Source organism: Harmonia axyridis, chromosome 1, assembly GCF_914767665.1.
Source record: "Harmonia axyridis chromosome 1, icHarAxyr1.1, whole genome shotgun sequence".
Lineage (NCBI taxonomy): Eukaryota > Metazoa > Arthropoda > Insecta > Coleoptera > Coccinellidae > Harmonia > Harmonia axyridis.
The window spans coordinates 70,543,279-70,615,367 of NC_059501.1; the positions used below are offsets into that span (position 1 = coordinate 70,543,279).

At 33.0% G+C, this 72,089-nt stretch overlaps 7 protein-coding genes and 1 long non-coding RNA gene across 8 annotated transcripts in view; 3 read left to right on the top strand and 5 right to left on the bottom strand.

Moving 5' to 3' along the window:
• Positions 1-4,064: 4,064 nt before the first annotated feature.
• LOC123680415 (ras-specific guanine nucleotide-releasing factor RalGPS1-like) lies at positions 4,065-6,358 on the top strand. Its single transcript, XM_045618308.1, has 2 exons — positions 4,065-5,882; positions 6,031-6,358. The coding sequence occupies exons 1-2, from the start codon at positions 4,312-4,314 to the stop codon at positions 6,278-6,280; spliced, it is 1,821 nt and encodes a 606-aa protein (XP_045474264.1). The 5' UTR covers positions 4,065-4,311; the 3' UTR covers positions 6,281-6,358.
• Positions 6,359-6,468: 110 nt separating this feature from the next.
• Positions 6,469-8,327, bottom strand: LOC123680422 (baculoviral IAP repeat-containing protein 7-A). Its single transcript, XM_045618321.1, has 2 exons — positions 7,170-8,327; positions 6,469-7,112 (listed from the first exon to the last, which is right to left on the bottom strand). The coding sequence occupies exons 1-2, from the start codon at positions 8,079-8,081 to the stop codon at positions 6,543-6,545; spliced, it is 1,482 nt and encodes a 493-aa protein (XP_045474277.1). The 5' UTR covers positions 8,082-8,327; the 3' UTR covers positions 6,469-6,542.
• A 3,703-nt stretch (positions 8,328-12,030) lies between these two features.
• Positions 12,031-16,748, bottom strand: LOC123688825 (galactoside 2-alpha-L-fucosyltransferase SEC1-like). Its single transcript, XM_045627550.1, has one exon. The coding sequence runs from the start codon at positions 16,488-16,490 to the stop codon at positions 15,495-15,497; it is 996 nt and encodes a 331-aa protein (XP_045483506.1). The 5' UTR covers positions 16,491-16,748; the 3' UTR covers positions 12,031-15,494.
• Positions 16,749-25,772: 9,024 nt separating this feature from the next.
• Positions 25,773-29,433, top strand: LOC123688826 (zinc finger protein 235-like). The gene is made up of 2 exons (XM_045627551.1): positions 25,773-26,150; positions 28,654-29,433. Exons 1-2 carry the CDS (start codon positions 26,073-26,075, stop codon positions 29,422-29,424), a joined length of 849 nt encoding a protein of 282 aa, XP_045483507.1. The 5' UTR covers positions 25,773-26,072; the 3' UTR covers positions 29,425-29,433.
• Positions 29,434-29,588: 155 nt separating this feature from the next.
• On the bottom strand, positions 29,589-34,490 carry LOC123688827 (putative ankyrin repeat protein RF_0381). The gene is made up of 6 exons (XM_045627552.1): positions 34,211-34,490; positions 33,829-33,862; positions 32,367-32,532; positions 31,478-31,694; positions 30,760-30,992; positions 29,589-29,868 (listed from the first exon to the last, which is right to left on the bottom strand). The coding sequence occupies exons 1-6, from the start codon at positions 34,287-34,289 to the stop codon at positions 29,848-29,850; spliced, it is 750 nt and encodes a 249-aa protein (XP_045483508.1). The 5' UTR covers positions 34,290-34,490; the 3' UTR covers positions 29,589-29,847.
• A 688-nt stretch (positions 34,491-35,178) lies between these two features.
• Positions 35,179-49,271, bottom strand: LOC123685436 (plant intracellular Ras-group-related LRR protein 9-like). Its single transcript, XM_045625133.1, has 3 exons — positions 48,855-49,271; positions 38,236-38,547; positions 35,179-37,333 (listed from the first exon to the last, which is right to left on the bottom strand). Exons 1-3 carry the CDS (start codon positions 49,012-49,014, stop codon positions 37,170-37,172), a joined length of 636 nt encoding a protein of 211 aa, XP_045481089.1. The 5' UTR covers positions 49,015-49,271; the 3' UTR covers positions 35,179-37,169.
• A 6,959-nt stretch (positions 49,272-56,230) lies between these two features.
• Positions 56,231-57,406, top strand: LOC123670607. Its single transcript, XR_006745937.1, has 2 exons — positions 56,231-56,594; positions 56,661-57,406. It is a non-coding gene; the product is annotated as an uncharacterized LOC123670607 (long non-coding RNA).
• Positions 57,407-62,223: 4,817 nt separating this feature from the next.
• Positions 62,224-72,089, bottom strand: part of LOC123670731 (putative helicase mov-10-B.1) — a 14,914-nt gene continuing 5,048 nt past the window's right edge. Inside the window, exons 5-11 of the mRNA XM_045604267.1 lie at positions 70,275-70,556; positions 68,648-68,955; positions 67,147-67,295; positions 66,060-66,211; positions 65,842-65,962; positions 65,322-65,719; positions 62,224-63,871 (exon numbers count right to left, since the gene is read on the bottom strand). Coding sequence (XP_045460223.1) covers positions 62,680-63,871; positions 65,322-65,719; positions 65,842-65,962; positions 66,060-66,211; positions 67,147-67,295; positions 68,648-68,955; positions 70,275-70,556 — 2,602 coding nt within the window. The 3' untranslated portion in view covers positions 62,224-62,679. The remainder of the gene's footprint in view (positions 63,872-65,321; positions 65,720-65,841; positions 65,963-66,059; positions 66,212-67,146; positions 67,296-68,647; positions 68,956-70,274; positions 70,557-72,089) is intronic.

The window sequence follows — 72,089 nt, forward strand, 5'->3', positions numbered from 1 at the left end:
ACCATAAGCGTCAAAGACTGGAATGGGCAAGGCAACATATCAATTGGAACGATCATTGGCGTAGTGTCCTTTTCACTGATGAATCCAGATATGGACGATTTTCAGATTCTCGAAGAATAAGGGTATGGACAATCCCACGCATAGCCCGTCGCTATGTCCAAGAAGTCCATCCATTCCAAGGGGGTAGTGTTATGGTATGGGCCGCGATATGTTTCAACGGGCGCACAGATCTACACATTTGTCCTGGAAATATGACCTCCTTACACTATAGGGAGCATGTCATTGACAATGTTGTGCCAAATTTTCACGCTGCTATTGGTGAAACTTTTCAGTTTCTTGACGATAACGCTAGACCGCACCGCGCAGCCATAGTTGAGAATGCGCGCGAGGAGCTTGGTATTCCACATTTACCAATACCTCCGCACTCACCAGATTTGAATTGCATAGAACATGCAAGGGATATGCTCCAAAGAAGATTAGATAATCATCAACTACCCCAGAATCCGTAAATGATCTGAGAGAGCTTCTGCCCCGTTTATGGAACCACAGCTACGGTTGCAGCACCATATCCTTTTCAATATTTTCATGGAATTTTCCATGACCAATTCGCACATTTGCGACTGTATGTTCCCGATAACTTCACGAATTCCAGCTTTAAGTTCTTGAGACGATTGTGGTGCATTGTCATAGAATTCATCTTTCGCGTGTCCACAAAGAAAAAACTCTAACGGTGTTAAATCACAAAATCTCGGTGGCCAATTGTAATCATCTGTTGGAGAAATAATACCACGTGGAAATTTTTCTTGCAAAATTGCGTTTTTTTGTGGTGCGTGGCACATAGTGGCGTCTTGTTGAAAATAAACGTCGCCCACATCAATATCTTTCAATTCCAGGCATAAAAAAAAACTTATTCTCAAGATCGACGAGGAATTGACAAACCTGGGTGTTCACTCATTCTTGAGGGACGCACACGTTTTCGATATTTCACGTCACTACCTTGTCCCAACAGCTCAAATTTTTCCAACAGTTTCACTATTGCCGATCGAGAATGTGCTTCAATTTTGCTAACGATGACTGCAAAATTTTCACCAATTTTTTAGTGAATTTTAACCATTTCAATGCGTTGTTGAAGCGTGAATTGTTCCATTTTTAGTAATGGCGCAGTATTTTTTACTTCTCCAATGTCAAAAGATGACTGGTACTCAGACAACGCCAGGAAATTCAAAACGAAATCTCTTATTGGAAAATTTTATCTATATTCATGTATATTCTGTTACTTCATTCAATTCTGAAGGTGTTCCAAATATTTGATTTTGAGCAGTACTTTCTGAGCATTGTGATGCAGTTCTTTGTAAAGTCTCCGGAAATGCGTGTGTGGTTCCTTTAGATCCACATTACTACCAAGCCCTAGTCGACATTCAAGATTAGAATATTTTTCCTTAGAATAATTCATTCATGAATGAATGTTGCGGCTCTCACTACATTTTTATTTTTCCACCGACCAATGAGAACAGTCTTTATAATTGTTATTATAGCGGAATGATCATTGAACACTAGGTACACGCAACTTCAATGGAATGTGTAAATATTGCAATCATGCAGATAAATCGCTGTTATATCCTTGCCGATGGCCAGAAGGGACAAGGTCCGAACTATTCCAATCAATGATGTTATTTATAGAAGTACTTATATAGGACGTTATTGAGAAAATTACAAACATAAAACTACGACTATTCCAATTTATGATTTTCGCATTCTGCTATGTTCCTCATTTTACTTCAGAATTATTTATTACGCCTGTGTCTGATGTTTACGTCAGTGACGGCTCGTCGGGGTCGGCAGGGTCGGCCGGGCCGACCCAAAAATTATCGGGAAATAGAAAATAATTCTAGATATTCAATTCATTCAAACTCAATCGGAGTTATCGATTTCGATATCCAAATTCCCTCGGTAATGAATATTTCCACTCAGAACACGAAAATATAACTTATACCGGCCAATATTTTTTTCGGACCCACCTAATATTCGATTTCCAAAGCATCCAGCGTTGTTATTCCCTTTCATAAATTGTAACAAACCACAATCGTAAATTCGTAAATGGTCACTTTTCGTAACATCACCCCAAACAGGTTATTCCAGAATTGTACGTAACACCGTAACATTAGGTCTGAAATGTAACACAAATGTTACAATTATACAATTGCAACCTGGAATATCACTGAAAGCATCTCATCACGTTAGGTCGGCCAAGAGCCGATGGCGGAACCAGCGCTACCGAGAGCGCTACGTAAAGGAAAAGATACTACGACATACGCCCAGAATACGACCACTCAATAGAACGGCACAACAACTCGATGTAAGGTCGCTTCCCAATACACAGGGTCGGCTGGCCGGTTATCCTATTGCAGAGCGTCAAGCAGCAACTTTTCACAGTTTATTTCAAATATTTGATAATTAAATGAATGGTTAATTTATGTATTTATTTATATTTTTATTAAATTATGAGACAATATGTCTCAATCAGAAAAGAACTTATTTATGCCGTTCGATAGTAGCTATTGATTTTCAGATCATGAAAATATAATTAATATATTCAAATGAATGGTTAATTATGGGATATTACGTCTTAATCAGAAAAGAACTTATTTATGCCGTTCGATAGTAGTTAGGTATTGATTGTCTGATCATGAAAATATAATTAATATATTCCTAACTTTGAAAAACATCCTGATTTCAAAAGTTCTGTAATTTCGAGGGAGAAAATTCGCGAGGAAATAAATAATTCTGCGTGCTTTTCTTGGGAAATAGACGAAACAACGGATGTTAAATATTTTTGTCAGATGTCAGTAATTTTCCGCTTCGTTCGTGAAGGTAAAATATCCGAACGATTTTGGGGTTTTTTCGATGTTAGTAAAGGTCGAACCGCGAATGATATTTTCAATACCTTGTTGGACAATTTTAAAGATTTCAATTCAGCGACTAAATTAGTAGGTCAAACATATGACGGGGCAGCTGTGATGGCGGGGGAAATTAATGGGTTACAAGCGTGAATAAAAACAATTGCTCCTCAAGCACTATTCACGCACTGTTATGCACATAAATTGAATTTAGTGTTACAAGATTCGACCAAGAAAATCAATGAGTGTCGCGTGTTTTTTTCGAATCTTTCAGGATTTTCGTCGTTTTTCACTAAATCAAGTAAACGCACTAATATTCTAGAGGAAATTTGCAAAAAAAGATTACCCTCTAGCTCGGAAACTCGTTGGAATTTCAAATCTCGCGCTGTAAAAACAATATTCGATAAAAGAGAAGAATTAATTGAAGTTTTTGATCATATCAGCGACAATTTAGATGAATGGGATGATATTACAATACGTGAAGCTACCGGTCTGAAGAAAATGTTGAATGATTTCGAATTTTTGTTCATTCTCCACTCTTTTAATTTGAAAAAATTTCGCACAGAAGATGAGTATTTCATTCGCTTATATTCAGAAGTAGAAAAACTCCCAGAAGTAATGCCACCGAGTGCTAGACGTCGAAAACGTAAAATAGATTCCGAAATTCAGCTCACGGATAATTCCTCAATGAAACGGCTTTTTTGTGAAATTCTGGATTTAATTATAACTCAAATTGAAATAAGGTTTAAAGACATTTCATCACTTCATTTTTTGGAACTAATGAATTTTAATAAATTTGATATATACGTTCGTAATTTTCCGGAGTGTGGCCGACCCTCATCTCGAGGGCACGAGCCGTCACTGGTTTACGTAATAATCCATGAAAAGGATCTCAGCGCGTAGACAAATAATATTGCATTCGAACCAACCCAAATTTCCTTAGTTCCATATTTACTTCCATGAAAAGACTTGTGGTGTATTTTGGATTGCCTATGCAATACTCTTCAAAGGGTATATAATAACTCTTTTTACTATAAATATCAAAAAAGTCTTGAACAATACACGATTTTCACTGAGTAGCAATATTATTATTACATTATTACATTTATAAATAAGAAATAATTCATGGACAAGATTAACGAAGAAGACCGTTTTGACAGTTACCGTATGATATTTGACGAACTATTCTTTGTTGTGTCAAATTCAAGTACAAATATAAATAAATTAAAAACTTAATTGTCTAATTTTTAGGTCGTACAATTAGTGGTATTTATTAAGAAATATGTTGAGAATGTTCTGATATTAACAAACATCTAGATAGAAAATACAGTTACTTCTCTATTGGAAATGTGATAGTTGAACTGAATATATGACTAACAAAAGACACTGGAAATTTAGATAAACTTGAAACAATATGCTGCGTTATTCTGCAATACCGAGAGATATTACTGAGGACAAATATCGAATAAATGAAGAGGAATCGCATTCCAATCAGAATACAAGGACTCCTTTCAAATATGGTAAACAAGATCCCAAAAAAAGGAAAATATCTATTCCTGCTATACTGGGGAGTCCTGGTCCACCTGATAGCTCTTCCAATTATACTCCAGTAATAAACAAAACTCAAAGTTTACCAAATCATGCTTCTACATCTCATAGAACTGTGGCAACAAGCTATAGTTGCGTCTTTGATATATTACGGGCATCACCTGAAGACATTGCAGCACAGTTGACGCTGCTTGATTTACCTGTGTTCCAAGCTATTCAACCTGAAGAGTTATCTAGCTGTTCCTGGCATAAAAAGAATAAATTAATTATTGCTCCGAATGTTGTTGCTTTCACTAGAAGATTTAATCATGTTAGTTTTTGGACTGTACAAGAAATACTCCAACGGCCTACTCCAAAACAAAGATCGGAAATGCTCTCTCTTTACATTCGTATCTCAAAGAAATTATATGATCTGAATAATTATCACTCTTTATTTGCAATTATCTCTGCTATGCAAAGTGCCCCTGTTTATAGATTGTCTAAGACATGGGCATGTCTTTCCAAGAAAGATAAAACAAATTTTGATAAACTTGCTGAAGTTTTTTCTGATGAAAGTAACTGGGCTAATTTAAGAAGTCATATTGAAAGTTTAAAACTGCCTTGCATCCCATATTTAGGTATATACTTAACAGATCTTGTTTATATTGATATGGCACATCCTCATTCTGGTGGATTGGAGTCACAACCACGAAGTTTGAAGATGAATAATATACTCAGAATTATAAGCAATTATCAACAATCGAATTATTCTCATTTAATAAAAATACCTCACATTCAAGACTATTTGAATTCAATACGATATATTGAAGAACTCCAGAAATTTGTTGAGGCTGATCAATACAAATTATCACTGAAGTTGGAACCAATGTCTCCTAGAAACAGTAATTCAAGCTCTAAAGAATCTGTTGGCCAAGAAGCGGCTAAGGCAATTGCATCACTTAATTTATCACCTGCTAAAGTTGCGAGTGGCTCTTTGAGACTTCATGGTACAGCAACTAAATTTATACCAGGCCATCGGAAGTGTAGAAGTCTTGGTACTAACATCTTTAATCGAGGTGTACAGCTAGAAACTATAAGACCAAATAATGTGCTGAAAACTCATTTACTCGATGATTCTACATTGGAGGAATATACAAAAAATCACAGTATACCATCACCAAGTGGAGGTGTTAATACACATGCATCACAAAGTACTTCTGATGATTCTACATTACTATCCCGTGTTACTGATGACAGTTTGAGTTTTGATGGAAATTTTAGTAGAATGCAAGGATTTGTACAAAGAAAGACTTTGATGAAGAACGGGAAGAAACTTAAGATGACAACATGGCAACGCTACTGGCTGGAAATATGGGCCTCCACCTTAGCATACTTTTCTCCAAAATCTTTCAAAGGTCTCTCATTGAATATAGGATGTGCCTCTGCTAATATTACGAGGTACAAAACTTATTTAGTGTGATACAGAATTATCATAGTATATTTATTTTCCTGCTGTGCATTTTCAAAATTATCATTTCTTAGTAACAATTTTATTATTAATATTGCTTTTATTGCATTCAAACATTAATTGAAAATATTTTTTCAGCCAACGTCAGAGATACGATTTCAAGAGAGAGCCGTGCAAACTTGTGCCTCTTACTGGTTGTAGAATAGTTCTCAGTACTGACCCTAGTAAAGGAGATATTTTTGAAATAATAGATCACCAAAGAAGCAACATTTATGAATTTCGTGTTAGCAGTAAGAGTACAGCAGAAAAATGGTGTAGATCTCTTCAACAAGCTGCTTCTGGGGAAGATAGAGTTCCCTTACCGAACAATCTCATGTCTTTCGAATAATTTTTGATTATATTTTTGTTTTTATTTAGGCTAAGCATTATTTTTGTGTTCAGATTGAATATAAGCTATTTCATGTTATTCCATTCTTTTTTATATTTCAACATTAGAAAATATGTAGATTCTTCATTCAGGTTTACCTTTTCATGATAGAAGAAGGTATTTTTTAAAAAGGGATATTGAAAAAACCGTTAAAAAACATGATTTATATTATCATACACTGAAATAGACAACAGATAAATATATCATCACTTTAGTAAATAAATTACGCCAAAAAAGTTCGGACTGTGGCTTTAATTTGTGTTCGACATACTGGACAATCTTGTAAGTTTGGAGCACAGTTAACACATGTGGCAAAATGACCACATGGCAAGAAAACAACACCTACTTCAACATCCATGCACACCTTGCATAACCTTTGCTCTTTAAGAATTCTATTTTCTTCTTCTAATGACAATTTCTTCGAAGTATTTGGAGAGATTTTAGCTGAGGTGTCTTCTGAAGTTGTAGGCGAAGAATCTTCAGGGCTAACATTATCCGAATAAGATCTGAACAAGAAATCATTGTAGTCATCCATACATTCTGATTCTACTTCTGATCTCTGTTCATCTATTTGCAGGTTCAAAGTAGCAAATGCTAATGAATCTGGTTCACTGAAGGCTGTTCCAGTTTGTTCTAATTTTTCTTTAAGAGCTCTTTTTATTCTATCAATACTCAATCCGATATTTAATGCTGTCACTACTACGGATGAACTCATATGTTGTTCTAAATCAGCTTCTGTCACAGGAAATTTTCTAACAGGTTTGGGTTTCATATTATGCAATTTTTTCTTATCCTAAAAAAGGACCATCGATTAATATTTAAAGATAAGAGTAACTTGGCTTTAACTTACTTTACCATCCATTTGGGCCTTCGAACAAGAAACTATAAATTCTTGCCCTTTTACTATTTTAACAAAAGAACATAAAGGGAACCATCTAGCATGTTCAGTCCATGGGTCGTCCTCAGGATCCCAATGTCGCAAACCACCATCGCAGTGAAAGCATCTCACTTGATCATTGATTCCTTCATAGTAAAAACCTGCATTGGCCAAATCTTCAGGTGTTTGGATGAGTTGTGAAGGCCAGGTATTGAAAGTTCTTAAACGAGATTCTAGAGTTGCACAGCTTGGCTTTTTAGGAATTTTATGTGCATTTACACCAAGTGTATCTAAATTTTCATTTGAAACTAAATCTACATTTGTAAGTGTGTTATCCCTAGGCAATCTTTCCAAAAGCCTTGGACTTATAGTTGAAATAACAAAAGGACAGGTAGGAAAATGTCTTTTATGTTCCTTGTCTGGGTCATCTTCTGGTAACCAAGATGTCATAACACCATTACAGAAAGCACATTTAGTGTTGTCGCCACAATCATAATAATAAAATCCAGCTCTAGCAAGGGACTCCGGAGCAACTATATGGGGTACTGGCCAATTTCTAAATGAAGAGAGCCTTACTGCTTCATCCTTATAATTCAAATTAGTTGATACAGAAGGTGTTGAATATATTTGGGTAATGATAGGAACATTTCCAGAGGTAGTTGGATTCAGAACGAAAGGGCAAGTAGGACTAACGTTTTTATGCTTGGCCATGACTTGATCTCCATAATTCCATTCTAATATCTGTATTTCACATGCAAAACATTTTACAGTCAGTCCTTCTTTGGTTGAATAAAATCCAGCCTTTGCTATTCTTGCTGGGCTAATAGGAGCATTGGAAGGCCAATCGCTGAAAGTTTCTAAACGATTTTTTTCTGAATTCATCATCTGGACTGTAGATTATCAGGTTATATATATTATTAGTAAAGCTCGATGTACTTATTGGTGAAGTGACACATAATTTAGTTGCGATGTTACATTTTTTTATAATATTTAATACTTAACATAGCTATGAGTAATAGCAGGTAACAACATAAAAAACTTTATCCTTAGAAATCTAATTGAATGGAAATTATGCGACAACTGCAAGATGTTAAATTCTAGGTTCCTGTCAGACGAATCGAATGTCAATGTCAAGGAAATTTGGTGTAGTAGGTTATATTAACTACTACTGTTACTGTAACTATATTAACTACTACTGTTATCGCTACTGATTTCGTGCCGAGTTATTTATAATAAAGTATGCGATCATTTGTCATTTCTTTTTATAGTTGAGAAATGTAAATGGCAAGCCGACAAGCGTTATTGATAACATTGTGAATAATGCATATAATATATAATTACATAATGTAAACCCCTATTAAATAAATAGAGTCTTCCCTTCATCCCATAAGATCTGTATATTAAAATCTATTCAATTGCAGATTTAGCATTTCATCTTTATTAATAGCCCTTTGTTTCATTTGTATATGAATTAGTTACCCATTGTATTCGAAATAAATTGTTTTTTTTTTCAAACGAGTATTTATATGCAATTCAAAATAAGTCAAGTGTGAAGCTGGCACCCACAAATGCGAATTTTGAGCTAAAAATTTCAGGATCGTTTGTCCATCGTAGGTCCACGTTTGTCCACCCTTTTTTTTCATATGTCCAGGCACCGTTTGAGAGATATAAGAAAATAAATCTTTTCCGTTCATTTTCTGAGCAGCACCGTCAAATTGTAAAAAAATGTTTAAAATGCCATTGATTGTTTGTCCAACATTAGTCCACCTTTGTCCACCCAATAATTTCATTTGTCCAACCACAGAAACCAAAATATCGATCTTTCGAAATTTTGGAAAGTGTGAAATTACCATCCCTAAATGCGAATTTTAAGTTCAAAATTTCAGGACTGTTTGTCCATCGTAGGTTGGTCCACCCAATAATTTCATTTGTCCACCCCCAGAAACCAAAAAAATCGACCATTCGAAATTACGCGAAGTGTCAAGTGGCATCCCCAGATGTGAATTTTGAGCTCAAAAATTTAGGATCGTTTGTGCATCGTACGTCCACGTTTGTCCACCCAATAATTCAATTTGTCCACCCCTAGAATTAAAAAAATCGACCATTCGAAATTACGCGAAGTGTGGAGTTGGCACCCCCAAATGCGAATTTTTAGCTCAAAATTTCAGGATTGTTTGTCCATCGTAGGTTTGTCCACCCAATAATTTCATTTGTCCACCCCCAGAAAACAAAAAATCGAGAATTCGAAATTACGCGAAGTGTGAAGTTGGCACCCCCAAATGCGAATTTTTAGCTCAAAATTTCAGGATTGTTTGTCCATCGTAGGTTTGTCCACCCAATAATTTCATTTGTCCACCCCCAGAAAACAAAAAAATCGACCATTCGAAATTAAGCGAAGTGTGAAGTGGCATCCCCAGATGTGAATTTTGAGCTCAAAATTTTAGGATCGTTTGTGCATCGTACGTCCACGTTTGTCCACCCAATAATTCAATTTGTCCACCCCTAGAATTAAAAAAATCGACCATTCGAAATTACGCGAAGTGTGAAGTTGGCACCACCAAATGCGAATTTTGAGCTCAAAATTTTAGGATCGTTTGTCCATCGTAGGTTGGTCCACCCAATAATTTGATTTGTCCACCCCCAGAAACCAAAAAAATCGACCATTCGAAATTACGAGAAGTGTGAATTTAGCTTCCCCAAAAACGAATTTTAAGGTCAACATTTAAGGATCGTTTATCCATCGTAGGTCCAAGTTTGTTCACCTTTTTTTCAAGAGATATGGAAAAGAAGTTATTTCCGAACATTATCTGAGTAGGACACCCAGATTGCGAAAACGTGTTTTAAAAGTAAAGGCCGTTTTTCTAGTCTAATTATATTTAGCCATTTATGTGCGTGTCTTCACCTACAAAATTGTGATAATAATCAATCATAAAAATCTTTCGAAGAAGTGAGGATCCAAAATTACTTGAAGAATATCAAGGTATGTGATATGTCTGGGCTTTATTCGCAAGACGAAAAGAACTATTGATTTTTTATAGAAAACCCTCGTTGGATTGTTTGAGAATTTGATGAATATTTTTTATCGTATGATTCGTTTCTCTATCTTAGAGTCACGTTCATCCAATATAAATATGTGATTTTTCAGAAAGAATAAAGAAATATTTTTTCATCCGATGGGCTAAAGGACCTCGGTCGATTGCTCTCTGATAACTAGTTCTCAATAACTAGTTATTATTATTTCTTCATCCGAATATTAGTAATAGTACGTGAGTACATTTTCAATTTTTTTTTGTCCTTGCATCCTTCGAACGGAATCTCGTTTTAATTCTTAAATTCAAATTTTTCATGAAATTATTGGGTGGACAAACGATTTTTAAATTTTTGAGCTCAAAATACGCATTTGCGGTGCCAACTTTACACTTCGCGTTATTTCGAATGGTCGATTTTTTGGTTTCTGGGGGTGGACAAATGAAATTATTGGGTGGACAAACGTGGACCTACGCTGGACAAACGATCCGGCAATTTTTAACCATTTTTCCATCTAACCCTCCTCAACCTAACTTACAAAACAAAAGGAAACTCTTCACCATGAGCACTAAAACAATAATATAATCCAAACTCTACCGCAAAATTGAAATAAAAATTTGAAATATCTCATCTCAGACAGCACACAGATTCAAAATTCAACAAGCAAATAAAAGGAAAACGCCAAAAGAAACAGTCACAAGCATTTCCGGAAAGCTATAAGGTCATTAGCCTAGGCATAAAGCGGGTCGTTCCGAAAATTATTCATAATATGTAATTTAAACTTATCAAGCGTAATGTTTCTATACTCAAAGTCTAGGCTATTCATGCAATTGGGTACTTGATAGGAGTACGATCTAGTGAATATGTCGGTTCGATGTTTTGGTATTGAGATTGTGCGTTAGGAGCGAATATTGATGGAGTGCACACCAGAATGGAAAGTAATCCTATCGTAAAGGTTTATTGGTAATCTTTCAGTGATGATTCAATAAAATTGAACATATTAATATGGAAACGTCTTCTGTGCTCCATACTGAGCCAGCCGGTAGTTTTAAGGGTGTAACTCACAGAATCATATTTCCGTAGACCGTGTATCAATCTCAGACAAGAATTCTGTAGAACTTGAATCCTATCTTATCGAAAGCAGTTAAGCAGGGACCGTAGACAGCATCCAGAAAACTGATTTTGCTGCAACATGACAACATCCTTGCCATAAATCTCCAAGAACCGTACTCTATTATTTCTACGACCAAAAAGTTGACATACTGATTTACTCGCGTTCAAATGGAGACAATGCTTTTTCGAAATTTCATAGATATTATTCAGATCATAATTTAGAACTACTAAAGTCTGTAATGACTCGCAAGGCCCAAACGACAATTCGAGTTGGCTATCGTCAGCATAAAACAAAGAAGTTACCGAAACACATACAGAGATGAAACACGAAATATAAATGATGAATAGAAGTGGTCCTAATATAGACCCTTGCGGAACTCCACTACTCAAACCGAAAAACGAAGACAAAGTGCCATAAATTCTGACAGCCTGAGATCTCGACCCTATATAATCAGCCAATAAATTTATCGCTGGCTGAGAGAGGCCCGAATAATGCAAAATAGCGATCAAAAGCTGATGATTGATATAATCGAAAGCCCTACTGTAGTCTAGCTGGGTCAAAATAGTCAAATTGCCTTGATCAACAGACTTAAAATTCATGCAAAAAAAATATTTAAGTTGTATAATAAAATGAAGTGCACCAAGGTTTTTAAATCATTTATTTACGACAGACAATATCAATATATTTCTCTGAAGCTAAACAACAATTTCCACAACATTCTGTAGTATATGTTTCTAACATCTGATTATTTAACTTATCAAACAAACAAGTCAGGCATAGGTTCGAAAAATTTTTGGTAAAATAATTATATTATAATAAATTGGTACACCTTGTGTAATAAATAACATTTATAAGGCATCAATGTGCTGCAGATATTTTATTCAAATCGAAAACTTCAAAAAAATAATCTTCGGAATTGAGCCAATAATGGGTACCTACATCACGTTTCGACAAAAATATTCATTTACTTATATTAGTTTTCGTTCTGAATTAAAAAATACAATTTTCGAACATCTACAACATTCAATATATTGGGTACAGTACAGACCTATGCCTAACCTTAGCACAAGATAGCATGGTAGGTATATAATTATCACAGAAGTTTGAAACAAGAAATATAAACATTTTGTGTAGATTTGAAACGGAAATATAAAAAGATTAAAGAAATTTCATAATAGAAAATACAATATTTTTGGCACAGATTGAATGCAAATTAAATTCACAGATCACAGTCATTTCGAAGTAATTATTGCCAAATAATTAGAGTTGTAATACGAGTTAATATGGTTGACTTTGTTTCATTTTTGACTTTTTCCACTATCAACATTTCAAAAATATTTTCAGCCACTTTTTTTACCCATATATCTGGAGAAGAAGAAAGTTTTCTGGAAATAGGTAAGATTCACAATTAGAACATCAAAAATAATTAGAAAATAAATGCCTTTCATATTCTTTCAATGAAAATGATAGGTTTCAATACGATTTGAAAATTCAGATGTTTCGAAATATAACGCTCTTTAAAAAGATCTTTTTAATTTCAGTTCTCACAAAAAATCTGTATAGATATAGTGAATACAACAGTTATAGCTGGTTTTACAAAACGATCAGTGTGGTGATTGCCACCATCAAATCATTGTTATGTTAATTTTTAACCCACCATAGCTTTCGAACAACATTGAACGAAATGACGGTCAATCAAAGACTAGTGGCAAATATCAATATTGTAGGTATAACTTTTAGTGGAAAGTGATACCTACAATATTGAAATTTATCAGTCTACATTTGTTCTTTTGGAATGACTCTATTGGGGTTCGAAAGAATAATTTTCACACAACATTCTATATTCTTCTAAATAATAAACCTTATTTGGAATCGGTCAAGGAATCCAAAAATGAAAAGAAAAAAGCCCTTCAGCTGTCTGCGTAAACTATGACGAATATTTGAATGAAATTTGGTACAAAAATTAGTTGCTATTTTATTTTTTTCCAGCTCGAGAACATGATCCATTAATATTTGAACATTATTTAACAACAAATAATCATGGAATTGAAAGCATATTTTGCTACGATGATAGTGATTCCAAAGTTTATTGTTCCATAGATATTGAATTTTTGATTTTTTTTTTAGATTTTGGAACTTATGATCCCTGGTTCGACTTTCGCCACATTGAAAGAGTGAATAATAAACCAAACGATAAAATTTGCAGTGTTCCTTAGTGATGAGGCTAAAAAAAAAATCACTTTAGGTGCCAAAGACCAGGTTACAACTGAAAAAAATTAATTCGATGAAATTTTCACTGGTATCAACCTGATGATCTTCATTAATTCAATAGAAAGCTTATAAATTAAAATATTATGAACAGTAGGTACCTAAACCTTTTCATACAAGATCTATATATTCATAGAAATTGAAAAAATATATATTCTAACTATATTACATTTTTCAATCAGTTCTTGACATTTCGTTAGGAATAGATTAAGAGAGCATTTTATATAAGTAGAAATCGAGTAGTAGGTTATCATTATCAAACTTATTGTATGAAAATATGTCGGAGATATTTACACCCTAATTTTGTGGTCAGTGGTAAACATTACAAATAGATTCTTAGATACAACATCGATATATCTAGTTCCATAACTATTGTACATTTTAAATGAAAGAACCATGAGGTTCATAATTTGTTGAATAATAAATTTTCCATTTAACTACAGAAGATTCATGAGAAAATAAAATATCTTCAAGTACAGTCTTCAAGTTTTCAGAAATTAAGATAACTGCAACTGAAACTCATTTCTTCTTACATGCACTTGAAATTTACTTGATTAAGGCTACTGTACAATTGGCGTTAATGCTTACCGTGGCCACTTTGTTCACCAGATTTAAATCCCATCGAACAAGTTCGGTTTGATTAGAACGAGGTGCCTATCATAAACAGACTTTGATTATATCATTTTGTTGATGCCAAGATGTCTAAAGAACATAGTCTTCAAAGTGGCCATTGAACACATCATTGATCCTTTTTTTTTTGGATGATAGGTACACGATGATGAAAATCTCTTGTAAATGCCATGGTTTCAGTTTTGATGTAAAACTACTGTGTCGAAACAGATGGAGAAATTAGATAGGTATACTTTCTAGATGTAGCACTTCTAACGTCACTTAGTATATTTAGGTATAGTATAGGTATCTTACCTATTATGGATGTCAATGATTGAACCAATTAATCAATACCTTGCAAATTTTCACACAAATTTTCTGGAAATTGGACAAATCCATTTCAAGACAACATAAAGGTGAAGTAATGAAAAACCTATAATCATTATTTTGATGTGAGTTTCAGTTGGCAGTCTATATAGACAATTTGACACAAAAGTTTTTAATAATTTCATATTTTTCTGAATGAATTCTCTCAGATAACTGTTCTTCAGATACTAAATAATGAAATTCTGTTCAGATGAAGTGAAATCCCTGAAAATTTTTGATAAATTCACTTCACAAGATCCATAGGAATGTTTTCTGTTAGTTTTCAGAATTGTGTGAGTAGGTATGACAAAATCAAACGTAGATATAATTATTTAATAAAATATCTGAAAGTAAACTTGGTACGACAATAGAGTGTATAGAACACAGAATTTCTTTTTTGATTTCTTCCTATGTATCTTATGTTATTTTCATCGATTCAGATTGTAAGGTTATATTTGTACAGGATGGCTGAATTTCGATTTTTGCAGTAGCTGTGTGTAGAATATTCAAGGAGAATATTCTCTACTAAAATATTGAGTAATTTGGATACTGTATAAAAAATAATTTCTTTTTCTCTCAAATATGATCAATTTCATCATCATTCCGATCAAAAAAGCTCTGAATATTCAAGGTAAGATGAAAACTCTATTCGATTTTAACTGTGTCAGCTTTTCATAAACGAATTGAAGATAATTGGATTTTTGTTGAAGGCTCTTAAATGTGAAAAATATGGTAAATTTTGAATTTCACCTAAAGAATTTCCTTTGAAAAATCTTTTAGCTTGGTTTCGGAAATCCTTATTGTCTTACTCGAATGCCAAATGAGATATTGGTTGTTGTAAAATATTCACCTAGCTCTGGAAAGCATCGAAATCCAGTTTGATCAATGTATAATCAGTCATATCATATCCAAACCTAGTTCAAAGCATGCCAATTCGGTAACAACTGCCCTCCCCTGTATATCGAATGATTCTTTACCACACTATAGTACACCGTCTCACCACCAGCCAAAATAGCACCCCATTCTCCATAGGTACCATAATCAAAGATAGAATGGTTGCACGAACTCAAAATAGCCAAATCCAGAGCTGGCGAGTTAGGGTGGTAGCTACCGGTGACATAAACATTCTTCCTCTGGCCAAAACTTTCAACACACCACTTTGGATCGTCACTAACCACAACAAACACCACTCTACGATACTTTCTCTCAAAATAGTCCATCGCGGATTTGTAAAAATTCACATCTGCCGGTTTGATTCCATGTTTGACCACGAGGAAGTTCTTGTAGTCAGTCCTTCTTATATGTACACCTACGAAGGTACAATTGGTTTTATATCTAGAGGCTAAACGCAGGATCTTACGAGCCTTGTTGATGAGCTTCTTCTTGATGGCGAACTCCTGCTTGATATCTTGGACCCATGGCAGCACCAGATCGTAGTGGATGATGTACTTTGGCAGGATGATACTCTGGTTGGTGTAGTTCCACTCTTCCAACGATCTGACGAATGTGTTCATCTCGAATGGACAATGGGCAATCTCTTCGAAGGTTGGGAGAGATAATGAGTTGAAGACCTGTTCCAGTTTTAATTTGATGCAACGTGGTATGTAAGGCTCTAATCCAGTTCGTCTAGCAAGTGCCCAAACCGAGGCATACTCCCAAATCTGGTTGCCTACGCGGCCGCCTTGCATTACCGTCACTATGCCATAATTGGGACACTTAGCCTTCTTCCAGGTCTTGTGATGTCTTATGTTGTTCATGCAGAGGGACTGCTCCAGAGCCTGGAGAGTTTTGACGGTGTTTGGTTGCGTGTCTAGCCCGTATAGCGGGAAAAGGAATATGTGCACTGACGAGATCACACACAGAGCTAAAATGATGGCCTTGAAAAGAATATTGTTGTGAGAACTGAACATATTTCAAAGCACTTCACTACTAGCACTACTACGAACGAATTTGGACGATTAGGCACTACATTTCTGTGCATGAATGATACCGCTACTGGGAGAATGTCGGCTATGCAACACACAAACACATCTCTGGATATATTGATTTTCATCTCGACGTCGCTTCTCGGGTGTTTCTCTGGAGATGGAGGGGGAAGGGGAGAAGAAGGAATTTCCCTCGAGGTTTCGCGATCGGAGCCACGTGGAAATAACGTGCGATGTCAACTCAGACATATTTCCGATGAGATGTTAGGAGGAAAATAGGAAATTAAAGGAAAATCTAGAATTTATGATATTTTAGTTTTATGGTTTTGAGGTTTTCGATAGCTCTGTTATTTAGAATTTTATGCCGTGAAAAGTTGTTAATGGGCAAAAGCAGAATAGGGGTTCCGTAAATATAATCGGTCAAAATACGGGTTGACCCATTTCAAAAGAAATAACTCCTTGAGAAGAGACCGGATCAAAAAATATTTCAAATAAAAGTTTTTTAATCTTCAGGGGGACATCGAATGCATATCTACATTCAATGTGACCTTGGAATTTGATTTCTGGGTCATTTCAAGGTCTAGTGGATTTTTTGAATAGCAAATATATATTTTCACTGAATATTATTCTTCCTGAAAAACTGAAAACATTTTGCCTCTTTAGTTTTTTCATAAAATGAACTTCTTTGGGGATATGGAGTTTCTCATGCTTAAAATAGCTATGACAAGGTACTTTAAAGTTGTTTCTCATAGAATCATTTGTTTTTGTATTTCATTTGAACATATTCAAAAATGAGAATTAGTTTTTTTTTCCAACCGCACACATGAGTTGATAACGCGATAATAAAATCTCAACTCATGCCGAATTTTGAAATTGTTACCACTACAAACAGGTGTATTGGTACATAATTCAGAATTTTATATTGTGCGTAATTTCAGAAATTTTTTTTTGTTCATATTTTTTCTTATTGATTCATTTCTCCTCATTTTTTCTGGTTGATTGATGTTGCTATCAACTGTCTGAAGCTTTGAACAGAAGAGAGAATTGTGCATTATTGCTAATCATGGGGAATACTTTGAACATTTAATTTGGTGAAATGTGCTATTAATTTAATCTTAGTTTGCTTTTATTGATTAAAAAATTGTAATTGATTTAATATTTGTCTCTCCATGAATGCTTACGTCCTCAAATATGCTCAGCAGGTTGTGTGTAGAAGATATTTATCATATGACCATTTTATAAATATATTATAGAATAGAATATGATTTTATTTCCCAAATACTTGATAGTTACAAAATAGCAAAATACAAACAAGAGGAAACAAATCAAAGTTACAAAAACCACAACATTAACACAAAAAGATAATCTCTTATAATAATAGAAACTTCAGTACAACAATATTTCACAGAAGCTTCTAAATTCAGATATTGTATAGGGCTCACATTTAACTATAATCGAAAAAATTGATTTTTCGAAAATTCTGAAATCATTTATATTCCTTATCATTCTCGGTAAGCTGTTCAATAGTTTTATACTCATATACAAGGTGCTTTCTTCAGTGATTGAGTATTTGTGAATGGAAAAAAAAATTATTATTCATCCTACGAATGGTGTTGAAAATATCGTTTGTTTTTATGAAAAAACAATAACAATCTATATATGTACAACCTGTCATTGTAAGAATGTTTTTCTTCCCGAATATACCCCTACATGATTCTCTAAATTTCAATAATGAACATTGTTCTAAGAGCAATATCCTGATTAACAAATATTTGTCTTGCCGACGTACTTTCACCCCAAAAAATAATTCCATAAGACATTACAGATTGAAAATTAGCGAAATAAACAAGCATCAAGGTCTTATCATCAACTTGGTTTCTAAAAGCTCTTAACATGTATATGATAGAATTCGATTTTCCCGACAGCAATTTACAATATATATCGGCAACATGGCTGCGTCAAGTGATCAGAACGCAAATTTCGTCTCCGAACTGAAGAAATTGAAAAAAGAAGTACTCATAAAAATAATTATGTCCAAGAAAGTGCCCAAATGTGTGGTGGTATCTAAGGAGTTGAAAATGTATATTGAGCGTGATGAAAGTATTGAAGAAACGGAAATATTTGTTGATTCGATAGACCACACTGATCCTAACCTACAAGAAAAACCGATCGAGAACAAGTTAATATATGAATTAGAGGTGACAAAAATGCAAGTTGATTACCTGAATAAAATAAACAACAATCTAGAAACAATGGTAAGAGACAAGGATTTGATAATATCGCTATTAAAAAATGAAAACAAATTAACACCGACTGATATGGGCAGTGTTGCCATGTTGCCGGAAAATTCGGCACAATCAAGAAAGATTGTCAATGAGGTTCAGGTCCCTGCTACTACAGTGAAGGCTCAAAATGAACTCCAATCCCAAATTTTTGATACTTCAAATAAAGACAGAGGCCTGACTAAACATGGCAAGTCAAATATTCTCTGGGGTGATAGGGAAAGCAATGTTACACCTCTGGACCCGGATGCAACTTTTACGGCAGCTCTGAAAAAAACCTGGTTGTATTTGGGCAAAATCAGAAAAGATGTTAAGGAGGAACAAATTAAAATGTACCTAAAGAATCAATTTCGTGATTATGATTTCATCGTTGAGCGATTACCAACACATCAGGACGCCACTAGCAGCTCATTTAAAGTAGGAGCAGACTTCATGTTACTACCACAATTAATGGACTCATCAGTGTGGCCAAAGGGAGTAGCTGTGAAGAGGTTCCAGTTCTTTCGGAGAGCCAAACCCAAATAGAGTGGAGAAGGCGTCTGATGGGTGTATTCTAGTAGGACACGCAGTAGGACAGGGACTCACAAATGAGTTACAATCTCTTGAAGTCTATGAGTATACCAGGTTACACAATTGTGTCTTCGTTTGTAAGAGATAAACATCGGCTTGGGTGTTCAATGATAATGAGAAAAACGTGTTACAGAGTTGTTAATATGGACTGCAGTGAAATATCTTCTGAACATAATTTTGAATGTTGTGCAGTAAAATTTAAAATAGACAAAACAACATAATGTCTTGTTTGTGCTTAAAGATCACTGTGTGGTAGCTTTACTTCATTTGTTGATGGTGCGTATGACCTTTTATCATATTGTAGTAGACAGGATCATCATTTGATCCACTGTAGTGATTTTAACGTTAAGTATTTTTCTGAAAACGAAGAAAAAAAATCTCTTATTGATATGTTCAATAGTTTTAATTTAAAGATTACGTCTGAGAAAGCATCGACGGTGGCGACGTCAAGAGAGAAAAAAAATTAAATTACATGGTGACCGAAGCTGTTGTTTCTGAAACTCGCATGGTGCACCCGATTTTGGGTGACTACCTTGCACAAATATGTTCAATTAGAGTTCCGCGATCCAATAATATAGATAAGACAAAATTTAAAGATAAAAGACCAGTTTCAAGTTTAGATATATAATATATATATATTTTTTTAGATATATAATATATATAGATAAGGCCTCTATAAAACGTGACACATTCAATGATGTGTACAATGCTGCAAATGTAGATAAGAAATATAATAACTTCAAACATACGCTAGATTAGCTGATTAAAAGTAATTATGAATTGAAGACGAGAGTATCTAAACCAAACAATTGGATTTCGCAAGAAGTCGTGCGCATGGGACGTGCCCTCAAAGATTATTTTTGGCTCGTGAAAAATATTTCAAACTAAGAATCAGTAGGTAGAAGATTATAAACAACAAAAGAAATATCATAATATAATGAATTTTTTCATGATACAAAACTTGATCACAATAGAAACCTTATAACGAACAGCGCAAATGAACAAAAAACTCTTTGGCATATAGTGAACACGGATATAGGTAATGAAATTAAAAAAACTGAAATTACATTGACTCACAATAACACCTTCATATCAGAACTGAGAGATGTTGCTTCCACTTTTGTAAAATATTTTGCGAGCATTAGATTAGATTTAATTAAGGAGGTTACGTTTCACTGCGACCCAATGGTCTATTGTGTCCCCCATCAGAGCTATTCTCTCCATAACGTGATCTACAGCTCGCCTTCCAGTTCCACAGTTCTGATGAACTCCAATATCTGGGATGGCTTCAAGGAGGCTAATTCCTCACTTCTATAAGTTTCGTGTCCAAGGCAGGTTTTGCGTTGGCTAGCGATGGCGAGGCATTCCATCACCAGGTGATCCGGAGTTTCTTCCTCCTCCTCACAGAATCTGCACCCGTCATTTTCTGTTAGAACCATTCTCATGAGGTGTTTCCTAAGGCGGCAATGCCCTGTGAGGAATCCAGTGAGGAGGTGTAGCATATTCTTACTAAGATCCAGATACTTCTTGGATCTTGTATAGTCAAAGTTTCGAAGAAACTTTTTGGATCAATCCAAAAAGTTTCTTTGAAACTTTGACTCTACAAGATCCTAGAAGTATTGCGAGCATTACTAGGAACTCACTTCATGCTAAATATGGCAACAAACTTTCGGTTAACTGCACACTGATTAAAAAAATCATCTCAAACAGTTTTTTCATAAACTTCGCCGAAGAGAGAGAATATAATAAATCAAATGAAAACTAAGAAAAGTTCAGGCACAGATGGATTCATTGTCAAAATGATTAAATACCTGAGCGATGAATTAATAAAACCGATAGCAGACATTGTTAACTCTATTCTTGAAACATGTGAATTTCCCGACGTGTTGAAGACCGGACATGTGATTCCAATCCATAAAAAGGATAGTACCGGACACAGGGCCGTCGCTAGGGAGGTAGGCAGGGTAGGCGGTCGCTTAGGGTGCCATTTCAAGCTTGATCAACAAAAATCACATGTGTAGAAATGGAAAGTACCGAATGAGATTTAATTCGGTCAGTAACAACAAGAAGGAATACCGACAAATAATAATCAAAAACCATCAAAGGTGCCGCATTGTAATCATAAATAACCAGATGTTGCATAATTTTTAGTATACAAATTGATGCGAAAGAAACATATGCATCCATCAGACTTGTCGGCGTTCGATTTGCTAATGAACGTTCCCGAATTTTATTGCCATTTGGGGCGGCTTCTGGATTATTTTTGTTTTCAATTCTCCAATAATCAGAATGTTGATTGCTCAGAATGGAATGCAAAATATACGAGAAACAATTTCATTTCATCATTTACAACTTATCCTTCTTAAGAAATCTAGGAAGTTTCATTATTTTGTACCGCATTCCATTATATTATATTATTCCTTATTTTTTATATCTAATTAACTAGTATTGGTCTTGGGCGCATTCGAATTTAAAATGATTGTTCATCCGATTGTTTTGCTCGATAACCTTGAAGAAAAGGAAAAAAAAGAACCTGAACCGCAGGGTCCTCTCTAGAGGGACGGCAAATAACGGAGGGCGGCATTATCAACGTTTTCCAAGAAAACTAGATTACTGGAAGAATGAATTAAATAATTTTGTTTTGATTTCAACGAATATCACAAACCCAAATACACCATAAACTTGCCTACAGTTAACTTGTCGGAACAAACAACTTCAGGATCATTGTGACCACGTATGTGGCAGGCTCAGTGTCGGTTACCATGTATTAAATAAGCTGAAACGGCTTTATGACATGCAGACTCTCTTGACAGCCTATCATTCACTAATCCTCAGTGATTTGAAATATAATGTTGTTCTTTGGGGAAACAGTGTACATTGGATGAAGATTTTCATAAAACAGAGAAGGATCATTGTAATAATCATTAGATTATTGTTATAACAATATGGATTGTTAATTCTTCCATGTATAAACATGAATAAGGTGTTAACTTATATCAAGCTGACCGAACTCCAGTATCCTAAAAATTTAGATTTTCATCCTTACTTAACTAGAGTATCAAATGCTACGTTCTTGATGTACATAAATCGACAAAATTTGAATATTCGCCATTGTACACTGGGAAAAACCTAATCAACAAACTACCAACAAGTATTAAGAATTTACCGTTGAAAGATTTCATATTGTTTATTTTTGTGTTGTTTATATTTGTTTGTCTTGTCACTTATACACCTAATTGTTGATGTGATTTATATTTCTTCATTGACGTGTACATCCATTTTGTAATGGTAGTAATATGAATATATTATTATTATTCATTTATTATTATTATTGTATAAAACGTTTCATATGATTAAAAATAAAAAACTTTATTTCCGCTTATATATTGATTACACAACAATTGTTTCGTCATATTTTGATTTCTTCATGTGAGTATGGTAACTAAGTAACCTACTCTTACAATATCGGTCTCCAAAATACAAATTGAAAACAAAAATGAAACATGGCCAAAGAAAGGTTTATTTGGAAATTCCATCAATTTACTGAGTATTGTTGAGCAACGGCAATTTGTTTAAATCTATAAAACATAGATATTTTTATATGCTTTTCAATATTCCGTTTCTAGGTTTTTCCATTACGTTTTCAACACGAATATTGTATGCTTTATAATAAAATAGCATCATTTCAACATTATTTTGGTGTCAACAACGTTCCAAGATCATTTTTCCTCTTTTGAAGCGAATTTTTCACCAGCAAAATTGTTCGCCATAAATAGATGGCAATTCCTTGGTGCCAGATCCGGACTATAAAGTGGTTGCATAAGAACCTCCCAAGCAAGTTCCCGGAGCTTGGCCACCGTTTCCGCCGCCTCACCGAGTTTCGACCACGACCGTTTTCGCTTGACGTTGTCGTAAGTGATCCATTTTTCATCACCCGTCACAAACCGCTTCATAAATGGGTCGATATTGTTGCGATTCAACAGCGATTCGCCGATGGAATTTCGGTTTACAGGTTTTTTGCGATAACTCGTGTGGTACCCATACATCGAGCTCCTTCTTGAGACCAGCCTTTTGCAAATGGTTTTCTGTGCAACCTTTAGCTCTTGGGCAATCGAAACATGACGGTTAGATTCGATGATGTCCATGATTTTATAGAAATTTTCGACAAATGGTCTTCCAGTGTGTGGTGCATTTTTGACATCCAAATTACCGGAACTGAATCAACGAAATCAAAATTGTGCGTGATTGGTTGTTGCAGTATCAGGACCATAAACACTATTTACATTTTCTGCAGCCTGGTTTGCATTTTTGCCTTTATCGCAGAGAAACTGTAAAATATAGCGTATTTTCTATTTATTAGTGTCCATCTCTGATGATCAAACTACACTCAGTCAACTAATTACAAAACAACACAAAATCAGAAAAGTTTTTATAGTACGAAATCTCATATTTTTAACTCAATCTAGTGAACCCCGATCAGACTTATACAACGCGAGTTACAGAACTGAAGCCATCTATTGGAAGAATAGATTTCTTCTTAGTACACCTAATAATTGAATATTTTTTTCGCTACTTTGCAACTAAAAAGTCTAGGTACTATTTCCTTAAAGTTGAGAGCAATAATAAATTATCAGAAAAAAAACAAAGTTATCATGCTTATTATCTGTTATTATATTCTTTTGTCTTTACTTTTCCAATGGAAAAAGCGAATTAATAATAGAATGATGAAAATAAAACAGTTAGCTGAGCAGTAACTCGTGAGTAAAGACGATAAATACTCTTGAAAAAAATTTAAAAACCTTAGCGATCAATGAATAGTACCTAGCCCTTTTAGCTGCAAAGTAGATAAAAAACTACATATTCAAATTGCACTGGTTCAGAAGTTATGATAATAATACATTTCTAGCTTTTATCGTTTTGTCTACTTCAAACACTCTCACTATATAATTTGGGAACCAGCGTTGGCCTGAGTCTTCTGATCAGCTTCTCTTATTATTATTATTATATTATTATATTATTGATGTCATAAAGTTCTACAAAAGCAATTCTAACCTAATCTAGCCATTTTTCATACATTCAAGCGCCAGCAAGGGCGTAGGAATGGGGGGGGGGAGGTACTGGGGGTAATTACCAAGCCACCTCCCTCCCCAAGATTTTCAATATATCTAATTTCAGAAATCTCGCAAAGACAAAGAACGAAAATTTCTCCATGAAATTAACCAATAATAATCATTTTACTTCCTTTGAAATCGACACGCGCGTCAGTAAAAAATCGGACCGCTTTACGGTTTATGAGTTTATCATCGCTTATTTGCCATCTGTGATTTTTGCATTCGTTATCGGTATACACCCTTGTTTTCGTTTTTTTGTATCTTTATCATCACAAAATTTCAATATGTAGTTATCAAAGAAAAGTTATCGAGAAATTGTCTGATGTACTATGTTGTACAATTTATAGTGTTTCATTCAAATTGCAATTTATTTGTGGAAACATCAGTTTTGAATTGACTATATCTACAGACTGTTCCTAAATTGGAGGTACAAATGAAAATGATAGATTTCTCGGATCATTTCAAGAAAAAAGTCCCATATTATGAGTCCGCCTGAGTTGTTTTTGAGATACAGGTGTTAAAGTTCAAGTTTTTCTCTCATTGCACCTTCCCTTCACAAGATATTCAACTTGAATTGGCATAGATATTACAATTTAAAGTTTTCATCATGTGATCCAAATTTTGAATGCAAACCTACAGGGTGAATTTTTCTGGAAGGGTACCCCTTTCTTTTTTCCAAAATCATTTTTTTGTGAAGTACTGGACTCCATGAAACACCCAAAACAAAGCGTTTGCGAGCTCATGTTTATAGGCCATTTTATTTTTAAAATTATCCAAGGAATCTCTCAAATTCAGAAACACCCAGTATAAGATAAGAACAATCGAAATGGTTATAAAAAAAATATATCGAGTAATTTGGTTCAAACTTCGTTATCAAACCTCGTTTTTTCACATAATAGATATGAGTAAACAATGACTTCAAAAAAATTTTTGCGTTACTCCTCCCAAGAAAAAAAAGATCTACGTCCTTGAGTACCAGGTCCTTTTCTGACTCAAACAAGAAATGATTTGTTTTCAAATTCATGTAACTTTTAAACTAAAACGAATCAGGTCTATGTTATTAGAAAAAAATGCTCAGAAAGAGTGTAGCTACCATCTGTAAAAGAAGGTCAGAGGAGAGCTGGTAGCTATATTGACAAAAATAAAAATATCCATCATATTAATGATCTTGATTTAAAAATTAGGAAATTTCCGTCCTGCATCCTTGATGACCGTCCATTGGTTTTTTTGTAGATGAACTGTGTGATTAACAATTTCATCTCAGAATATGACGTTGCTCATGGGAAGCCTGCAAGACGGAATCGAGATCACGGAATTCCTCGGAAATTAGTCACTTCACCTGCTTGTAGTTCCATTCCATTTCCTCTTTCGAGTCGAACGATGACTTTACGCTCCTATACGTGAATGGGGATTCCCGATATACCCGGTGCTGTAACGAGTCGTCGAACTGTAGCTAGGTCTTCCCCAATCGGTGACGTAGCTCTAGAAAGCACATGGCACAGATCATGTCGACACATTCGAAAAACCCTAGCTTGGTTTGTTACTCACTTTCGGTTTTGTGATCTTCACTAAATTTAGTTTTATCCGTGAGTTGTTAGGAAGTGATGGCAGTTTTTCGTTACACGGTCTGTGCGGATAACTACGAACTGGTCCTTCGAGGCAGGATTAATTGTTATTGTCAGGTGAGTGTGGCTTTTGAATTTTTATTTGAAAAATATATTTTTGACAGGAAGCAATTTTATTTTTTTGCCGTAAATTTTTTTTAATTCTTCATTTGATAAATGTATATACCATCTTATATATATTTGAAAAGGAAAAAAAGCGATTTTATGTGTAATAGAAATTGCTATGGTTTACATTAAAAAAAACAAGTTGGTATTATAACTTCAAGATTGGTGGCAATATAGAATTAGTGATAACACCTATGGATTCTACTGAAAAAGTGCCTGTAGGATGTTTTTGTTTCATGTTAATATCACCAATAATAAAGAAATTATGTGAACTTTTCATTTCACGCCATTTTCCAATTTTACTTTATAGCTTGAAAACAGTTGAATTTATGAGGCTGCGGTTTTCACCAAATTAATTCACTCAAAAATTGAGCCCGAAGATGAGCCACTTATTTTTTTTCTAGTGTGAAATGAAAAGTTCGCAAACTTTTTATTATTGGTGATATTAACATGAAACATCCTACAGGTAATTTTTTCAGTAGAATCCATTGGTGTTATCATTAATTTTTCAAAGCCATTATTTCTGAAGTTGTAATACAAGTCCATTGGCTTGTGACCAATAATTTTAGAGTAATATACTTTATACTGGGTGTTCCTGAATCGGAGGTATAAAAGAAAATGGGAGATTCTTAAAATGATTCTAAGGAAAAAATGTCCTATAAACGTGGGCTCGCAAACGCTTTGTTTTCGAGTGTGTTTCTTGTGGTCCTACATTTCTATGATGATTATACCAGTTTATCGAATCTCTATTAATCTCTGCTACAGATGAGGTGAATATTCAGTAAAAAAACTTATAATTAATTTATTCATTCATTCATTTACTAACTGGATCTTTATAATAATTTGGATTCTCCTGTGGATTACTAGAGAATTGTTTGAAAATTGTTCACTCGAAATTAAAAGCCGATGCGACAAAACTATAAGACACCAAAAAGTGTAGTTGGATCAAAATTTCTTTTAACATGTTCCAAAATATCTGTAGTCCACCAAAAAGAAGTTCTTGGGGTAAGAACAAATATCACCCGGTAGATTTTCATTAGCATACCATATGATGGAAACTTCAAATTGAAATATCTATGCAAAATTAAAGTTGAATATCTTGCTTATGGGAAGGTGCTATAAAAAAAACTTGAAACTTTAACACCCTTTATTTCGAAAACAAATCGTTTGTGAACCCATGTTTATAAGGTTTTTTCCAAAAATTTTCTGAGAAATCTGTCATTTTCGTTTGTGGCATTTGATGAGCACCCTGTACACCGGGTGGTATTTTTAAGTTGAGTCAGTCAAAAATCCCGAAAACGAAACTCCTTACAAAAAAATGTTTTGAATAAAAGGTTGATTATTTTGAGGGGAAAGTCCACATATCTTGATCCTCTCCCATTCAATTTTCTTTGTGAGGGGTATGGTGATCAAATTTGGAATTTCAAATAGGAACACCCCTCTTTTCAAAAATTATCTTTTTAGGTGAAACTTACAGAACTTGTTTATTGTGACCTAATGAACTATTCATATCAGTTTTATCTATTCAGAAATGAGACCAAAGAGAGAAAATATACACCACCCCCTGGTTTCAACATATTCCCTTATATTCGTGAATTTTGTCAGAAATATCCTTCAAAGATGGAAAATCTTTAGTTGCTGCGTTTACCGAATAGATCAGAAAGCTGAACTTAATACAGGGTGTTTCATTGGGAAACGGAAATACTTCGCAGGTGCATAGGTGGCACAATGGATTACAAAGTAATGTTGAAATAATTATGGATTCAATATTTTTGATAATTCATTGTTAAAAGTCGCTTCGAACCACTTTCAGGTATCCAAGTTCTTAAAAACTTCACTTTTACGTTGAAAATTTGTGCAGTAAAACTGTCTGCGCGAAAATTTGAAATACACGTCTCAGTTTAGTTTTCAGTGGTGTTTCCGAATATTAAAACAGATTTTAAAAATTCCGATGTATAGGGTGTTGTTACGAGGATTCAAACGATTCATATTTTTTTGTTAACCCGGACCTGGATTTTCAAGGCGGTTATTGCATGATACGTTTGGGCTCTCGATTAGGAACATATTTGCCAAATATGAAGAAAATATACCGGGTGGTTTGTTTGATATGGCCTCAGAAAGAAACGGGTAAAATTCATAAAACACTCTGTATCTCGGCTACGAAGACAGTAAGTCCCAATAAATGGGGTATCTCCAGAACCGCCTTGGTGCCCCCTATGCACCTGTGAAGTATTTCCGTTTCCCAATGAAACACCCTGTATACTCTTTAGTTTATTTCTATGGAAGCTTCCTGATCTGCTTGGTAAACCGGCATATCCAGAAGTTACTGATTCCACACCGACAAGTCAGGAAAGAGCCTAAGCCTAAGGCACAAATTACTTAAGAAAATTCATTATTCTTTATTTATTTGAATATAATACTTGAATTAACTCTCTGACTAATTTTTTCATTTCAGTCAACCAAAGATCCCACATTACAATATCTAGTCATCGAAAAAAGAAACTCAATATATAGAAAAAAAAGATATCCATCAAACAATATCTCAATTTGGAAAACAAATAGAATGGAAACTTCAAAGGAGTGTAAACCGAAATGTGAGAAGTCACTCCCCTTCAGAAAAAGGTTACATCATAGACTTTGTAAGGAAACCAAGTCCTTTGATGATTCTGAACAAATAAAAACAGAGCTCAGCGCCGAATCAAGTATAAACGAAAGGACAGCTTTTTCATCTTTGAGACAGGATTCATCTTCTTCTTCTTCTACAACTGTTCAGGAAATAGTGCATCAAAGCTTGGAAAGTAGCAGTTCTGGGTCTAACATACAGGACGACTTCCAGAATCTTCGACTACTGGCAGAAGTTACTCGAGATGATGGTGTACCCGATCCAGAAGAAACAAGTGACATACCTCTCACAATAGAATCCCTACCATCAACCAGTACCAGCAACCCAAAGAAGTCCCCTTTTCTCTGTTCATTCTGCAGCAAAAAGTTCCACCACAAAGGAGATATGAATAAACATATGAGGTGTCACACCAAAGAGCAACCTTATAAATGTACATACTGTTCCTCAAAGTTTTCTCACACATCCAACTTACAAAGGCATCTTCGTATCCACACAGGGTGCAAGCCCTATACTTGCGAATATTGTAACAGAACTTTTTCTAGAATAGATAAATTGCATCTTCATCAGAAGAATGGGGTTTGTAGAAAGAATAAAGAAGATTGATTATTTCTATTTAGCATTTAATTTATTTCAAAACAACTATAACAATTCTTTTCGAATCTTTATAATGTACAATATATTTACAAGTTTTTTTAAAAAGATTTTTATTTATTACCTTAGTTAAGGAAAAATATTTTAATGAAAAAGAGAATTCAAGAATTATAAGAGTTATAATTAGAAGAAACTTATGGTACAGAGGCTTCTTCTTCGTCCATCGCATCCCTTGATGGTGCTTTTTTCAAATAGTTCTAGCAAAATGGTAGCAGGTAACTACAATACCTTCATCGAGTGGAATTGATCCAAAAATTCTTGATGTTTTTGGAAATCAAGTATATAAGTATATCAATTCTTTTTATTTGGGGTCATCTTTCATCTTATACATATGATGCACCCAACTGGATAGGCTCATTCTCCAAAGAACTACTTTTATTGCCATATAGTAGATACCTATATATTTATGATAAATATAAATAATATAAAATACCATGGCATCATCAAATGCGTTAGCCAAATTAACAAACAAACAATAATTATTTCTTCAGATACAAAAAACAAATTCGAGACAAGCACTGACTACCCATCAGGAGCTTTTGAGCATTCCTATTAAGAGTTTGAAACCAAAGAACTGACGCGATATGAGATGCCATTCATTATTATGTCATTTTTGTCCGTTATATTTTATCTAGATGAGGGATTCTGATGATAGGATCCTAATTGAATTTCGACAGGAACATTATTAGTTATTATTTGATACGAACAAACCAAATTACAAGCTAGTCAGATCTATTATCTGGAAAATATAAGATATATATTTTTTTTTGATATTTTAATTGAATTTTATATGGTTCTGGTAACACGATCACTACAAAATTTTTTGGACGCCTTGAAATTTTTAATATTCATCCACATGAAATTTCACGTTATCTTTTTTCTATCTAAGTGATTTGCCTATCAGTCAGTTGAAAAGTCTAGGTCTGTATTAACAAAAATTGAACATATGATTGGGTCATCAATTAAGCCCCCATATTTTAGAATTTTTATTTCTATACATTTATTATACAAACGTCTTAGTAAAGGCGGTTTGGAAATTTTTAAAGCAGGGAATATTGACAAACGCAGCGGAGCGGAACAACCTCATGTAACTTATGTTTTGTTTAATAATCAAGAAAAAAAGATTAAAAAGGTGGTCAGCAAACTGGGCCGAATTGCCGCCTCTTAAATAGAGGTGCCTGAAACGGCAACTCCACTCACCCCTAACGCTGGCCCTGCTTAAGAGGTGGAAAGAGGTGTAGCAATTCATGAAAAACAACACACAAAATAAAACAGAAGAATATTTACCAGCATTCGATAAATCTCTTGTCGCTGCAGCTGTCGAGCTATAATCAGAGCATTAGTGCGTTTTTCATTTTTTACGTTCACATTGGCACCATTTCGCAACAATAGGAAAACTACGTCTACATTTACTATTTCTACTGCTAAGTGTGAAGGAGTCATACATTCGATATCCATGGCATTAACATCTGCTCCAAATTTCAGTAGCAACTCTATTAAAGCTAGGTCAGTAAACAAAACTGAAAAAAAAAATCAAATGCAACGTTTTTCGAAAAAAGATGGGCTCATCGATAATTGATATAATATAATTAGATATTTTTTCTATTATATTCTGCTTCAGTTTTCTGTTATTCGGATATTTGTACCATCATAATGAAAAATACGTTATACATATCTAATTATAACATATGAAAGTGGTGGTTTGAATATCTATACTATTGTACCAAATTAGAAGAAAAAAAAAATATTGTCCAGCATGCTTTCAAGGTTCAAAATAGAAACATTGTGCAATTTAACGAACAAAAACAATGTTTCGTCAATTCAACTTAATATAATAATAAAATCCAACGAATGCAATGACATCAGTCAATAAAATGCAATTAAAATAAATCTTGTTTTTTTTAACAGCTAAGAAGTTTTAGTTCTGACACACTAAAACCTCACGCATATTTTAAAAGTCATTTTCAAAATCTCTGATTTTTTGTTTACGTTTACCATGACTTACTAGCAAAATGAAGAGGTGTCCATAGGCTTTTTTCTACCCTACTATTGACGTTGTAAATATTGAATAACTTTTCCACTTGAGTGATATTTGTATCCACTATAGCAGAAATTAATTCCTCTTGTCTTAGTAGCACTTTCCTTATTTCAGGATGTTTTGCCCCTTCCAATTCAAACGGTGTGCAACCATAACTGTTGTTTAGTTCGATATTTGCTCCTGACTGCAAAAAAATTCACAATTTCAACGAAATTCACATGTAAGATTATGGTCTTAGATCACACCATAGTTTGAAATATGAATGTTTTTGAACAACAACAAGCAACAAGCTTGAAATTATTTCAATTTTCGTCTCTGAAATATTGGTTGTTGCATTTCGATACACTGCTTGAATTTTCTATTATTATTGTGACGCGATGAACATATCGGGTGGTTCAACGAAAACTTAACACCTTGATTTTCCGACTTTAAAATGAAAATGTGGAAAATCGCTCGGATTCGAGGGGGAACACATTTCAGGTATTTAGTAGCGATCAGATAGTATTCGATAAGATCTTCAAAATCAAAGGGTTGTACTTAACCCCGTCAGGGGGTCGCAGTTACGGGGATACGAAGAGCAGAAAAGTTGTTCCCCCTCGAATTAGAAATTGACCGAGTGATTTTCCACATTTTCATTTCGAAGTTGAAAAATCGAGGTGTTAATTTTTCGTTGGACCACACTGTATAATTTTGCATAAAGCTTTCTAATGTGATTTCACATCTCGAAAAAATCCGAAGTTTAAAAATGACCAGAAAAACAAAAAACTGTTGAACTGTCACATTAGCCATTAGAAGAAATTCCACGTCTGGGCAAATGATATCAGATCTGAAAGTTCTATGGTCTAGCGCTCCTTACCTTCATCAAAAGATCCACCATTGCTGCGTTCTCATTTTCCACTGCCAAATGGAGAGGTGTACTGAAATTTTGATCCATGGCGTTCAAGTTAGCGCCAAATGATATCAATAATTCAGCTATCTCTAGATGTCCAGATGCACTGGCAAGATGTAATGCAGTTTGCCCACTAGAAACAAATGTATCGTTTGAAATAAAAACATTCAATAGAATCAGAGATACTGAAAAGTCATTAAATTATTACTAATGTAACTACTATAAAGACGAAAAGAAGCTCCTAAGGGGAATTAAGAATTCAATCATCCCAGGATGAACTGAATTTTTTATTGCAAATTCGTGTAGTTTTAATTTTACCTCGAGTATTCTTGTACTTGTTATTTTATATATTCTCCCTCAGGGCATTAGCTTGACTTTATGTGATTAGTTATGGTTTCTTATACTTCGTTGGTCCTATTCTGACTGTTGGTAAATTGTGATAACGAGTGTTTTAGTTTTGGTGACTGATATTTAATAATAATCTTTTGATAGTATGCATGTTCAATTCTTGGCTTGACTTGAAATCAAGTCAAGTAGTTTTGCAAATTCAATTAAATGCAAAACATATTTATCAAGTACTTGAAAAATCAAGTACATACATTCAAGATACTTGATTTTTAGCAGTTTTATTGTGTAGTATGCAGATCAAAAAAAAAAAAACGATGAAATGGAAAGGAAGCTTGCAATAAACACTTCAATTTATGAAACTCATTGTATACAAAAACCAAAAAATCAACTAGTTTAAAATGGAAACACAATTAAAATCACTAAAAAACTAAACGAATTATAAAATATAAAAACAAATATAGTTTGTTAATATTGAGAAACCTCGAAGCACTATTTGATTACACCATACTCCATCCAGGATTTAGCCAGAGGAGACATCTTATGAATTTTTCGCCTAATCTATTGCGGGTTTTTGTAACAGTCAGAGCAGTTCTGGATAATTGTCTTTCAATTTTTCAAATAGATGCCTTCAATTTTTTCATCTCTCTGTAGAAAACCCTGATTACCTAATATAAATTTACTTAATATTAATTAAAAATTAAATCCTGCAAAGTTGACTTCTATCGGCAATATGGGTCTCTGCCTTGGTTGGCAGTTTGGCTAGTGATGGCTTTGTTTACATGATGTATCTTGAAAGGGGAAATCGGGATTCCATAAAAGTCGAAAAATAAATCATTAAAAATTTTTTATATATCCTATCACATCTAGAGTAGATTGAAATTGAAAAAAAATATCAATATTGAATATTCAATTTCATGCACTAGTGTTAAGCATTACGCGCGATCTCAGACAATAATTATTAATTAATATGCTTACTACTTTTTGTTACTCAATATACCATGTGTTTCATTAACCAATGCCCAGTATATTTTTGACATAGTAGTAGTTGTTTGTAAAGGTGATATTCATTCAATATAGTTACCTTATTTCTACATCATTTGGATCTGCACCCATCACTATTTAACCATTTCAATTCGGACAGAATCTACAGCTATAAGCAGAGGGTTCATACGGGTATTGAGTTTCCTAGAAAATAACACTTCCGGACAGATCTTAAGAAGTGCAGTTACTGTCTTATAATCCTCTATTGAAACTGCATCAATAAAGTCAGATAATATCTGGCCAGAAGCACCTATATAAACAATAATTAAGAATATCAAATTTGAGATTTTGATTGAATCACCTTAGGAAATTTAATTAAATTTGCGAAATTGCAATGGAAAATACAAAAATTAATAATATAAATATTCGGAAGTATTGAGTATTATTTCCAATTATTGGCAGCAAATATGGAATTGGCTTACCTTTAGTGTCTTCAACTTTCTCGATATGAAAAAAGGGAGCTGATCTTCCCTTCCTGATCTGTCTTTTTAACTTAGGCATGTTATGTTCACAGTTTTAGAAATCCTGAATAATATTCAGTTACAGGAACAACTAAATTTTTGCACAATTCCTTAATCTGACCGTGAAATATGTGGTTTTTCTTTCACAATGTTTTTATTTAAATTCAAAAAAAGTTTTAATTTGTCTATATCAATTTGCTGACTTTAATTTCTGTAATTCAATCACTCATTTGTTTTGATCGATTTCGATAAAATATGATTTCAGCTAAATATTTTTTATTTGTAGGTGTTAGAAACTGTGATAAACAAATATCACAACACAATTGATTAAAGCCCACTCTTGAAATAAAACAATTTCACATTTGGTATTATATCAACATGTGTTATTATAATTCATATTGGGGATTTGAAACATCAAAAACAATTGATGCAAATCCCTGCGTTGTCATACTTTCGGAATAATTTGTTATGAAATGTGTTATTTCCAATATTTAATGTTATTGAATAAGAATACTAGAGTCTACTACTATTCATATATACTACTTCACAAAAGTAAAAGAACTTTAGAAATTTTGAGACTGGTTCAAGTATCACAGTTTCGGGTAAAAATTCATTTTTAGTATTTGTAGTACAAAATCTGTTCACTCAAAATATTGAAAAATTGAAGTTCAATTTGACCTCCTCAAACATCAACCACAATCTGACAATGCCTTTAGATACTTGCTCAAATACAGAAGAATTCAGCTAGCACCATAGCATTTCAAAAAAATCATACAAGAAACAAAGGTAACAATGCAGACTATAAATAATTATGCCATTCTTTTTTATCAATTAAAAGGGGGCGTTTCTCCAGATTATAAATTTTTGGTATAACTCTCACTGAATGTTAAGTCGACATATAATTTACTGTTTAACAGATGAAGACTAAATAATGAAAAGATTTTTATTCGAGTAGAAAAAATATACAAAAAATTACACTGTCATAATACATTTCATTGCCATAAAATGGCAAAAAATAATGTGAGTGACATTTTAAACTTTATCACATCAACTTCTATAACTACAGAAAGCAAGCATATGACAAAATTATTTATAATAAATACAGTGGCGTATCACAATAATTTGTCAGAGGTTAATTGTTTCAGTGAGTATAATTTCTTCACTGTGCTACAATATGTACCTAAAAATAGTTTCAATTCATTTTTGGAATTTATCGAGTCCAAAACAAAAGTAGGCATGTAATAAAACTGAAAAATATTTATGGTTTTCAGATTTAGGTCAATTTGAATTAATATGAAATAAGTTTGTTATTTCATATTAATAATATCATCAATATTAATTCATATTATGTTGGCTATTTCTGTTTTTTTATGGTAAACATTTCAATTCTTAATATTAATAAAAAAAAATAAATGAAACACTACTTATTCGTTTCACATTTTTTGTGAAACGCATAGTAAGTGTTTTCTTTATTATATTTAATTAATATTAAAGCTATGTTCCACCAAGGGAAATGCGAAGTAACAATTTCGAATTTCAGTTCTTATTTTGAATTTTCTTTTTGTTATTTTGCTTCGGACTCGTTTGAACTCCTTCTATTCTCCTTTATTTCATCAACACTCTATACATCAGAATAATACTTACTAGGTTAATTGAACAATTCAATGAGCATATAGGTTTTAATGATCACTAAATTAAATTATTCCACAAATAATTATGAACTACGAAGATTAGGGGATCTTTGGTTGAAAATAAAATTAAGAACGAAAAAAGGAAAAATGTATGACTAGAATACTTGAGTATGAATTCTTCATTTATTACCTACCTATATGAAAGGCAGATGAATCGATCAAGTTGAAAACAAGATTCAACGGTAATAGATATTTATAATACAAAAATGTCAAGAATATAAAGCAACTATTTTCAAACCTCACAAGTGCAAGGAAGTTACTTGATTTCTGAGTATACAATATTCTGTATATAATTAATTTTCCTCCACTTTGGTTTTTCAATGTAAAAATGAAAATTTAAATAATACTTTTTATTATTAACTTCTTGAACAAACGTTAAATTTTTATTGTTTTGACAGCTTCTGTGATATGAAGGTCATTTAAGTCAATCGCGAGATTAATATTTGGTTTTCAGGCTCCAGAAGGTATTTTCAGCGGTGATATCATAATAGAAAAATAAATATTATCTAATCACTTCAGGTATGAAATTAAGTCACAATTATTAAGATTTTGGTACTAACCAAAATTTTTTCTTACTGTTTGAAGCGTTCACAAATCTAGGGATATCTATTTGCCGTCGAACACTTAATCGAATAATTTTAAGCGTTAAAATATCACCAATTGTTGATATTAATTTTATTGGGAAACATGAAAAATATAAAACAATGGCAACAATGCTGGAAAATATTTTATGAAAATTTCACTACTAATATAAACGCACTATAGTAACATTATATAGGGAACGTGTTTTGACTTTTCAAAATCATCGCATGAAATTAACTATAAATACAGTTGTGAAAAATTAGTTTGGAATGGATGGATCAGAATTCTAATATGTTTCGAAAAATAGGATGAAATGATATTGATGTGTATTTGTATCACCCTGTATGACAAGAATCTCTACTTTTTTGCAAGCCGTCTAAAAATTTGGACACTTTGGACACAAAAATGCTATAAACTCGACAAATTTCTGGAGTATATGTTAATTATTCCAATTGAAAAACCGACAAATAGTTCACCTTTCATCTTGAATAAGTATGATATTTTTTTTCTTTTTTACACAATGATTACCTCATTGAAACTGCCTTGTTTTCAACTCATCATCGATCATCGCAGATTATCACTTTTTCATTTGAGTAAAAATAAATACTCTAATGATATAATACAATTCTTAATGGTAGATATAGAATTTAGATAGTGAGATCCTCCCAATCTTCCATCACTCTAGGAGTTAGTATTATCCTGACTTTAGAGGTCCTTTCGAGCTCATTCTGGCAACTACGTGTGAGTGGATTATTCGATAAGTCTACAGTTTCTAACGAAGGTGCTGCTTGCAAACATTGTATTTCTACATCTGAAAAAAAATTAAAAATTAATTAGGAAGATTTATTTTGAATAAAAATAAATTGTTAAGGAAGTTGGTATTTCTATTGATAAAGTTAAGAAAATTTTCTACCAGATTATAACAATAAAAAATTAATTCCAACAATAATTCTGTCTTGTATGATTATTTAAAGTTCTCAAGCTCTTAAAAAATCACCTATTACCAAAGTTGATAAAAAAAGGAAAAAATGAAGAGTTGAAATGAGAGTGAAATTGTTAAAATTGCAGTGTTCCAATCATAGAGTAATTAACATAGATAGAGGGAGTATACGCAATTTTTACAAGTCCCCAAGATGGTTACATTACGTTGTCGGATAGTGATATATTTTAAAAGCCACAATTTTACTATATCGTTATGAATGTATATTATTATATTGAATAAAATATATTTATTTGAGTGGTTCCCGATTAAATATGCAAATTTGAATATTTGTAATCCGATATTTTTCTAATTGTTGAATTTATAAAAAGCAAAATATTTATTATTTTCTGTATCTACTTGTTGAAATCCAAGGTTTGGCAACTTTTGCTCTCCTAGTGTCACCGGTTGTTGCACGTCGTTTGGCGCGCTTGAAGTTTGGTTGTTGAATTGCTGATATGTTTAGGTATTTATTTCAATATATTATGAGTTAATATGAATCGTTGATTCATTATGGGACATAAGAAGTGCGTTCCTTGTGGAGAAACTTGCGAATTGAGTGAAATATCGTATCACTTGATATGTTTTCATTCCCGCGCGCTTCCTGTCAAATTTGATAGTTTATGTTGGAGACAAAATTTGCTTACTGAAAATGACATATGTTCCCTCTATCTATGTTTATAACTCTGAGGTTCCAATCAAGAGAATATAACAAAGAATAAATATCAACTTACCTGTTATTCGATTATTACTGGCATTCAACTCCTTCAAGTTGGGAATTTTGAAAATGCTGTTAGGCAAAGAAATAAAGGAGTTGTAGGAAATGTCCAGCCTACTCAACGAACCTAGGTCTGCAATTTCATCTGGAAGCTTAGCCATCTGATTGTGTGATAAGTTGAGCCTCCTTATCAGTCCGAATTTTAGCATAAATTTGGGAGGAATTTTTGTGATGACATTATCGCTAAGGTCGCAAGATTTGAGCTCTGTGTGTCTCATCAAATGGTAGACAGCGTCTGGTACTTGCATTAATTCACATTGTGAGAGATCTGAAAAATATAAAAGTTCATTCATCAACATGAAGAGGAAATGGCAGATTCAACACGAAATTTATAATTGGATACCACTTGGATAATAAAGATAACAAGTTGAAGCATTGTATGAGGATATAATCATACTATGGTACAATGACAGTACTTCCACAAAAATGTTTATCAAACTACATGGCTTCAGTGGAATGATTCTCGCGGAATCAAGTAGTTCAGTAAGTGGGTTTGTAATATACAATTCCAAATTAGTAATATCTGAGTACCTATTCATATAGCCTAACCTAACCTACCATTCCAAATTAGATATATCTGAGAACTCATATACAGGGTGATTCACCTCGATGGTCTGTTAGACATAATTTTGTTCTGCAAATTTGCATATTTGGGTTATAGATCATGAGCTTTCTGTCTAAAATATTTCCAAAGCTCTACAACTTCCAGTTATAGCGGCAGCAGACTACTATTTTCTTATTTCAAAAGGCACACTCAGTTATTTCAGTTTTCACTAAATTAATTCTCCCAAAAATCGATCGTGAAAATGTGACATTCATTTGAATTTGGGACACTAATACGTTAAAATCCCAAAGTAATATTCGTAATGATTTGTTAATTTCTCAGCTCCTTGCATTGATGGGAATTGGGAACCAGAAATTAAGTTCGTTTTAAACCATCAGATCCAATTTCATAATTATTCTAATCCTAACCTCGAATAAATTCACAACAATATCAAGAACCTCTTCCGTATGATGAGGAGAAAAGCAGTCTTCTTCGTTACAAAATCTTATTTAACACTAGGTCAATGAGTAATAGGAAGTATTGCATATTATGTAACGAAAGTGAATGAAATATCATGAATACTTTATGAGAGGCAGATGAATGAACTAATTATCCAACCATTCGAAACATCACCCAGTATACAGTATGGCTATGCTCTATTTACATTTCAATTTGGCAGGTACCTCACCTCTTCGTTTGCTCTCAATCGGAACCACATGACGTTTCAGCGACATTTTTTTTTGAGTTGTTCCAATTTTCTATAAATATGGAAGGTTTTTCATTTGAAATTACTCTGGGGATTATTTTGCGAATTTGTTTTTCATACTGGAATACGGAGATTTTGCCAAATATCACATCGAACTTTCTTCGTGTAGGTTGAAGGAATAGAAATGATAAATATTTATGATATTTTCGCTACTAATCGATATATTTTCGATCATCGTCATATATTTCACAACATCAAGCTCTTTTATATCGATAGAAAAGTAGAGAAATTATTATTTTCAATGATAGTCCTCTGAATGAAAATCTTAAGAATCCATAATCCTGAAACTATTGAAACTAGAAAGATTTTCAAAAATTTTATTAATACGATCCCTCGAACTTCAGCTTACAAAATTCAGTGTTGGGATTTCTGAAGTAGAAGAAGCAATTCAGTATAGAAACCAACGTTTTCATCAAATTTCATGCAGATTGCTCTTATAGAAGCGATAAGAAATTTTTTTAGGTTTTTAATTTTAAATATTCCAAAACCAAAACTCAACTGATGGAACAAAATCTACCCCCTATAAAGATTTAAAATTTTTTGTTAGGAATCTACAGAATCTAAAAATTCAATGACAGTATTTAGGCTCCTAAATTTTTTTTGCACAGTATCTACAGAAAGAATGGAACGTAAAACAGCATACGTTAAGTTTTCAGAAATTCTGGTTGGTGGTTCAAAATTTTCGGAATCTATCCGGATGTTTTTATGTTATAAATCTGACTTGATTTATTTATATAGATAGCACTATTCTCATTGAAACAAAAACTAAGGAAGCTATCAACCAAGCTGACAATAGCTTATAAATACAATTTTCTATATAAGTGATAGGTTAACAAAAATATAGGTAATTTTAACACTTTTTTCAACAAAAAAATGACAAAAACAGACATGTGTTATTATGAATTTTCTAACTTTAATCTCCTCACATATTGACATTGGAATAAAAAAATTGGTAAAAGCCTTTGACTTGCTGTGCAGTCGTTAATTGATGTGATTTATTATGATGTTATTGTTGTCGGTTAGTTCATTTTATGATATTATGATCTTTCTGAAATTAGGCATATACATTCGAGCGATTCAATGGTAAGGAATATCAGTCACAAGGAACAGTTGTATACAATTTATTCAATGGCAATTCGAGAGATTATTTTACATATATGGATAAATTTCAACCTAGTCAGATCTGTTGTTCCTACTGCAATTTTGTTCTTACGTAAACTTTCGATTTTGTCTAGTCTGCTTTTACTGAAATATTTTAAAAAAATTTTAAATCTTTTCTATGGTTGTGATCACTCGATCAATATAAAATTTGAACGGAGCTCCATCTTTAAATAGTTTTTTATATCTACATAGAAAAATGGAGATTCTTGAAATTTTTTTTTTATTTTGATTATATTTTGGATTTTTGATGCACCACTACAAGGAGATAAGTATTCGCTTGGTTGCATAAAAATTTCCCTAATAGATGGATAGGTCAAGAGGAACTAATGTCATGGCCTCCTCGTTTACCGGATTTCAATTCGTTAGATTTTTATTTATGGGGACATATAATAGTTATTTATTGTACTTCATCTTCGAGAGTGTCTTTTTGTCAGTCGAGACGCTAATTACGCTCGAGAAGGTAATGCGAATTTATTGTCGTGTGCAATACTAAATTTTTTTATAGCAAGACTTCAATTCAGGTGAAAAAGAAAATTTAAAAGAAAATCGTAGTTTGTGGCACAAAAATAGCAACTGTGTTGCTCCGTTGAATTACTCATGTCAAAAAATGTAAAACAAATTTTATATTCTGTTCAGTAATTTTGCGTTTTATGTACGAAGCGGAAAATATTCACAAAAGAATAAAAAAACCTGCCATCAAATATAGACAAATGCAGAGTTGGAAGCAGAAAATTTGTGTTGCTCCAAAAATCTAGGATGATGTATGTGAAGAAATAAAAAAAAGTTAAAACATTTTAACTACCCTTGCTGTTAAAGTGTTACTTTAACAGCAAGTTTACATTAGCTATAGAAAAAAGCATATTGAAATCATATCAACAATTACTTGATAGATTCCAGATGCAGCAAACCCAATGGGAAAATACACAAATATGACCTCCGTATAACAGAATTTTCAGTTGACCCCAATCCGAAGGTAGACATTTTGAACAATTTTCATTGTTGGGAAAGGTTGATATGATACAATGTGTAAAGTTCAAACATATTTCTGACTCTAACAAGAAAATATATTTTATTTCAAATTCTTCCAAACAAAAACGAATCGGGCCTATGTTCTTAGAAAAAAAAAATCAGAATGAACAATCATCTGTCAAAGTTTGTCAAAGAGCTTGTAGACCATCCTGTATATCAAATACAATGCAAAAGAGAGTCTAATCGAAATTTTTTGCAAAGTAAAATTTATTCCCTTCGTATTGAAGGAGATCAGCGAGAAACAAATGACTTCGTGTCCAAATGTTCCCATAGGAGAAAAAGCTTGACAAGGTTATAAGGAAAGCTACACATTGAGACTATCGTACTTGAAGTAATTGCAAATACTTCCGACTCTGAATTCTATGCGGTATTATCTTCGATTGGTTACAAATGAAACTCGTCAACCATGAAGTTAATGACATGATGCAGGATACAGGATTTAGAAGCAATTGCTCTATATGGAGTTATCAAGAACACAATGTCCAGTTCCTATACTCCCGAGATGGTAGTAAATACTTCTTGTAATGGTTTATTGACAGGTAGTGATGCATATATCATATACGTCTTTATTTCATCTCGATAGAATTTCAATTCGATTGATTTGAGGATAAGGAAGCATAAATGAAATACAAGAATGAAAGGTTAAAAGTAGAAAATATCTAAGACTTACTAAATATCTATGGATATTTCAAAATTAAGTTTATTTGTATCGAAAAACTTTTTTCACCAACAATATATGCAGAAAAAAGTTTGTGAAACTGTTTGAAATCAGAAGGAAATGTATATTATGAAGACTACTTACTAGACTATCGGAAAGACAAAAAAACAAGGCATGCAATTCGAATAAATGGATTAATTCAATTTTTTTATTCACATTTTTAAAAAATTATAGTCTTTCAGACCATCTGTAGAGTGATACGTAAATTTGCAGAAGACTTGAATAATTTTCGGGAATTCAACAAATAAATCATATAATCATCTGATACGGTTTTCAGGATATGGTAATTAATTTGAACCTTCAGATCCATGAAATTTGTCGAAAACATCGCCCACGTCAAAATTTATCACCGATATATGATGACAAAATCAGAATTTCATGAAGATTATGAGTATAATATAAAAATTGGACATTACAAGGCGGTATCTCGTTTCACCACTTTCCAACCAACCTATAGAGTCAAAAATAATTAAAGCTTATGCGCTGAGTACTGCCGAGTCTGTCAAAATTTGAGTCATTCTCCTAGCCCAAAATTTCAAAGAGTTATCGTCCGATCGAGCACTATTGACCCACCCTGTATATTTCATTCATCGCGTAAGTATTTTTGTTGTAGAATGAAAATTGTATGTATACACAATTGTTTGATAACAAAGCTGACAGAGTTCACTTATATTTAGTGGATAATGATTTATGGAAGAAATTTATGAATTCATGAAAGAATATTGAAACAAGAATTATTGAATTGATAAATTAAAATTTTTGGCAAATTATTTCCGTTTTTCTAACGAAAATGTAACCATCAAAAACTGAACAGATCCGATTCATTCAATGTTCTTCTCAAAATTTGAGATACATTCTATATTCTGATAGAGGTAGAGGATAAGATATTTCTGAATTATAGAATGATCTAATATGATCGAATGAACAGTCGATGGACTATAAAAGTAAAAGTAACGATTTCCTATGAAATATTTTCGAATAAAATTATTTACAGGAAATACCAATTTTGACAGAATTAATCATTCGAATCCTTATCAATTATTCAGTAATTTCAACAATAAAAACGTTATATTTGGGTTATGTAACGAACGAAATATGGTTTAGTTCACACAATTAATGATTTTTCATCCTGCTGTAGATTATGATTTTTCGAAATATTTCGAAACGATCGGGTAATGAAAAAGAATTTTTATAAGATTATTATTTTCACTCATGAACCTAGATTATATACGCTTATCTATGAGTAATAATTTCGCAACCAAAAAATGAACGTAGATATTTGTGATTTTGCTTGTGGATATTAAATGATAAATTTCAAGCTGGTCACATATACAGAAAATTAAAGACGAAAATTGTTTGAAAAAAGGTCCAATATTTCCATTACAACAGATCCCACCAAGTTGAGATTCCGTGTAAAGATGTAATATAAAATATAAAAAAAATATAAAACTTTAGCAAAATATCGAAAACATATCCAATTTTTCCGTTAAAATTGTAACAACTAGATTTAAATTTAGTTTGTCTATGTGAAATTAAGTAACCTTCCATTTATATACAGTTTTGTGATCTCCAAGACCTCAAATAAACGAGCGTCCAAAAGCTTCTGACCATGACGTATAATGAGTGCTTTTTTCGAATTTTTTCTTTGCAAAACTTGAATAGATAGATTCTTCAAGACTCGCAGTAGATGAAAGAAAGAAAGAATTATTGGGAGGTGGCCTACTTCGAGACAAAACAAAAAATTTGTTTAAATAATACCTACATATTGCCTCCTAGGTTTTTGATTGAGATCGACATGAAAATTGTTATCTCACATGAAAATACAATCATTCATTAGGATTAAATCTATAGTTTTAATATTATCAAGAGAACGAAATTCCGAACGGCCATACTTACAGAACCTCCATTCGCATTTTCCCCATTAATTGTTCCTGTTCGGTTAACAAAAGAACATAGGATAGAGAGCAGGGGGTGACATTTATATTTTTTCATATAATTTGTGCATATTTCTCTTTTTTCTGGCCTAATTGTACTGTCACTGGCTACTATTGACTGTTTTGAACATTATATTAACAGAAAAAGTGTTTTCTGTGGAAGTACAATCAAATAAAATTGTCGGAAGCCCTTTTTTCCTCTTTCCTGGTCCTAGGAACCCTTCTACTACCGGAACCCCGCGCAAGAACTTCTCCTGAGACATTATGAAACGAGATATCATTGGTGTTGAGCATTACTAAATACAAGATTAGAATCAACACCAAGTTCAAACAGTTAATTGCATTTCTTTGTTTTTATTGTCTAGATCGAACATCTGATTGTTGGTTGGTATTTGATATAATTAGAGGTGGCTCATGAAATTGTAAACTTCCTAGAGAAAATGAAAGTTATAATGATATGTTTACTGCTTTCGTTAGATGAAAAGATCGTTTCACTATGTTCTATTAATATAAGGCATCGAATTGTTGATTTTTGCACATATCATAGCATAGGAAACAAAAGATATTCTCAGTTCATTTAAAATATAAATGTTTGTAATTGAACAATCATTTTCGAAACCTATTTGCTTGGAATTAAATAAGAGAATCGATCCTTCTAGCTGCAGAACTTGATCAATTCATGAACATACCGTCATACCGATTGAATGATTAGAATTAATAGTTTTAAAATGAGAATATGAATGGTGATCGAAAAAATTGTATACAATTCAGTATCATACTCGTTTTCTGAAACAGAAAAATAACACTTTTTCAAAAATTAGTGAAAGTTATGCAATTTTTTTCCCCAATTAATGAATGAGACGTTACCTTCACGTAATAAAACATTTAAACAAGTGGGTATAAATATTCAAAGAATCACATTATTCAAATTATATATCGCACATATGTTCAAATGAAATCACAACATTACAATTGATACAGAGATTGACCTGGATATCTATAATTCGAAAGTTAATCATATAATTATTATTTAACTATTGATGAACAGGTGAGGTAAACATTTATTTTTATGAATTTATTTTATGGTATACGCCTATTTCAAAATATATAACGAAGAAGTAAAGCAGTGGTAAAGCCTAAAATTCATTAAAAAATTGAGGTTGAATATCTGAAACGTATAAATTCCATTTAGTATCTCTGGAAAGGTAATCAGAACAAGTGGGGACTTCGAGGAAAGCTATGAGCACGGAAGCAGTAGCTTTTGAGCGCTCGTCATTCATTACGTATGGTATACCTTAATATGTATGAAAAGTAATTTAATGTTTTCTCAGTTAGTTTATTTAGTATTACTTTACAAAAAAATGAATTTCAAACTATTCTGTTCTGTTGTTACATAAATATTTTTTATGGTTCTGTTGACGCGATTAAAAGGAACATGCATGAAGCTTAAAATTTTTATTTCTATTCAATTTCAACTCGTTCAGATCTGTTTGTTTTCTGATTTTCTTCTAGAAGTTTCTACGTTTCTTATGACGCTATGGAAACGAATTTTTGCTCGAGACTTGAAATAGTCACATTATATTCACACGCAAAATCTCAACCCGGTGCAATATGTTGCAACTGAAATATTGAGCAATAATTTAATATAAGTATTCTTCTTGAATTTTCTCTGGATTTGGAGACGCGATAGACCTGCGATTTTGCTTGATATTGTATATTAATTTAAATTCAAAATTCAATTTCGATTAAATCCGTAATTTTAGAATAATAAAGACAAGTTTTCAAAAACCAACATCTACTAATCTCTGTTGAGCTGATGAGTTTAAGGGAGGTTCAGTATTCAATCAATTAAAATCTTCAGTATTTTTTCCCTTTTGAAATGTCAAAATAATCACTTCCTAATTGCCATAATTCTTGCGAATGATACTCCGAGAATAAGAGAGCCTATTCATTAATTAACATCTGAAACATCACAGGAAAATAATCTATGGTTCAACAAAATTTCCGCTGTTAGTTTTCTCAGATCCTTCGCTTCCTGGTATATGCATCAAAATAAAGACAGCCTTGGAATTGAGCTTGAGATTAAAAATAAAGAAAAACATAAATAGAAGATCTAATTATAAACTGGGTATTCACAACGCAATATCCGTGAATCTGTTCCAACAAACAGATACGTAGGTACTTCCATGTGATTAATTTATTTGGGAGTAATGACTTACAGTCAAATAAACTGGAAACAGCGGTAGTTTTATGGACGGAAAAACTTCTAGGTGAAAAATCATTATCGATTTGTTTTCAATGTTGCGTTTTTGATGATCCCTATCTCTACATAGGTAGGTATACTAAAGCAGTAGAAACCGACATTGTATACATTCAAGAAAAAATTGTGTTGGCGATAAGAAAAGAGTAACAGAACACAAATACAATATTAAGGCTTTGTTTCATTGAGATTAGATGGATGTGAAAAAGTTATCGTTATTTCCAGATAGTGTTCGACGCAGGCAAATTCGCGTGCTGAAACTTCTAATGTTTTATGCCATTGTTTTTCATTCTTAATCGCACATAAAGGAGCTTGAATCATAAATCTGAAGAACAAACTCAGCTGATCTATCTTTCAAGTGGAATTGGATTTGAGGGTATATCAGAAAGTCCTTATATCTCTAACGGGAACTGAATGCGATCCAGAAGACTAATAAACGCCAATTTATATTTAACACAAAAAAGTTAGATGAATTAAAAGCAGTTCATAAAATTCCTGATTGTTCCGTATTTTCGATAAACCTGACAACGTCCCCATTTCTTGTGCGAAAGACTATTCTTCCTTTATGAGTTGAATCAAAGTTTTTCGAAAAATTTCCATGGCAGATGTCCGAAATAATCTCAAATCGAATCCAAAATTTTGGAAATCTCTGATAACACAATAACTACCTTTGACTTCGTGAAGTCTCTGGTCTTAGAGCTCCACCTAAATTCAGTATTTCAGATCGATTGCTAAATAATAACGATCTGCAGTTTGTTCACAAAATGAAAATGCCGAAGAAGTCTAGGAGATGAGGAAAACTCGGAAACCATTTATCCGATTGCTACCAATTTCGAATTCGCAGAATATTTTCAATTAGATATTATGTTTTATAGACATTTTCAGTTATAAACTATTTTATTTTGGTATACGCAAAAATGCATTGATGTACACTTGAAATGATATAAAGTAATTTACAATGTTCGTGCGAAAAGTAGAGGTTTTATATTCGAGTTTATATTCAATTTTTTCCAATTGGTACTTTAATTTTTTGATATAATAATGAAGATGTTTTTATTTCCAACGAAGTTTTATCAATAAATCACTATACATAACATTCAGAAACAAATAGGAAAATATTTGGTGTTCAGGGTGCATAATAACAATTTGTTTAGTGGTGATTTAAACGAATTTTTTGTGAAATTATCTCTAGGAATTAACAAGGCGAATAACAGCTATTGATAATAATCTTGGAGATGATATTTTTAATGAAAAAATTCAAGAAAATACTGACTTGACGTAGTATCTCGAGCGCTTATTCATTCATGCGTCTGATGCGTCCTTGGAGACCACGGAACGAAATGATATAGCGGTTGATATTAGATTAATTGGTTTTGTACGCCAAACAAAAGAGTCTTTTGCATTTTGTTCAAAAAAAGCCTAGTTTGAACACCTTAAAGTTATCGAAGATGACACTTCCATCACTTAGCTTATGTTTATCATATTTCCCTTCGCTGAGAAATTTAAACTGTCTGACGAGCAAACAGAAATAAACAATGTGTTTCTGAACTCATGAAAAAGATTTCAGGGGGCTATACTTTAACGGAAATTTAGGGGTATCTTTTATAGAATTTTTTTCTTAACTCCCTCTCTTTCTAGTTAGAGTACATCACAATTACGTTCGACAACTTCCTACAGAAATTTTTAATAAATATAAACATCTCTGAATTCAAGGGGAGGATTCCGAGTAATATCTCTTGCGCCTTATCAAAATTACAATGTTTAGAGAAAAAATTGAGGTAAATAGTTACACATGGAATTAATTTTTTGAATATATTCAATAATTAGAAAAATTTTGAATTATCAAATAGTTCTGATGCAAAATATACTAGGGGTGTTCTCTGATACACACTTCAATGAAAATTCACGTTAATTAGTATAAGTTTACTGTCACAATCAATTCTTTTGAATTTTTCATTTGAAGGTAGTAATAAAATCAATTTTCTTTTGATTTTGAATGGTAATAATAACATGAAGACACCTTGATTTGAATAGAAATAGCATCTCCTAAAATCTTTAGCCCCAATTGAGAACAACCCCTTCAAAACTGAAAAATGATCAGCAACAATAACCTATCAATTTTTTCTCAGTGGAAATTTCAAAAATTCATATTCCAAAGCTCACCTAAGTTGCTATGCTCCTTTGCCTCGTTGCACCTCCCCACAACCCTTATAACAGCCCTCCCAGCCAGTCTGGTATAAATCATCATAGAAACAGCCCTTGGATCCGGCTCCTCAGCCTCCGAGGCCACCACACTCTCACCATACTGACTTGGGGGACGCATGATCTTCGAATTTTTTTTTTCTTATCGACGTGTTTTTCACGCACTCAAACTGATCCAACGAACCGATACAATTGATCTCGGGTAGGTACCTTTGAAATCACTTTTGAGCGCGTTTTGAGTGAAATATTTGCGGGTTTTCGCATTCAGTTTGTTTATATAGAAGAGGAAAGTATCTCGACTCCCACCAGGTGATCTGGATCAACAACAGATGCGCGATACTTGGATCAACGTGCGTTGCACCTATCTGAGATTGGTTCTGAATGGAACAAAGTAAAGTTTATATCGCTGGCGGGTTCAGCGAAAAGGTAAACAGACGGAAGATCTCATTTCTCTCGGTAGAGCTATTTCCGAAATACGTCCGGCCAGAAAAGTACAGGGAAATACATGGGAACGAACAATTGGAAATATAAAATGAGGAAAGTACTGATGTGAAGTCGGGAGCTGTTCAGCGCTCACAATTATTGCGCCAATTCAGTCTTTGGAGACGACATAAATGTATACAGTGTGTTAATTCGATAAGGTACCACCCTTAATATCTTGACCCCCCTGCAAAATCCGACAAAATGCGAAAAAGGGCTCTGGTTCGTATAGGGGTACATTTTATACGGTTGGATTCCAATCAATTTGTATCAACCTTGAGATCATGATGACCCCAAAAATCTAAAATGGGATTAGGGTTGAGCGTAGAGATTCATGACTTGACTTTATATTCACGCTATTTGACGTGAAATAAAGTCAAATTCAAGTCAAGTACTAGTTTTTCAATGTTGAGTCGAGTATTTATTCAATAATCAAGCTACTTGGTTTTCAGGTGTTATATTGAATAGTGTACGTATCAATAAAGAAATAATAACTGGCCCCCATGCATCAATATCAGGAAAAATGCAGAGCGAGGTTCCAATCAATTTGTATCAACCCTGTGAACATGATGACTCCTAAAATCTAAATTGGGATTGGGGGTTGAGCATAGAGATTCAAGGCTTGACTTTATATTCGAGTATTTGACTTGAAATCAAGTCAAGTACTAGTTTTTCAATGTCAAGTCAAGTCAAGTATTCATTTATTAATGAAGCTACTAGATTTTCAGGTGTTTTATTGAATAGTGGGCGTATCAATAAATAAATAATAACTGGCTCTCATGCAATACCAGGAAAAATGCAAAGCCAGGTTCCAAAGTTCGTTCCAATCAATTTGTATCAACCCTGTGATCATGATGACTCCTAGAATCTTGAGTGGGATTTGGGGTTGACTTGAAATCACGTCAATTTCAAGTCAAGTAGAAAATTTTCAAAGTCAAGTCAAGTATTTATTTATTAATCAAACTACTTGATTTTCAGGTGTTTTACTGAATAGTGTGCGTATCAATAAAGAAATAATAACTGGCCCCCATGCAATATCAGGAAAAATGAAAAGCGAGGTTCGAAAATTGGTTCCAATCAACTTGTATATACCCTGTGATTATGATGACTCCTAAAATCTAAAATGGGATGGGGGGGTTGAGTGTAGAGATTCAAGGCTTGACTTTATATTCAAGCTATTTGACTTGAAATCAAGTTCAAGTTAAGTACTAGTTTTTCAATGTCAAGTCTAGTCAAGTATTTATTTATGCATTTATTAATCAAACAACATGAATTTCAGGTGTTTTATTGAATAATGTGCGTATCAATAAACAAATAATTACTGGCTCCCATGCAATATCAGAAAAAATGCAAAGCGATATTCCAAAGTTGGTTCCAATCAATTTGTATCAACCCTGTGATCAGGATGACTCCTGAAATCTAAAATGGGATTGGGGGTTGAGCGTAGAGATTCAAGGCTTGACTTTATATTCAAGTTACTTGACTTGAAATCACGTCAAGTTCAAGTCAAGTCCTAGTTTTTCAATGTCAATTCAATTATTTATTTATTAATCAAGCTACTTGATTTTCAGGTGTTTTATTGAATAGTGTGCGTATCAATAAAAAAATAATAACTGGACCTCATGCAATTGCAGAAAAAATGCAAAGCGGGGTTCCAAAGTTGGTTCCAATCAATATGTATCAACCCTATAATCAGGATGACTCCTTAAATCTAAAATGGGATTGGGGGTTGAGTGTAGAGATTCAAGGCTTGACTTTATATCCAAGCTATTTGACTTGAAATCAAGTTCAAGTCAAGTACTTGTTTTTCAATGTTAAGTCTAGTCAAGTTTTTATTTATTGATCAAGCTACTTGATTTTCATCAGTTTTATTGAATAGTCAGCATATCAAGAAAAACAAAATTTTGGCCCCCATGCAGAATCAGAAAAAAAGCAAAGCGTCGAGGTTATCTTTGGTTCGTTGGGGGACATTTTATACGGTTAGTTCCAATCAACCAAAAAAATAATAATTGTACAACTCTCAAATGTTATGCACGAAGACTAAAATATTTCCACTAAGTGGATTGCGATATTTTATAAAAAAATTGTTGGATAGTTTTTCATGAGTCTTATTTATGTCGTCTGAATTAATCATCTAAACGAGAATTGATTCATTAGGATTGAGTATTAGATTAATTATACTTTAATTTCTCAAACTCTGCATTACGTGAACACTTAATGAATATTCTTCAATTCCAGAATTCATTTCCACCTAGTTTTCTCAATAACATGTGTAAATTCGCAAAATAAGTTCCGAATGAGTTGTTTCTATATTTCGTATTAGGGAATTCTTCTCTTCAGTAAATACATTAACTGTTGGATTGTTGGAATATTGAATGTGAATCCGAATTTTATATAGAATGGCTCATTCGATTATATAATCCTCAGGAAGTAGTGTTGATTCATTCTTCCGATATAATACAAAAAAAGATTATATAGCTATTTGTTCAAAGAACAATCTCTCAAGAAGTACTCCCAAATATAAAATCAAATTGTTATGAATTGAGATATTCCTGAATTTAAGTTATTTTTTGCTGTGCTAACTAATCTTTTGCCAAAATTTCCCTCGATAATTATATCTTAAAGTTTTGTCAATTGGCAAAAGTCAAGGAAAACCTAGTTGAACTTCCTCAACGATGATGTCTTTGAGAGATATTTTGGAATAGATGAAACGCAAATAGATGAACTTGGATTGAGGTCACCAAATTAAAATACACACCTGATCTGCAAAATGTTTGTTCACTTGTTATCTCTAAAGTATTCCTCAATCACGAAAATAGGCCGTAAGTAATTGAATAATATTCTGTGCGCTCATTCCCTGAACAGATCGCTCTAACTTTTCGTCTCAAGGACTGTTATTTTTTAATTTTGTGCCAGGATGGTCTGAAACGATGAAGTTCGACTCACTGATGACAATTCAATCCTCAAATTTTACTTCATTCGACCGTAAATACAATCATTTTCGAACGGAAACACCTAGAAATCCGACTGGAGGTTCTGTAAATATATCTTAGTGTAAAATTTCAATATATGACCTATTACACCAAATTACTTTGCAAATTTCATCTCTTCATTTGCATTTTGTCAAATTTTCAAAATAACAGTTATTCATAATAGGTACAACTGCAGATGGCATTGTTATTCTTCCATGAGTTCATTATTAAAAAATAAGCCACGCCAAGTTGGAAGTTTTGAATGAGCCTTCTATACGAGTATTTTACATTAATTTCTCTAATTCGCTGAATTTTTATTGAAATTAATGGAATATTTGCATAAATATGGTTTAGTGATTTTTTAATTGAAAAATGTGTGTTTTTTCTATATCACAAATTTGACAGATAAGCAAGGGCGTAGAAATGGGGGTAGTGGGGGTAATTACCCCACCCAATAATATTTTTACTTTTCTTTAAAATCGACACGGCAGCAGAAATTCGGACCCTTTTACTGTTTATGAGTTTATAATCGCTTTCAAGATGATTATTTTTATTGCACTATGAGCACGTCTACGACCGAGGTTTATTACTTTCCTTTATCTACGCGCTTTGTCGGCGTCCCCATTGTTTTGCCATCTGTGATTTTTGCATTCGTCATCGGTATACACTTAGGTATCCGGTGTTTTTGGTTTTTGTATCATTTTCGTCACAAAATTTTAATTAATACTGCAATTATCAAAGAACTGAACTGAGTTATTCGCATCAAAAAATTGTGTGTGCTGTGTTTTACAATTTAATTTGTTTGTGTCATTAAAATTGCAATTTATTTGTGAAGATATCAATTTTGAATTGAGTGTGAAGGTGTTCCTAAATTGGAGGTACAAAGGAAAATGACAGATTCCTTGAATCATTTTAAGAAATAAAGTCCTATAACATGCGTTCGCAAAAGATTTGTTTTCGAGATACAAATGTTAAAATTCAAGTTTTTTTTCATAGCACCTTCTCTTCACAAGATATTTAATTTAAATTTGGTATAGTTTCCATCATGTGATATGCTAATTTTGAATGCCAATATACAGGGTAATATTTTTTTTTGGAAGAGTCTCCCCTTCTTTCCACTAGATTTTTTTGATGAACCACTGGTAGTTTAGAAAATTATAAAAATAAACTTTGCTCCAGTACCACACTTATTGGTGTTATTTAAATAATTATAAGATCCAGTAAGCTGTGATGAATAAAATTAATTAAAAAATTTGGTAATTATTTAACCAATCTATAGAGAAGAATGAAAAAGATTCGATAAACTGTTCTAAGTATCACAAAAAAGTAGGACCCAAAAAGCGATTGCGGACCCATATATAGGACATTTTATTCTTAAAATTATTCAAGGAATCTCTCATTTTTCTTCGTACCTTCAATTTATGAAACCCCGAAAAACTATCGAATCGATAATCAAAAAATTTTTACATTTCGAGTAATTTTTGGTGCAAAGATCGGTATTAAACCTTACTTTTTCACATTACAGATATGAGTAAACGTAGTCGTCAAAAAAATGTTTTGGATTGCCCCCCTCAAGAACAAAAAAGGTCCTTGCAAAAATAGATAAATCCATGGCAGGATAGTTCCGAGTACCAACGAGTAAAAATAAAATAAAACCATGAAATATGTGCAATTCTGATATAATCTCGCACGATTTTGTTGAACAAGATTTTCAATAAAAAATAATTCTGCTCCATCACAATATGCTAGGACCTGTTGTACCAAACTACTTTGCAACTTTTCCTTAACTCTTAACTTCACAAGATTCAATTATGATTGTTTTTCGTGAAACATGAATTATTCGAAATCTTCAAAGTGAAAAGTTGTAAGTAGTTTGGTAGAACAGGACCCTGCTCACATATTCAGAAACATAAAAATTCAGGCAAAATATGAAAAAGAAATGTCCAATATTTCCGTGACAACGCATGCGATCGAGTTGAGATTTTGTGTGTATGTATAGAATAATGATTTCAAGATCTGTGCAGAATTTTGTGTTGATAACGACCACAGAACCATAAAAAAAAATCTGGAAAATCGGGTAAAAACCGGACAAGAAGTCAAGAGTTCGTCATTCATGCGCCAATTGAGCCTTTGGAGACCACATAACTGTTTATAAATTCATATTTATAAAAGACGAGAGCTCAAATGCTTCTGACTTCAAGTCGGTGCTTTGTTCTCTCAACTTTTGAGATCAGCGTTTTTGTAACCAACCACCCAAAAATTATTTCAATTTCAATTTATTTCAAGGATATTTTCATCTGGAGAGGATAAACTGTTCTTTATTGAAATAACTTTCTCGAAGCATTAAATTCCACTGTTTTGTTTACAACTAAACAATATTTTTGCAATGAACCAATGTTCGAGACGAAATAAACTGAGAATTGAAACGGAAAACCTTCAGCGTATTTTTGGAAACGATCAGAACACGTGGCTCATGGAAACTCCGTCATTTTCCGTTTTCTTTGTGTACGAAGTTCTGTTTCATCTTGGCATTTTAGTCCAATTGAAGACGTAAATGACTATTTATAGAATGTTTGGTTAGTCGCCAAGGCATTCGCAGAAATTTATTGTTTTTTATACGGTTATGGAATATTCCTGCAATTTGGGTTGAGGATGATACGCACATTTTTGAAAAAAAATCCAGAAAAACACCGACCTGTAGGCAGAAGTTTCTGAACTCTTATTTATCTCCCCAGTGTTCATATTCGCTTAAAACTCAAATTGGAAATATCTAGGTGAGCTAAACATGTAAAACACCATGTTCTCCCATCCAGTTAATGTCCCGATCCGATGCTGGCTTTATAGAAATCTTTTAGTCCAGTAGATAAATACAAAAAACGTGGGTCTTCTGGAAAAAATTCCGAAATTAATGAAACTTCTACAGGTTGTTCGGGGGTGTTATGGAATGACTCTGTCAAGTTATCCAACACGAGGATCCTGGGTAACTTGAGGAGGGCCGAAGAACCTCAACATTTCCGGACTTGTTTCAGTTTTTTGCTCATAACCACTAAACTAAGTAGTTTTCGACCAAAACGTTCATGTTTGAAGTTGTAGATCATTAAATTCTCTATAATTTTGTATTCACGATTTTTTCGTAAACCTAATATCAATTGAGATATAATCGATCAAATTTATAGTCCAGCAGTCAAAGCAAAAAAGGTGGGGTCTGCTGGAAAAAATTCCGAACTTGATGAAACTTCTACAGATTATTCGGGGGTGTTGTGGGAAGACTCTGTCGAGTTATCCAACATGAGGACGATGTGGTAACTTGAGGAGGGCCGAAGAACCCATTTTTGGACTTTTTTCGGTTTATATACAATCATTATTTTCAATTAATTCTTGGTTATTATTTATTGATTTTAGTGATTTTACCCAGTTGATCTGATTATTAAGGTTCAAAATAATTATGAGTTGATAGGAATTCACAGTAAGGTGATAACATGCCACGATAACATTGAAATATCTACTCTTCACATAAACATAGGCTTTTAGTCAAAGCTACCTCCCCCCTCCACCTCCCTATGTTCAATATGTCGATATTGATGTGTAATCACTATAATTACCATAAAATGGCTGTTAATTGTTAGTTAGGGGTTCAAAACCTTTGTTTTTTGCCAATTTTTGACATTTTGAGAAAATTACATAATTTTGATTGGCTGTATCTCGATTGATATAAGGTTTAGAAAAAAGTTTTGTGAAAAAAAATTATAAGGAATTCAATTATCTACAACTTTGGTCAAAAACTAATTAAGTTGAAAGTTATAAGCAAAAAACCGAAAAACGTCAGAAAATGTCGAGGTTCTTAAGCCCCTATTCAAGTTTGCATAGGGTCCTCTGTAACGTGTGAAAATTGCCCCAGAGTATCTGCAACATCAAATTGTCTAATTGTGTTTTATGTGTTGCCTAAATATCGTATTTTGATTTTCCGAATTTCATTCCTTATCGTAAAGGTACCATATGTTGAAGATTATTCCCGAATGTTCACTCTTGGCATTTTTCAATTCGATTTTGAAACTCTGAATAGCTTGTGCGTATATGGAGGTTATTTGCTGTTTCTTGTGAAAATCCAAATTTTGGGATAAAGATAACCGTCTATAATTCAACTATTGCTGATTTGATTGTTGGAATAGCAATATTACCCTTTTTGAGGATTAAAAACGTACTTCGGCTACGAAGAGCATTCACTTTGAAAGGCCACCCAACAACTTGAGTGAGTTTGATTTTTCTTCCACTTGAAACTAGACCCTAATAGTTTTGTTTTCAATTTGTATTTTAGGGCCTTTTATTTCATGAGTATTCCTTTTATTCCTGTTTCGGACTGAACACATTTCTACGGATTCTGGCTCGTTCGATTCTGAAACGAACTTCATAAACAAAATTCTCGTACCTATTTCCCCATCTGAAGAAAGGAAAAGCATCTTGGAAGGATTTTCAACATTGTGAATTGGTTGGGATTCTCGAATTGGTAATTTCGTCGAATATACAGGACGCCTGGTATGTAGAAAGAATTTCTTTTGATGTTGACGTCACAGGAAGACATTTGCAAGAAAAGGGAATACGTACCTATTGTTTTGGTCAATTATACCTTTTGAAGTGGAAAGTTAAAGGACTTGTTCTCACATTCATTCAGAAAACATCAGATATTGTTATCATTCCGTTCATAAACTGTCCTATAGAGAAAATTTCAAAACTCAATACCTCAGATTGTATATTTTTATTTCATGAAAATATCATTGCACATTACAAGTGAAATTTTAGATAAATTTATAATACATATTTACAGATTTTGAAACAGATCCCAAAATATATTATTTTTCATCCATAAACGATAATTCGATAAATGAAGTGAAATTCTAGTACTTAAATTAAATTTATTAAATATATAGTGTGTACCATATAATTAGTGCGATTTTGTGAAAACTACGCTTGATCAAGCATAGGGGGTAAAATACTTGTCAATTAAGGTTCATTATCAATCAGAATAGAATTGTAGGAAATTGATAATAGAATTTTACATCGGAACATTTCTTTGATATTATTGATATTTTTTTTTACTGTGACGCATTTCTTTGGGTATTGAGTTACTTACCTTTTTTTTTTTCAATCATTATTTTCATTTTGTTTTCTCTGTTTCGGAGTTTATGTATTTGACTGAGACAGATCATTCAATTAATTTATAATTAGTGAATTAGTAATTTTTTTTTTTCAACTTGCTAATTTTCTTTTTTTTTTTTTTGTTGCCTATTAGTTTATATTGTTTATTTAGTCAAGGTATATAAATGGCAAATGTTTTTGGGAGAATGTGAGTTTTCAATAGAATACCTTTGGTTTTTGTACAGCAAATATTAATATTGGGCCAACTACTGAAACAGATTTTAATTAATTCTATTTTGATTATCTTTTACTTATTGCTTTGATTAGTTTCTTCTCGAGTAAAACTAGTTTTCAATTGATTCACAGATGATTTTGCCCTAAGGAGTTTCTGCCATAAAGAATATTCACTATATAAAATAAAATTTTAAATAAACTCCGTAATAACAATATTGATTCTATAACAAATGAGATAATCCATTCATATACTTAAAAAATTTAGTTTAACATATCAGAGTGTCAAGACATTATCAGAAACATAGCTTGTCTAATCCCATAATATCTTAAAGAAAAGTTATTCCGAAAATATATTCGAATTAATATATTTTTCCTACAAACTCTTGTTCAATAATGGGATTTTCCAGTGTTGCACCAAAGTACAATTCAACAATAACAGAAATACATTGAATACAATTGAGTACCCCATCTTGCTCCAGAAAACTCAGAAATCTCCATTAAATCTTGTTTTCAGCTGTAAATATGTTAAAATAAAAGATTCACAACTAAAAACATAGAAATTTTATAAGTATTGCCGAACCCTCCAGAACAAGATAACACACTCAACTATACTCTTCATGTATTTCTTCTACACCACTACATTCTGATTCTTCATCATTTTCAGCATCATCCATGTCTGGAACTAAATAATATTGTAAAGGATTTGCTCACAAATCATCCTTGAAAATTTCTGCTATGTCATCGCTAACAGGGTCAACATTATCAAAGAACCAACTAAAGAATGATTTAGATTCCAAATGACGTTTACTTCCACTTTTGCCAGAATTGAGATCATTATCATACTTCCATTCAATTTGAGTACTATGAGAACTCGGAGGACCTGAGCCTAAATGAAATTCTTTTTTGATGGTTGAATTCTCAAAAAAAGGATTTTCTTCAAAGTGAAATTGGATTTCATAGCCACATTTGATATCCTCAAACTCAACAATCTCAATCCTATTCAAAAACTGTAAACATTCTTCTTCCTTTTCATCTACAAGTGAACTGAGATCAGGATCAATCAATCAATGTTATTTATTTTACCAAATTTAGTACAATAATTTTCAAAAAATACTGTCAATTAAACCATTGATGGTTCATGATAGTTGTAAACCAGAAGTTAGGCACATTCTTGATAATTTCGCTCCGCTTTTCAAAGAGAGGTTTCTTAAGTAAATTGAACTTTTGTTCAATCTTGAGTATTTCTTCACTAGCTTCAATACAGTGTTTGTCGATTTCAATTTGGCAATTATCAATAGCTTCCAAGTTTTTTTGGGTAGCAGCATCCAAATCAGATCCACTACTGGAACCTTCAATAGATGTGCAACCCTTTTTAATTTTTTTTGGAGGTTCAGACATCTTCCTCTTCAAATAGGTACAACCACGAATTAAATAAAAGCCCTCAAAATGTAGCTACCAGAAAGTGCGCGAAGTCGAAAAAAATTACCTTCCTATATTATACAAGCATAGATTACATATATAGGTTTTACCAGAGACTTTTCTTTGATATTAGGTTGAAATTTCGGAGCTCAACAAATTTTATCCACAACATTCAAATGTCCAAATGAGCGTGTGAAAATTGCCCCAGAGTATCTGCAACATCAAATTGTCTAATTGTGTTTTATGTGTTGCCTAAATATCGTATTTTGATTTTCCGAATTTCATTCCTTATCGTAAAGGTACCATATGTTGAAGATTATTCCCGAATGTTCACTCTTGGCATTTTTCAATTCGATTTTGAAACTCTGAATAGCTTGTGCGTATATGGAGGTTATTTGCTGTTTCTTGTGAAAATCCAAATTTTGGGATAAAGATAACCGTCTATAATTCAACTATTGCTGATTTGATTGTTGGAATAGCAATATTACCCTTTTTAGGGATTAAAAACGTACTTCGGCTACGAAGAGCATTCACTTTGAAAGGCCACCCAACAACTTGAGTGAGTTTGATTTTTCTTCCACTTGTTTTCAATTTGTATTTTGGGGCCTTTTATTTCATGAGTATTCCTTTTATTCCTGTTTCGGACTGAACACATTTCTACGGATTCTGGCTCGTTCGATTCTGAAACGAACTTCATAAACAGAATTCTCGTACCTATTTCCCCATCTGAAGAAAGGAAAAGCATCTTGGAAGGATTTTCAACATTGTGAATTGGTTGGGATTCTTGAATTGGTAATTTCGTCGAATATACAGGACGCCTGGTATGTAGAAAGAATTTCTTTTGATGTTGACGTCACAGGAAGCCATTTGCAAGAAAAGGGAATACGTATTGTTTTGGTCAATTATACCTTTTGAAGTGGAAAGTTAAAGGACTTGTTCTCACATTCATTCAGAAAACATCAGATATTGTTATCATTCCGTTCATAAACTGTCCCATAGAGAAAATTTCAAAACTCAATACCTCAGATTGTATATTTTTATTTCATGAAAATATCATTGCACATTACAAGTGAAATTTTAGATAAATTTATAATACATATTTACAGATTTTGAAACAGATCCTAAAATATATTATTTTTCATCCATAAATGATAATTCGATAAATGAAGTGAAATTCTAGTACTTAAATTAAATTTATTAAATATATAGTGTGTACCATATAATTAGGGCGATTTTGTGAAAACTACGCTTGATCAAGCATAGGGGGTAAAATACTTGTCAATTAAGGTTCATTATCAATCAGAATAGAATTGTAGGAAATTGATAATAGAATTTTACATCGGAACATTTCTTTGATATTATTGATTTTTTTTTTTACAGTGACGCATTTCTTTGGGTATTGAGTTACTTACCTTTTTTTTTTCAATCATTATTTTCATTTTGATTTCTCTGTTTCGGAGTTTACGTATTTGACTGAGACAGATCATTCAATTAATTTATAATTCGAGTGAATTAGTAATTTTTTTTTTTCAACTTGCTAATTTTCTTTTTTTTTTTTTGTTGGATCGCTAGGAAAATAAATACGTTGGCGCCCTATTCAATCAAACTGAACTCACCCCATCTCCACTGTCAGCAAACCGAGGTGTTCCTAGCGTTTCCAACTTGTTTTGGTTTGATTGCGGTAATTTTTTTTGTTTCATTAACGATAAAACTTGAACTTGGTTTCTGAGCGCCATAAATTTTGGCGCCCAACGTGGGGCCATTTTGTGTTAAACCTGATTAATTGCTTGAAAATATTGTTTTCATTGGTTTTGAAGAAATTTGGTTTTCAAGATGTCGGGAAAAATAGTTGTTAACAGATTAAATCAATTAACATATTTGTTGACCATAAGAGGTTTGCCAGTTGGAAACGTTGGTTATATGAGGAAGAGTTTATCTAGAGCGATGAGGCTCGAAAAGGAAGGATCGTCAATATCTTATCCTAAGTATCCATTCACTTTTGCGGAGGATAAAGTGGCAATTAACGAAGTCATCGCGAAGGTAGAGGAGAGTATTGCTGATTTGCAGTCCTTGACACTAGGGAGTAATCGCTATGTGGTGAATGATACACGTTTGAGATACGCATTGATTAGATTAGAGCATCTACCGACAACATCAGCTGAAGAAGAGGCGTATAAAGGAGAAATTTTTGCAAAAGTCCTTAATTTGCTAGGTTGTCTGGAGGAAAAGGCAAATGTTGCATCAGGTTTACCAAAGAAACCACTCAACGAGGAGAGCTCTGGGACTGAGGAAGATGATACTAGTTCGGAGAAAGATGATACTTGTTCCGAGAAAGTTGATGAGCAGAATTTGCCAACTTCGACTCCACGTGTACGAGCGACACGTGCTGTGGAAACAACTTCTGGACAAGTGAAAGCTGGGTTGACAAAAAGTCTGTGAATACAAAATTGTAGAAACTTCAATGGTCTACAACATTGAAAATGAATGTCCTGGTCGAAAACTACTTAATTTAGAAGTTATTAGCAAAAAACTGAAAAAAGTCCGAAAATGTTGATGTTCTTCGGCCCTCCTCAAGTAAGCACAGGGTCCTCGTGTTGGATAACTTGGCAGAGTCATGCCACGGCACCCCCGAACAACCTGTAGAAGTTTCATTAAATTCGGAATTTTTTCCAGGTAAAATGTATTTATCTACTGAACTATATATCGAATTTATGAATTCAATATAGAATTTTCTGAAAAAATATATGCAATAAATATAATTGACTTTGAAAGGTTTTAAGATGACCCGATCTTCTTCTTCAGGTGCCATCTCCTTTCAGAAGGTTGGTTATCAAAATGCATATCTTCATCTTTAACACTGCAGCCCTAAACAACTCAACAGAACTGCACTTGTACCATTCTCTCAAGTTGTTTATTATCATGAAATGTCTAATTTAGTTATCGAAATATCGGATCATCGTTGCCACAAATTTTTTTAAAAGAATCCCATTAACGCATGAGTTGATGGGATTCTTCTCTTGCCTTGAAAATTATGATGGTCGAAAAATATTGTTCAATACAGAACATTTCGAATATAACTTCCGCTTTCTTTTGAAAGGAACACTCCGTATATTGTTCCGAGTGTAATGTAAAATAATGTGTAGAATATGATTCATAAACATTTTTTGATTGTACATCGATTTGTAACCATTTTACCATTTTTGAATTTAAAAACCTCAAGAGCTGTAACATCAAAAACTCAGCCAATTTAACGGAATGCATATTTTAATTTTGTCATATAAGAATTTTCATATCCATTACATCCAGTTACAGTTGCATTCGAGGAGCTCTTAATACGATTAATAAACATCTGAAATAATCTTATAGTTGTTTCAATATAGTATCTGAGTATAAATAACAGAAAACACAATTAAACTCTAAAAAATATATTTTCTCAATTTTTCGTGACAATTTTTCATTACATTATATACAAGGAACTTATTTATTAAATCAGTCTTTTAAATTGATCAAAATAAATTTAAATTATCACAGAAATCCATGCAGAATTCTTATTCGGACTCAGTAATTTTTTCCTTCTCTTCTTCATCTTCTGATTCGGAGGAGTATTCTATAGTCTTACAATCGTGGAGAAATTCAGATTGTGAAATAAATAAATCAAAAATATTTTTTTGCTTGACGGATTGGAGTCCAGAAGGACCTGCCTGATTAGTGCTGTCTTGCGAATCTACAGGTTCGCAACTATTTTGTGGTGCTTGATCAGCATTAGACATAATTGCAGAAGTTGAAGATGTATTTTCTTCTACATTCTCAGTGTTCTCATGTATGTGTTCATTTTCAGATTTGTCAGAATCGACCATTTCGAAGTCTGATGTTTGGGGGGTGTTGATTATCTCGAATTCAGAACTATCGGATATTTTACTGGGGGAATCAGTTTTCTCTGTTTCTTCAGTAGATTCTTCATTGGCAGCATGCTCGAAGATTAGGAGTCTAGATGGATGAATATCAGCAATTAGTGAATCTACAGTGACTCGTGAATGTACATCGATTATCTCGAATTCAGAACTATCGGATTTTTTACTGGGGGGATCAGTTTTCACTGTTTCTTCGGTAGATTTTTCATTGGCAGCACGCTCGAAGCTTATCAGTCCAGCAATTAGTGAATCTACAGTGAATCGTGAATCTACGTCGATTATCTCGAATTCAGAACTATCGGATTTTTTACTGGGGGAATCAGTTTTCTCTGTTTCTTCAGTAGATTCTTCATTGGCAGCATGCTCGAAGCTTAGGAGTCCAGATGGACCTGCTTGATAAATATCAGCAATTCGTGAATCTACAGGATTATTTTGAGGTGCGTCATCAGCTTCAGACTCTTGAAAAGAAACATATGTAATGCAACCGATTTTCTGGGATGTCTCATCAGAGTCGGAATCGTCAGAGCTATCCGAATCTACAAAATTATTTCGGGGTGTATAACACTTTCCAATTTCAATAACAATTTTCTGCAAAGATGGAGACAATTTAGAGATAGAAGAGTTGGAAGAATTATCACAGTCATAAGATTCATCAGGGGCAGAAGAACTATCAGAGCTAGCAGAATCATCAGCAGCATCAGAGGTGTAATGTATCCTAATAGTGTTGCCAATTTCTTGGACATTAGAAGGGCCAGGTTGGCTAGAAGTTCCATATGGTCCATCGCTAGTTTTTACAGGGGCCGGGCGTATCATCTTATCGCTATTACACCTAGAAAAATTATAAAAGTTAACATCCTGAAGATACAAATCTAGTTTAAACTCAAATACAGACATTCTAGGAGTTGGACTTTGCAACAAGCAATATTTTACCGTATCAGCCGTCAGTTCAAAAATAAGTATGTATATTTTACGCGAAGGATCATCGAATTATATTATTATTCATTTTGAAGAGTTGCGGAAAGTATTGCGTATGTCTCGCATCTTTTTATTAATATTATAACACTTTATTGCATAAAAGGTTGTACAATAGTTTTTTAACAGAGTGCAAAAGGCGAGCATATAGCATGTCTTCCTGCCAACCTTCACAGAATAGTCTACAACTTAATATTATAACAATTTGAGTTTTCAAAGTGCTATATACACATACATAAAACAAATCATAACAAAAATTTAAATAACTCCTGACTGCATACTGGACTGGATCTTTTGGTCTAAAACCAATAGTATATTCTAAAACAAGTTGCAGAATGGGCTCCTATTCCAACACGAATGCGAAATACGAAAACCAGCAACTAAGGAGCGAGTTTTCGAATGTATATGAGTGTTGGAATTGCCTTCAACAACGAGTATTAAACTATATTTTCTCTTTTTCGGTCAAGTTTTATGAAATATACTGGAAATTCGATGAAAATTTCAGATTGAACATCCTAGTGACATTTGTATTGTATCTTGGTAGTTGGTGTGGCTGTTACGAGAATTGACAGCTTACGGAATTAGAATTTGAATCGTACTTTTCGGATTTTTTAAATAATTTATAATGACGCATTAAATACGTGAATTATGTCTGACTAAATCAATTTAACATCAACAGAATCAAGAAAAAATGCGAATAATGTCGCAAATCATTTCACTTAATCCAAATTATTTTACATTCAAATTGACATGTGCTGAATTTTGATAGTATTGGAAGTCTGGGTAGACAACCACAAAACGAAAAATATAACTGAAAACAATGCTATAATGAGTTCATTACGGCACTGTTTCAAGAACTGTAATGAACTCATACTGAAATAGAGAAAAAAATCATCCTAATTGTATATTATGGTAGTGCCTCATATGTATGTATGTATTCACGAGACTTAGTTCGCGAACATCACGAGAGCGGAGCTCGAGTGGTGTTTCGCGAACTACGTCGAGTGAAGAGGTTCGTATAATCGAATTATATTGTCTATGCTCGAGTGGTATTCGTTACGATTATATAACGAATAATTTCATAACTATAACCAAAGCACTGCATTTCGATAATTCCATGATATTTCACTGAGCTTGACTTTTATTATTTGACAATATGTCAGGAGGCGAAACACCAAAACGATTATACCACGTGGTCAAGTAGTATATTCACTTATCAATACGCCGTAACTATGGAAAATTTACGGATTCTATTGGTTCATCAGAACATGAATTGTATAATCGAATTTATATAATTTGAAACTTACTCTTCTATCATTTTTTGGCGGAGGGTAGGGAATTCATTTAACGTCTCAACGCATTGTGCATATGTTTCTTCATTGCGTTCGTCAGCTTCCATGCCATAATAAGTATTGAGTCTTTTGCAGGTTTTGATATAAGTGTTCCATTTATCATCTGTGCTCAACACCAATGGGCATCCTATAATTACCAGTTTACTCCTGGCTCTTGTGAGGGCTACATTAAATCTCTGGGGTTGTTTCAGGAATCCCAAACCGTATCTATTGTCATACTTCAGAAGGTCAAATTGTCCTCTTACAGTGCTCATAAGAATAACTCTCTTTTCACGTCCTTGAAACGTCTCTATATTTCCAACTTCCACATCAGATAGACTGTTCTTCCCTAGCAGTTGTTTTATCTTAGACACCTAAAAGTGCAAGAATGATTAACAATAAGTTCTTTCACAAATTAAAATTATTGTCTTCCTATTATTGTTCAAAAAAATTATATGAAAACCCTATAAAGGAAGTTCAGAAAAATCATATTTACCTGATTATTGTATGGAGTAATAATACCAATATCGTTCTTCGTTATAGCAGGATTTATTTTTACACTAAGTAGTGTTTGAATGTACTTCAGCAACATCTCTATTTCTGCCATATTGAAATAACTGAAAATAAAAAATTGGATTGATATTTCATCTCCGATTTACAGGTCACATAGGTGAAGGGGAAGATACGAGAATTGTTAAGATAAATATAAATTACCTGGTTGAGAAGCATTCTTTGGACTCCTCTGAACTTACTGCACAGAATTCTAAAGCGCACCCATCATTTGTCTCTGCCTTTTCACTGTAATCCACATGCGGGAAAACATTCAACTTCGAAACAGGATCAAATGTTGCTGCTTCTGACACACACTGCAATAAAAAAAATCTCGTCAATTTCACTAGCATCTACATTCATTGCTACCGACAACCAGTAACAATGATACAATGATCAAAAGAGTGCTGAATTTTCTTTATTCCTAAGCCAGACTGGGAAAAAAAAATTCATAAACCGAACAAATTTTTATCACAACGAAAAAAAAATTCGCCAGAAATTGATGAAAATTTTCATGATTACACTTTCTTTTATACCTAACACAAATATAAAAACAGAAATGAGATATATTAAATTTCTCCTTCGACCCAGTTACATAATCGAAAAAACGACTGGTTGGGCTATAAGGGCCAAAATTTTGAATTTGGACTGTCGAAACATTCAAGATGGTAATATAAATCTATCACAAAAAAATTTCACAGCAAATACAGTGAATATCTTTTGGGAGTCGAACTTTCGACCTTGAGGTATATGGAATGTAAATTTGAATTAATCCAAAGATATTAATGGCTTAAAGAAACCTTTTCATATTTTTCGATTCTGTTTTCATACTTATATTAGCTATGAGAAAAACACAACCTTGAAACATTTCAATAATTTCCGGTGGTCCAAGACAAGTCTCAAATTCGAACAAAAATAAATCCATCACAATATTTAACTGCAAAACTAAAATATGAAAGTGACAATAAACGTTATTAGGGAAATTATATCATGATGAATTTTAGTGAAAAATCTAAAATATCAATTTCATTAAAATTGATGACTAGTTTCACTGCCATAAGAAATATTAAATATAAAGGTAACCAAAAATGTTTTGTTCAAAATAGGGACTCACAATAACCGTTTTGTTGAGATAACTTGGTAATTAATTGCAAATCATAAAAAAACCGAGTGGGCTGGTGAATATATCGGTTTGCTATGCAGCATGATATTAGTTTAGGCATAAATGATGAAAAATCACTTCAATACTTACATCAATTTTGTTACCATAGAATAGTTTATTCGATATACCAATAATCAAGGGATGATTTCTATGATTCAACTTCAACATCGTAATAAACCTTGAATCTTCACTTTTATAAATCGTCTGGGTATCCATCAGTCGTTGGAGAAGTGAAACATCTGAAAATGATGAATATTGAATTGATATTTTTGGAGACAATAATAGTATATTCTAAAACAAGTTGCAGAATGGGCTCCTATTCCAACACGAATGCGAAATGCGAAATGAGTGTTGGAATTGCCTTCTACAACGACTATTAGACGATATTTTCTCTATTTCAGTCTAGTTTTGTGAAATATGGTCGAAATTCAATGAAAAATTCAGATCATATATCGTAGTGACAATTTTATTGTAGCGGCAGTTGGTGTGACTGTTACGAAAATTGACAGATTAGGAAATTTCAATTTGAATCGTACATTTCGAATTTTAAGATAATTTATAATTACGCATTGAATTCGTGAATTATGTCTGACGAAAACGATCTAACACCAACAGAATTAAGAGAAATTGCGAATAATGTCGCAAATCATTTCACTAAATCCAAATTATATTATATTGACAATAATTAACGTGTGTTGAATTTCAGATTGGAAGTTTAACGTATGTATAGACAACCACAAAACGAAAAATATTACTGGAAACATAACCCCCCTATTGATTTCAAGATAATAAAAAGAATTGGTTAAAAAAAAATGGTAAAAATATATTTCAATTATAGAAATTGTGAGTACCAATCAAAAATTTTCATAAAACTGAAAGATTTTACTTTTTCAAAGTAGGATAACCCCCTCCATGGGCCAACTTTTGTTACGCCAATGCACATTAATGAACCTGAACAACGCATTCCGTGTGTAGGTCTTCTCTTTTAAAAACATATCTTAGATACTAACGATAACTACGCTAGGATGCTAGAACTAAACACAGGGAAAGTAAACATTCTAAAGAAATACTATTAAGAGGTACAAGATGGTTAAAAAACAACAAAAGCCGGCCCTGGAGTATCTGTCGATCTACTTTGCTGCCGAGTGGAACATATAATTTTTTTTCGATTGTTTATAATAATATATGAAGGATATTTGTATTTGTAAATTATTACAATTCTCACAATCTTTTTATTTTTCCTGTAGTGATAAATTAAAACGAAATTTGATGTAAATCGCAATTGTTGGTTGCTTTGGAAATGTATATGTCCATGATAATTTCAGTTCGACAACTTATGAAATATCTGACAGTTTTTTGGAAAAATTTTGGATATATTTATATTGTGGGCAGTGATAGCGACTTGGAAGTACTTACTCCTCCAGAAATAAAAAAGGCAAAAATATTGTTTGTCAGAAGATGTCGAACGTTTTATTCGCATTGAGAATAATCTCTCTGCTGCCCAGGCAGGAAACGGAAAAATTGTCAATTGTATTTTTTCTATTCGAAAATATGTAGGTAAATTGAATCTAAATAAAGTTGTGATACTCACCAAGACCATACTGTTTAGCAGTGCGAGAATTTACTATCGGTTGGAGCTGATTAGGATCTCCTGATAGGACAAGGGTACCATGCTCGTGCAATTTAGAAAAAGCAATGCATGCTTCGGGTTCCATAGCTTGCGCTGCTTCGTCGATGAAAACAAAATCGGGGGAGTAAATGGATTCATCGAATTTTCCAATTAAAACAAGTGTAGAGATCACAATCCTATATTGGTTCAACTGATTCGCTGTCAAGGGGATTACTCTTTTATATTTGTTTAAATTACTATAAGGTACCAGTCTTTGGGGAATTTTATTCCTGTGAAAAAAAATGAATTAAATGTAATATTATTCACACTTAAAATGTATAATAATCACAAATAACTCTATATAGAATGAACCAAAGAAACAAGGCTCAGTTCAGGTATTAACGGTTCTGCAGTTGAAAAATTTTTCAAACTCCTTTTCCAATTGCAAAAATAGAATAGTTATTTATAATACAAGTGCAGAAGGCATTGATATTCTTTCACGAGTTCAAAATTCAAAAACGAGCCACGAAGTGGCGAGTTTATGAATGAACGAGTGGTAGAATGAGCCTGCTGTACGAGTATTATACATTATTTTCTCTAATTCATTGCATTTTCATTGAAATTAATGAAATATTTCCATAAATATATTTTAGTGATTTTTGCATTGAAAAATGTTGGTTGGCAGAACTGATTTCTTTAAGGCAAATTGATGAATTGACAGATAAAGCCGTGGCGGAAAGTTCGGAGTACCAACATAGAATAATAAAATATAACCATGAAAACTGTGCGTTTCTGATATATTCTCGCACGATTTTGTTCTACAAGATGTGGAAGAATGAACGGAATAACCACAGAATTAGAGAAAATATTTTTTTAACTTTATTTACCACATTCTGAGTAGGTTGAAAATTATTTCTTCATTTTAATTTTTTTGGAAATTGTATTTGAAATATCAGTCGAGATGAGAAGAAATAATCTCCAACGCACCGGCAAAATCTCAACGAAGTTTGTATCATTTTTTCCTGAACCCTTTGGTCGATTTTAGCAACTATTGAATTGTAGCTCGAAATCAGCTTCAGAATCCTTATAATGATGAACAGGTGTTCATAATAGTAGTATCAATGAATAGGGTAGACGTTAAAGAATTAAATTTCATTATATTGATGAAAAAGTACATTGAATCAATGATATCTAGTTGATTCCCATTCTTTAATACAATGAAAAAATTGTTCTTCATTGTACTGACACCATTCAAAGCGCTGTAATTTCTTACAAAATTAAGATATCGCAATAAATAAAAAGAGGGTATGTTCAGGAATGGTGAAGCAACGGGTGTTCGTAAGTATTTTTATCTGTCAACGATTCACTTCACAGAGAGTTCTGAATAAAAGCTTGATTTTCAATTTTTTTTTACCCCGGTACATAAAAAAAATAAACAAAAAAGTTGAACACTTTAGTTCCCAAGGAATCAAGCTACATTTGAAAACAAAATTGCTCAAATTCGCTGCAAAATCTTTCGCTAAAACCTATTTTTTTTCGTATCGTTTGTAGGTGAGACAAAAACTTTTCTTCTGTTTTCAATATGGAGAACATATATTTCAATACTTACGGTTTTCTAGTTGTAGAGTATATTCTGCACATCTGCTTATCAGTGCAATATTCTGAGAGTCTCAGAGCTATCGTATCACAATGGGCGTTTGCTGGTGCACAAACAAGAATTTTTTTACCGGTTCTCTTGAGAATTTGACACATAGCCTCTACAATAGTTACGGTCTTTCCTGTTCCTGGAGGTCCATATACTATGTAAGGTGGTTCTTGTGGCTGAGAATTCAAGATGTCTTTCACTGCCTTCAATTCATGTAGATTGTCAGCGATATCCTTATTCAATAAACTGAAAAACATTCAAAGTGTCATAAAAAATTGTTCTCTAATGGAAGGTTAGAATTGTGAGTAATACAGTCTGTGGCGGATTTACCAGCGGGTTGAGTAGTTCGAAGCCTAGTGCGGCAAATTTTGTGGGGCAACAGATTAAGCTCATTAATTTTTCATTTTGATTTACAGAATTCGAAAATAAATAATTATACACACACAAAGTGCGAAATTCGAAAATTAGAGAAAAATTAAATATTCAACAAAAATCGAAATATAGTTCTATAAACAGGGCCAAATACTCAATTTCTACATTTGAACAATTGCTGAACGCTTTGTAAAATATACTAATGAGTAAGATTTCGTACGATGATATAATTGATGATATGCGAATTCAAAGTCTCACAAAAAGGTATTGGAATGCTTTTTATATTCAATTATTTTTTCAAATGATTCATCAACAATGAGGATGAGGAGTGATGTATCCAGAATTTTTGAAAAATTTGTAAATTTCAATCTAAGGATTGATTTTATTTGAAATAGACAAATTTGAATGCAGAATAGCCTTTCGCTATGTTTTGGTGCAGATATTCACAGGATCTTTCGAAGTTTTCAAAAATGAATAATCAAATTTTTAAAATACAAAAATTCCATGATGTTAAATCCCATTAAAATTGTCAATCACGTTCTGGCATAGTTGCGGCTCTATCTCACCCTCAGAGTAATAAATATAAATAGAGGGAGCATATGTCATTTTCAGTGAGCAAATTTGGCCCCCAACATGAACTATCAAATTTGATATGAAGCGCGCGGAAATGAAAACTCATCAGTGATAGGATATTTCACTCAATTCGCGAGTTTTTCTACAAAGGACGCACTGCTTATGTCCCATAGTGAGTCAACGTTTTATATCAACTCAAAATATATTAAAATAAATACCTAAATATAGCAGAAATACAGAACACAATTTTCAAGCCCAAACGACGTGAAACAACCGGTGACATTAGGAGAGCAATAGTTTCCAAACCTTGGATTTCAGCAGGTAGATACACAAAATAATAAATAACCTGCTTATTATAAATTCGACATTTAGGAAAAATATCACATTCCAAATATTGAAATCTGCATATTTAATCGGGAATCGCTGAAATAAATATATTTCATTCAAAATATAATATACATTCATAACGATATAGTAAAATTGTGGGTTTGAAAATATATCACAATCCGACAACGTAATCTAACCATGTTGGGGACATGTAAAAATTGCGTATAATCCCTCTATCTATGTTTATTACTCTATGATCCCATCAATAGCCCTTTGTTTCTCCGATTGCTCTTTCGTTCCAAAAAATTTATAAAAAATAAACGTTGTATTGAGTTTTTATGTTTGCACAGCACGTAAAGAAGTTGAGTTTCGACTTTAGATTTATGTTTAGAAGACGAAATCAAATTCAACCTACATGCGAAAATTCATAAAAATATATGAATACAAATTTGGATAAACGCGCAAAAACTTATTTTTTTAAGCATTTTGGATTCCATTGTTTATCGT

Bases quoted from the DNA above. Each gene is read 5' to 3' on its own strand.
- LOC123680415 (XM_045618308.1), top strand. From the start codon at position 4,312: ATGCTGCGTTATTCTGCAATACCGAGAGATATTACTGAGGACAAATAT. The intron at 5,883-6,030 runs GTACAAAACTTA...ATATTTTTTCAG, and splicing joins GCCTCTGCTAATATTACGAG to CCAACGTCAGAGATACGATT.
- LOC123680422 (XM_045618321.1), bottom strand. From the start codon at position 8,081: ATGATGAATTCAGAAAAAAATCGTTTAGAAACTTTCAGCGATTGGCCT. The intron at 7,113-7,169 runs GTAAGTTAAAGC...GTCCTTTTTTAG, and splicing joins AGGCCCAAATGGATGGTAAA to GATAAGAAAAAATTGCATAA.
- LOC123688825 (XM_045627550.1), bottom strand. From the start codon at position 16,490: ATGTTCAGTTCTCACAACAATATTCTTTTCAAGGCCATCATTTTAGCT.
- LOC123688826 (XM_045627551.1), top strand. From the start codon at position 26,073: ATGGCAGTTTTTCGTTACACGGTCTGTGCGGATAACTACGAACTGGTC. The intron at 26,151-28,653 runs GTGAGTGTGGCT...TTTTCATTTCAG, and splicing joins GGATTAATTGTTATTGTCAG to TCAACCAAAGATCCCACATT.
- LOC123688827 (XM_045627552.1), bottom strand. From the start codon at position 34,289: ATGCCTAAGTTAAAAAGACAGATCAGGAAGGGAAGATCAGCTCCCTTT. The intron at 33,863-34,210 runs GTAAGCCAATTC...ATGGTTAAATAG, and splicing joins GAAAGTTGAAGACACTAAAG to TGATGGGTGCAGATCCAAAT. The intron at 31,695-32,366 runs GTAAGGAGCGCT...ATTTTTTTGCAG, and splicing joins TGGTGGATCTTTTGATGAAG to TCAGGAGCAAATATCGAACT.
- LOC123685436 (XM_045625133.1), bottom strand. From the start codon at position 49,014: ATGCGTCCCCCAAGTCAGTATGGTGAGAGTGTGGTGGCCTCGGAGGCT. The intron at 38,548-48,854 runs GTGAGCTTTGGA...TATATTTTTCAG, and splicing joins AAAGGAGCATAGCAACTTAG to ATCTCTCACAATGTGAATTA. The intron at 37,334-38,235 runs GTAAGTTGATAT...ATTTTTTTTCAG, and splicing joins CAGTAATAATCGAATAACAG to ATGTAGAAATACAATGTTTG.